We start from the raw sequence: 72,089 nt of genomic DNA, 5'->3' as shown, positions 1-72,089 counted from the left end.
AAAGTGTCACCTAAAAGTCATGAGGTTTTTTGTATTCTGATCCAGAAACCAATAAAAGACTGTGGAGACTGCATTTGCTCCCTTCCCCCAAACGCACACACAAGAGTAGGCGCAGGTGTATTGAGCATTAGTCTGAATGGGATGTGAACAAACACACGTCGGATAAACAGCTGGGTAAGTGTTCAGCAGGGGGGCACAATACAGGCGTGTGACAAACACAGCGGCACTCAAGCGTCTGCAGGTCCCAACAGCCCCCAAATCTCAAGGTCGCACATTTGTAGTCTGAACTGACCTTCTGTTCTGCCACAGGGAGGGAACGGGAGAGGAAGAAAAGAAAATCCTGTGATTTAAAGTTTGGGAACCCAACTCATCCCTGGCATTGCTGATCTTAAGAAGTTTTAAAGGAACAGTTCAGTATGAAAATAAAAACTGGGTAAACACTGGGTGAACACTACTTCCTGCTTTTCAGCTCTCTAACTCTGAGTTAGACAGTGACTATAAGGGGGGCCACGTGGGACATAACTGTTCAGTGAGTTTGTTATTGATCCTCAGCATTCAGCTCCGATTCAAAAGTGTCAGGGCCCGAAGGCGCAGTTTGGAGTGCGGACCAAGGAGGAAGCAACTAGGCAAACACAGTTTATGGTACAAAGGGTTTAGGCAGAAGAATCGTCAGTTCAGGCAAAGGTCGGTCCAGGCAGCAAGATAACGTGGTCGATATTCCAGGCAGAGGTCGGTCCAGGCAGCAAGATATCAAAGTCGAGGTTTCAGGCAAGGTCAAAGATCAAGGAATCAATAATAGTAAGCACCCAGGAACTCAGGATAGAAGAACCTATACTCGGGCACTGAGAGAACCTTCTGGCGACTTTAAATAGGCGCCAAAACGTGCTAGATGACGTCACAGGACGTGCACCAGAATATGCGCCAGGGTCTGCACGTTTTTAGACGCCAGCGTCTAAAGTATGCGCCAGCGAAAATACGCGGCGCAAAAACGCCAGCGTAAATTCGCTGTGCGAAAACGCCAGCATCACGCTGGCGTCTGAAGGCCGCATGGCTTCTTCTGGGCGCCGCCATCTTGGATGCGCCGAGGACGCCTTACAAAAAGCAACCGATATGACCCATGTGCCCCCCCCCTCAAATCACTGATTAGTTACTGCCTGGTAACCAACCAGTGTAAACCAAGAGAGCTGAAAAGCAGGAAGTAGAGTTCTGGCTATTATGTTACTCATCCAGTCACTCCAGCCTTTATACATTACAATTTTGGCTAACTCACTATATTAGATACATTTCTTATTTTGCACAGCCTATCTATTTACCCAGTTTTTATTTTTTCACTGAACTGTTCCTTTAATGCTAAAACTCAGATTTACTAAAGGCAAATTCTCGCTAACGGTAATTCACAGCAAATACGCTTATTTAGCAAAACGAGTAGTTTCGTCTCAGCAGAAGAACACTGGTGAAGAATCACCAGTGAAAATTAGTCAGTGCGGACATTTTTAAGGGAAACGTTCGCTAGCGTTAATTCTTAGTAATACATACAAAACATACTTACGTTTACATCAATCTAAACATGGCAGCTACATATAGTTAATATTTATGTCTTTATTAGTGGGAATTGGTGAAATTGCAGGAACTGCTGTGAAACACAAATTTTGACGCCTGCGTCAATTTTGATGCTGGCGTTAAAATCAATGAGCGTCCGAATAGTGTTGGCACGCATCCAAATTTCTTTTTTTTTTGGGGGGGCAGTTTCACGCATTTATTCGCCAGCAGTGAAACGGGGAAATTTCATGCAAATTTGTGCCTGCCGAATTTATTCGGCCATCACTATCATAGACCAGAAGTCAGACAATATAAATAGCACCCAGGATCTCACACAATTGAGACCTACAATCAGGCAGGGCTTTTGTGAGAATGGGCAGGGAGCTGGCCGGCAATTGAGCTCTCTCGCATTAGTTAAGCAGAATTTCCGTTTTAAAACCGGAAATTCGGCTCTTAAAGGTGCAGGAGCGTCTTTTTGCCGCCCCTGGAAACCTCTCCGCCGTTGCCTCATTGGCGGCACGCCCCTGCTGGCCGGTGACATAGGGGAGCGGGCCAGTGACATTGGGGCGGTGGGACTATGATGTCGGGGGGGGGCGGTACAGGTGATGTTTGGGGCGGAGTGGGTGATATCAGGGGTGTGACTGATGATGTGGAGATCAGTGATTGGCTGATCACCATGTCATTGACTTCAATGTCCTGTCCGGATTTCCTAATTTGGAAATCCAGACAGGAACTTTACACCTGGGCAGCCCTTCGAAAAACCGGAGTGAAATCTGAACAGGTGGCAACCCTAACTACCACCAAAGTGGCTTTGACATCAGCCCAGAGCCCAAGCACAAAACGTATTCCCCTTTCTTAATTAATATTATTGTTTTCCTGCTCATAGTTACCATACAAGACATGAGAAGGTGTAGAAAGCTGAAGATTAAAGCACCAGCTAAGCTTCTTATGGATTCTTCTTCTTCACATATATTTTGTCTCGGAACTTGTATAAATACAGACTTCCCTACTATTGTGAGCCCATTCATCTTGCACCAAGTTAATCTTCTCCCCCTCTAGTCTACTCTAGTCTATCTGCGACTGGATCCATTCACTCCTTGTGGCAATAGGAGAGGGGAAAGGTGCAACTACTTCTCAACCAACGGTGAGGGTTGATTGGTCCCAGGGCACCATAAGTGAATGGCAGGTGGTAGTCTATGATGTATAAAGGAGTTGGCCCTTTCTATTGCAACCTTAACATGCAAATGCAAGTGGCCAATGTTCATCAGAAAGTGTAAAATCCGAGTGGTCCATGGAGGAGCACAAGATATGCACCTTTCCATGAATGGAGCACTTTTGGCAGTGTTGGTCAGTGGTATGGGGATGTCCAATGATACCACCTAGACTGGGCGTTCTCCGTACATACATAATAGGGAGCACCAGGAAAGACCCCTGTTGGTATTCCATATCTTGCACTTCTCCTTGTCCCTTGATGAGATTCAGACCAAGGTGCAAAGCTCAGCCTGCAATGGGATCCCAAGAGGACAAATGCTCCATGCCTGGGTCACAATGCGGGCAACATTGAGCCCATAGAGCTTCCAGTAATTGTATTTGGAAATGTGTACTAAAATTAAAAGGGGTGGTTCACCTTTAAGTGAACTTTTGTTATGTTATAGAATGGTCTGGTCTCCATTGCTTGTTTTTTTTTTTTATATATAGTTTTTTTCTTCTTCTGACTCTTTCCAGTTTTCAAATGGAGGGTCACTGACCCCATCTAAAAAACAAATGCTTCGTATGTCTACAAATGTGTTGTTATTGCTACTTTTTATTCCTCATCTTTCTATTCAGGCCTCTCCTTTTCATATTCCAGTCTCTTATTCAAATCAATGCATGGTTGCTAGGGGAATTTGGGTCTCAGCAAACAGATGGCTGAAATTGCAAACTGGAGAGCTGCTGAATAAAATGTTAAATAACTCAAAAACCACAAATAATAAAAAATGAAAACCAATTGCAAATTGTCTCGGAATATCCCTCTCTACATCATACTAACAGTTAACTCAAAGGTGACCAACCCTTTAAAGGGATCCTGTCATCAGAAAACATGTTTTTTTCAAAACACATCAGTTAATAGTGCTACTCCAGCAGAATTCTGCACTGAAATCCATTTCTCAAAAGAGCAAACAGATTTTTTTATATTCAATTTTGAAATCTGACATGGGGCTAGACATTATGTCAATTTCCCATCTGCCCCTGGTCATGTTACTTGTGCCTGCACTTTAGGAGAGAAATGCTTTCTGGCAGGCTGCTGTTTTTCCTTCTCAATGTAACTGAATGTGTCTCAGTGGGACATGGGTTTTACTATTGAGTGTTGTTCTTAGATCTACCAGGCAGCTGTTATCTTGTGTTAGGGAGCTGTTATCTGGTTACCTTACCTTGTTCTTTTGTTTGGCTGCTGGGGGGGGAAGGGAGGGGGTGATATCAGTCCAACTTGCAGTACAGCAGTAAAGAGTGATTGAAGTTTATCAGAGCACAAGTCACATGACCAGGCGCAGCTGGGAAACTGACAATATGTCTAGCCCCATGTCAGATTTCAAAATTGAATATAAAAAAATCTGTTTGCTCTTTTGAGAAATGGATTTCAGTGCAGAATTCTGCTGGAGCAGCACTATTAACTGATTCATTTTGAAAAAAATGTTTTTTCCCATGACAGTATCCCTTTAAATAACACAGCCCTACTGTGCAGAACTGGTCTAGAAATCTGCTCTTGTTTTCCCCCTTGTTCCTCTTGGGATTTTGGCCATTAAAAATTATATATATATTTAAAGTACAAATAAAGAGCAGGAGAAAGAACATGCGAATAGGAATGAGTTTTTGAGCAGTATCCGCATAGTATTGTCACATTCAGTTCTCGTTGAAAAGCCACGAGATATGGAATTTTGAAATCCAATTTAATTAAGAGAAAAATACTGAAAAACACATGAAAGGAAGATCTGAAACGCAGAGCAGATAAATAAATAAGGTTTTTTCCTCCCTGTGGTGCCTGAGGGTTACGAGCGAGCTCCGTGCAGCTGATCCCAGCTGTATAAATCTTATCTGATTGACCAAATATCGATCCAGAAGCTTCTACACAAGCTTTTTCATCTGCACCCGCAAACTCATTCCATTATTCAGCCTGCGCCTGCCCTGCTGCCCCTTCCCTCACTCACCTTCCCATCATTTGCACACGTCTGTCTGGCCCTTAATGAAACAGCACCCGATGGATTTCTAACTGAACATAAAGCACAATGTCCCTGTGAGAGGAAAAATTCTTCATTGCAGTTATTTGCCAGAATGTTCTTCCCAGCATTGATTTTACAGAACATACGGCATATCTCCAACATGAATCCATTGTACTGTGAAAAGATTAAAAATGTCATATGTGTGACATTATAAAGGATAATGTACCCCCTACTGTAAATGATAAGGATATTAGAAGTCACTGAGGGGTTGTTCTGTGACCATATAAAGGCACAAGGCTGCAGGCTGAGTTATACAGGGAACTCTGAGTATCACTCATGTATTATAAGGGATGTACCCCCTACTGTAAATGATAAGGATATTAGAAGTCACTGAGAGGTTGTTCTGTGACCATATAAAGGCACAAGGCTGCAGGCTGAGTTATACAGGGAACACTGAGTATCACTCATGTATTATAAGGGATAATGTACCCGCTACTGTAAATGATAAGGATATTAGAAGTCACTGAGGGGTTGTTCTGTGACCATATAAAGGCACAAGGCTGCAGGCTGAGTTATACAGGGAACTCTGAGTATCACTCATGTATTATAAGGGATAATGTACCCCCTACTGTAAATGATAAGGATATTAGAAGTCACTGAGGGGTTGTTCTGTGACCATATAAAGGCACAAGGCTGCAGGCTGAGTTATACAGGGAACTCTGAGTATCACTCATGTATTATAAGGGATAATGTACCCCCTACTGTAAATGATAAGGATATTAGAAGTCACTGAGGGGTTGTTCTGTGACCATATAAAGGCACAAGGCTGCAGGCTGAGTTATACAGGGAACTCTGAGTATCACTCATGTATTATAAGGGATAATGTACCCCCTACTGTAAATGATAAGGATATTAGAAGTCACTGAGGGGTTGTTCTGTGACCATATAAAGACACAAGGCTGCAGGCTGAGTTATACAGGGAACTCTGAGTATCACTCATGTATTATAAGGGATAATGTACCCCCTACTGTAAATGATAAGGATATTAGAAGTCACTGAGGGGTTGTTCTGTGACCATATAAAGGCACAAGGCTGCAGACCGAGTTATACAGGGAACTCTGAGTATCACTCATGTATTATAAGGGATAATGTACCCCCTACTGTAAATGATAAGGACATTAGAAGTCACTGGTAGGCTGGTGACACTGTTGGATGCCTGTGGTTTGAATATTTTCTATGTCCAGAACTGGGGATAGGCAACAGAAAATACTACAGTGAACCCGTGGGTCAAGCAGGTTCAGGGCGACATCCAGACACAGTTTATGGGTCGTCAGAAGATTTGGTTTGAGCTCTTCCTTCCACTCTCCTCAACCCTCAACCCTCCTGTGCCAGATTCTTCTTCCAGCAGCGTCTAGTTATAGACGAGCACTGGCCCCATCTTGCTCCCTTTCGTGACATCAGAGATGGGTGGGTCAGGCGTGGGCCTATTAGTATAAGTGCAGAGCAGATTAGAGTGCAGGGTTTTATTTTTATTGACCAACGTACCCTGTGGATTCATCTGGATATCCCACTCTCTAGTGGGTCCAGCAAAGCTCCAGTTGGCCAATGGCTGGTGTGGTGATGTCAAAAAGTAACATAACAGCTCTCATGTTGTTTTTCAATTTAACACATAGGAAGTAATAGGGCGATGATAGGGGGGGGGGGGGGTATAATTGACATTGAGGGTGTCTCTATCAAAAATCCCTATACTGACCTTGTGACTTGGCAGCGGTCTCAGTGTCAGAAAGGAGGAGGAACAGAAAAAGGCCTAAAGATAAGTGACTTTGCTTTATTACTTTAAACAAGCAACAAAAGGGAAGTTTCTAGTTCAAACACATCTTCTTCTTTTATAATAATAACATGAAAGCTTGCTCTTTTATTTCTCCAATCTGATCACCTTTAAAATACAGATGAGATAAATGCAACAGGTGTGAAAGAGAAGTCTTGTCTGACAGCTCAAGCAGATATATCCCCGGCTTCCACGAGAAAATCCGCCGTAATCATAAATAGCGTAACATTTCCTGTAGGTTCCACGCGAGGAAGCGTCAGAGCCAAAATAAATAAAAAAAAATCTCTTTCCTCTTAAATCTTAAAGGTTAAAAGTAATTGCAAACACACTGCCGTTGTATATAGTACATCTAATCATCCATTACTAAAATGTCACACTTCAAGTCTAACACCTTCACATGACTGATAGGACTTGAGAACTCGTTGCTTTAATTTCATGCTTTAAAAAAAAAAAGAATATTCCAAAGATAAATGTATAAGCTCTGCTCTCTGGTCATTCTGTTCAAGGTGCCCTTTCCAGATAAAGGAAGGGCATTTTGTATTAATTATTACAAAAGGTAGGTGCATCTCAGGTCATTTTGCCTGGTCATGTGCTTTCAGAAAGAGCCAGCACTTTAGGATGGAAATGCTTTCTGGCAGCCTGTTGTTTCTCCTACTCAATGTAACTGAATGTGTCTCAGTGGGACCTGGATTTTACTATTGAGTGTTGTTCTTAGACCTACCAGGGAGCGGTTATCTGGTTACTTTCCCATTGTTCTGCTGATGGGCTGCTGGGGGGGAGATGCTCTCCAACTGTATAGGTGACCCAAGGCCCCCGGTTGTGTAAATTTACAACTGGGCCCCCCTAAGCCTTGGGCTGGACCACAGCCATTACTGACTTAAAGGGATACTGTCATGGGAAAAACGTTTGTTTCAAAACGCATCAGTTAATAGTGCTGCTCCAGCAGACTTCTGCACTGAAATCCATTTCTCAAAAGAGCAATCAGATTTTTTTATATTTAATTTTGAAATCTGACATGGGGTTCGACATATTGTCAGTTTCCCAGCTGCCCCCAGTTATGTGACTTGTGCTCTGATAAACTTCAGTCACTCTTTACTGCTATACTGCAAGTTGGAGTGATATCACCTCCTCCCTTCCCCCCCCAGCAGCCTAACAACAGAACAATGGGAAGGTAACCAGATAGCAGCTCCCTAACATAAGATAACAACTGCCTGGTAGATCTAAGAACAACACTCAATAGTAAAATCCAGGTCCCACTGAGACACATTCAGTTACAATGAATAGGAGAAACAACAGCCTGCCAGAAAGCAGTTCCATCCTAAAGTGCTGGCTCTTTCTGAAATCACATGACCAGGCAAAATGACCTGAGATGCACCTACACACCAATATTACAACTAAATACACTTTTTGGTTCAGGAATGACATTTTATATTGTACAGTGAATTATTTGCAGTGTAAACAGTCATTTAGAAATAAAAACGACACCATAAAAATCATGACAGAATCCCTTTAATGTCACAGGACTGAAATTAAAAAGTACAGTTTTTTTAAAGTGGAGATCCCCTCTAAAATTGGAAGTGTGTTTCTTAGCATTACCTAACAAAGTTTCTCAACTTGCCTTTTGGCAAAAACACCCCTGACCTTCCCCAACAAACAGAAGACTAACCTGTGGCCATCCCTGGGAATGTCAGGTCATACAGTGCCCATCGATTTGGCCCATGGGCTGATGTGTTGCATGTCATGCGGAATTGGCTCTTCATGCTAATGCTATAAAAATATCAGCAATCTTTCTTGTGCCCAAAACCAGAATGCACACAGAAGCATGAGTAAGGACAAACATTAAGGACCCTGCTGAATTTTTTTTTACATTAATTACCAGCACAGAACCTAAGGACACACCTAAACCTTCTTTACAAGGCCACACAAAGGAGAAGGAAACCCTTTCCTCCCCCCGTAGGCCCCCCTCCCTCCTCCCCCCCAGGCAAATGCCCCCAACTTGTTAATCACCCCTCCATGCAGGTCCTCTCTTGCTGAGTTCACGGGCGCCATCTTTGTTCGATCGCTCTTTTCTTCCTGTATTAGGCGGCACATGCGCAGTAGGAGGCATTTGCCGGTTGGATCTACTGTGCATGCGCCGAAAGTCACAAAGTTTCCCATAAAAAAGAAATTGGGTACTTCGTGAAATTTGGGGCATGCGCAGTAGATCCAACCGGCAAATGCCTCCTACTGCATATGCGCCACCAAATGCCGATCAGTACAGAGAGCACTCAGACGAAGACGGCAACAGAGGACCTGCATGGAGGTGTGACTAACAAGTTAGGGGCATTTGCCCGGGGGGGAGGTAGGCCGGGGGGAGGGCTATGGGGGGAGGGGTTTTGCGCCTCAGCATCCAGATCAGCATGCGCACCCGAGGCAGCCACACGTATTGATACGCCCCCAGTATTCCCATGCATTAGAATAATGCGTTACAGTAGCTTAGCACCCCCCTCATGAGAGAACACCACAAATGCGGGCCTGGGCCCAATCAGGGGTGCTGGGGCACAGACCCTGGTGCAGTCGAACCACCTGCACCCCTGGTATGTCACTGGCCGGCGGGAAGGCAGGGGAGGCAGTTCGGGGAGATTAGTCGCCCCGAAGAAGAGGAGATTTGTCACGGGCGACAAATTGCCCTGAATATGCTTGTGTGTCCTGACCCTTACCTGCTAAACTGTATGACGTTCAGTGGCTCTCTCTGCATGGGAAGCTTAAGGTGAGAGGTAACTACCATTAACTTCCTACAGACTTAAAGCCATTTTTTGGTTCATTACCCAGTGTCAAAAGCCATCAGGTGTTTCCTAGCTACAGAGTTGCAGTCTTCTTCTCTGAAGAAGACTGCAAGGTGGCCGGATATTCTCACCTGGTCTATGGAATCCTCTGTCTACAGTGTTGACCATACCTACCTCATTGTGTTGGTGTTTAAGTACTTTTTTCGGCAGTTCCAATTCAAGCAAACTATGAGTCATCCAAACATTTCTGCAGACGGTATGGTAAGGGCAATAATAAGTGAGCTGATGAAGCTTCATATTCCAGTACCATGATTGCAGAGCACACATTTGCCACCCTTATTTTGCATGCAGTTGGCTTGCATGCCAGGTATTCTTGGCCTCAATTTGGCTTACGACCAATGGGGAATTTCCCATGTACCATTGCGCTCCAACAAGGTTTTGTAGGAGTTTTAACCTTGTTATTAGACTTTGTTCTTATGTGGGACTGGGAGGTTTCCAGATATACACTCAACATATTGGATTTTACTCTTTCAGGCCACCAGGAGCACCAAATTCTTCTGAATGTAAACAGTTCTGCTTCTTCATTGTTCCCCCTGACAAATCGAGTTCTAATAGTTACATAGTTACATAGTTACACAGTTAAATCGGGTTGTAAAAAGACAAAGTCCACCAAGTTCCACCCCTCCAAATTAATGAATGAACCCAGCCCCATACACACGCCCCTCTCTACTCTCACATAAATTCTATATACCCATATCTATACTAACTATAGAGTTTAGTATCACAATAGCCTTTGTATTATGTCTGTCCAAGAAATCATCCAAGTCCCTCTTATAGTCATTAACTGAATCAGCATCACAACATCACCCAGGAAGTGCCTTCCACAACCTCACTGTCCTCACTGTCCCTACTCTGTTCCTTTAAATGAAAGTTATTTTCTTCTAGTCTAAAGGGGTGGCCTCTGGTACGGTGCTCAATGATCAACACAAGGCCTATCCCCGAGCCGGTACATTATCCACACGTACCTGCAGAATCATACCTTGCTGTAAATAAAAAGCCGAGTGGCCAAACATGGCAAATTCAGCAATAAAAACAAAACCTTTCTGTATTTGCATTTCCACCCGTACCATTCCCTTTTATGGGGGGACGTTTCCTTAATAATATTATTAAATCTGAAGAGGCATTTCTGGCAGAACACTGTTAATCCCTAACACCAAATTTCAATATCAATGACGGGAGAGGAATGATCCAGGTCACATCTGACACCATTTGGGACCTTGTGACCCTGAACCATGTTACTGCACGCACCCCTGCGGGGACACTCGCTCTTCTAATTGTTTCTTCTCCTGTAATAAGAGCTAGTGGTGGATAAATGAAGATTAGCAGGGGTGGGGGTGGGGGGAAGGACAGGATAATCAGGGATATTGTGAATTGCCCAGATTTACATGAAATCCATAGCCTTTTAATAATGCCAAGAAGCTTCAGCCCCTTAATTGTGCCCTGGCACTTATCTGCAGCCGACAGCTTGTGCTCGAAAAACACCCATTCAAAATAAAGGGAAAGAGGCAAAACTCTGAGCAACCTCCCCAATTAACTCTTAAAAAGTCATTGGGTCTTGTAACTCATAGCAACCAATTAACTGGTATCCATTACTGGTCAGCTGTTTGAAAGCAAGAACATACCTCCCAACACTTGAAAAATGGAAAGAGGGACAAAAAGATCTTTTTTTTTTACAAGCCTGTTTAATGGTCACTGCTTTTAAATAGTTACAATAGTATAAATTAAATTGTTACAAATGTATCTAAGTGCAGGTGCTGAGCGTTCTGGGCTCTCTGCCACAAAGCCTCTTATTTGAATTAAGTTTCAGAAAATTTGTATCTTTTTCTGGACTCAGAGCAGGAGATTAAAGAGAAATTTGGGACTTTTTAAGAAGCTGAGATGTCAAAATATATGTATATTTGTATAACTTTATTTGAAAAGCGCTGTTAAGGAGCCACAGTGCTGTACAGTGCATAAAAGTGCAATATAAATAAAAGTATACACTGGGAAGACAAACCACACAATAAGTATATTAGTAGAAAAATTAAAAATGTATCTGTATCTACATCCACCCTACACGTTTCGCACCTTTCAGGGTGCTTAGTCATGGGCTCAAATGACAATCACAGGATATGAGCATTTATACATAACACATCCAATCAGAAAATTGAAAGAAAAAAACAGAAGAAAAAACATTAAAGAGACAGTACCTCTATATTTCTTAAAGAGGTAGAGTGAAAAAGAAAAGTGTTTAAAACCAAATATTGTTTATATAAAGAGTGTATAGAATATGTACTATATAAGCATAAGCACCCTGAATGGTGCGAAACGCGTAGGGTGGATGGAGATGCAGCTATATTTTTAATCTTTCTACTGATAAAAATATTTTTTAACTCAATATCTCTGGTCTTGTGGATCCATTTGAGTGCCGGTCAGCTTTTCTTCCTAATCTTCTGCTGTACCGCTCCCTAAAGCTGGGGACCACTTTCACTGTTTGGTGAGTTACTTTACACTTAATTCTGTCCGCCCCTAATCATTTGCACACAATAAGTATACACATAATTCGTATCAGGACAAAGCTTAAATGCTATGTGGTAAGAGGCACAGTGGGAAGGAGGTCCCTGCCCCATAGAGCTTACAGTCTAAGTGGACTTTCCCACAGAAAACGGGACAGTTGGGAGGTACGCAAGCATTTGACTGGTTGCTATAGGTTACAAGAGCTGAATAAATCTTTGCCCTTTTAATTACATGATCATAGTGGAGTCCCAGAGAGAGCATAAGGATAGAAAAATCTGTATTACCTTTATTCAGCGTGTAGGTGTCACATGGTATAATTTCATGTTCAAGCCTAAAGTACTAAATGAAATGGTTTTGCAAGAAAAGGCCTGACTATGTGATTATAACAGAGTGATCAGTGTGGCTCTGTTATCTACATGTGCATATGATTCCCATGGCTCTATCCTGCCAGGGCCCCCCGGGAAGCTGGAGGGCTAATCTAGAAGGAGATTTTGGATTTCAGTAGCAGAAGGTTACAGTGACATTGTCGTCATGTCGAGGCCAAAGATGGCAAATACACAATAAATCCAGCCACAATAGAGGCTTTTCAAAGAGAAAATACATTAAAGCACTTTATTATTTTGTAGTGCGTCGTATGGACGGATAATGGAGTTTTCGCCAAGGTGCGGGATCGGCTGTTATTAGCTGTGGCCCCAGAGATTGTACAACAGCGGGAATAATATCAGAATAAATGATCTTGGGGCAGAAAAGTCCAGATTCTATTAAATATATAGGTATAAAAAAGTAATTACTGTTTTTACCTCAACCCCCGCCATTCTAGGCTATCGGTCCTTCCAAGATTTATATCTTAATAATGTTATCACAGTCAGGGCCCATTAGTGGAGCCTGATAATAAAGCCACGCAAACCATTACAGGTGTCTGTGACTGTTGCAGATTCATTAAGGGCCACCTCTCTGTTATCACTAAGAACCAGTCTGAGGTATTAAATGGTCACTAGGTATTTAGTGAAGGATTATTTCGGCACCTAATACACCAACCCATTATAAAGATGGGAAATGTCAACTGTGAGTAAAAGCAGTTTGAGCTGTCAAAAATACCGGTGGGTTTTCCCTTTAACCTCCCAGTTCAGGACCATAGACAGCAGCTATGTCTTATTTTAGCTAGAATGTACAGGACCATGGACAGCGGTTATATTCTGCTTCACTTGGAATGTGCAGGACCATGGATAACAGTTATACTCTGCTTTAGTTACAATATATGCCATGGACCATGCTTATGTTCTGCCTCAGCTAGACCGTGTAGAAGCAAGCTAGCAGGAACACTCTGCCTCAGCTAGAATGTGTAGAAGCAAGCTAGCAGGAACACTCTGCCTCAGCTAGACCGTGTAGAAGCAAGCTAGCAGGAACACTCTGCCTCAGCTAGAATGTGTAGGAGCAAGCTAGCAGGAATACTATGCCTCAGCTAGAATGTGTAGAAGCAAGCTAGCAGGAATACTATGCCTCAGCTAGAATGTGTAGGAGCAAGCTAGCAGGAACACTCTGCCTCAGCTAGAATGTGTAGGAGCAAGCTAGCAGGAACACTATGCCTCAGCTAGAATGTGTAGAAGCAAGCTAGCAGGAATACTCTGCCTCAGCTAGAATGTGTAGGAGCAAGCTAGCAGGAACACTATGCCTCAGCTAGACCGTGTAGAAGCAAGCTAGCAGGAATACTCTGCCTCAGCTAGAATGTGTAGGAGCAAGCTAGCAGGAACACTCTGCCTCAGCTAGAATGTGTAGGAGCAAGCTAGCAGGAACACTATGCCTCAGCTAGACCGTGTAGAAGCAAGCTAGCAGGAATACTCTGCCTCAGCTAGAATGTGTAGGAGCAAGCTAGCAGGAATACTATGCCTCAGCTAGAATGTGTAGGAGCAAGCTAGCAGGAATACTATGCCTCAGCTAGAATGTGTAGAAGCAAGCTAGCAGGAATACTATGCCTCAGCTAGAATGTGTAGGAGCAAGCTAGCAGCAACACTCTGTCGCTGCAAGGCTATGGGAGCCATGGACAGCAGTTATACTCTGCCTTAAGTAGATGGCGCAGAGGTTTAATTAACTAATGGGATGTTCTCTCCTTTAAAACTAATAAACACTCTTACAAACTGCACATTTAGTATTTCCTATTTATGCATGGCTACCTAAAATAATAATTTCAAGGTACTGCCGGGTTGCTTGCTTTAAATTAGTGCACTCTATAAAGTTTCTGTTCTTGAGTAGGATCAGCAGTTGGTGCTTCTCTAACACAAGTAACTCCATACTCTAACGGGAAACACTGGGGCACAGCATTGATACACCAAATTTGTGTTCTTCATATGAGTTTAAAGGGGTTGTTCGCTTTTAAAGGGGTGTCAGATATTCATTGACAAAATTAGATCGCAGCAGATGAAATTGAGCTCACTCAAATAACTGATTCCAGTACAAACAAAATCTAACAAAATAACTGCCTTTTGCACAAATCCTGCATGTAGAGAGACATGTCTGGTGAGTTTAATAGAGTGAGTTCTAATACATCTTCTAGGCAAAAGGAGCCCCCCTATAAGATATATTGGATCTAACTGTCAATGAATATATGACACCCAACTGCTGCATGAAGAGAGAATGAAGAGAAACAGATGCTGAGAGAGGAATAGTGAAGATAAACTTAATTTTTAAAGAAACGGTACAGAATTTTTAATTGATTGTGTTTAGAAAGCTTCTTATTTCAATATGCTGAAGCTTATATTAAATTTTCCTTTTCGCGATCGTTCCCCTTTTCATGAACTTAATATGACGTGGAAAGTGATATTCTGAGACAATTTGCAATTTTTTTTTATTTTTTATGGTTTTTGAGTTATTTAGTCTATTATTCAGCTGCTCTTCAGTTTGCAAATTCAGCAATCTGGCATTGATTTGCTTAAGAGACTGGGATAGAGACTGACCCCATCTAAAAAAAACAACAAATGTATTGTGATTGCTACTTTTTAATAAAGATGAGTATTAAAAAGTAGCAATAACAATACATTTGTTGTTTTTTTAGATGGGGTCCGTGACCCCCATTTGAAGACTGGAAGACTGAAGCGTCAAAAGAAGAAGGCAAATAATTAAAAAAACATAAAATATAAATAATGAAGACCAAATGAAAAGTTGCTTAGAATTAGCCATTTTACAGCACACTAAAAGTTAACTTAAAGGGATCCTGTCATCGGAAAACATGTTTTTTTCAAAACGCATCAGTTAATAGTGCTACTCCAGCAGACTTCTGCACTGAAATCCAGCAGCCTGCCAGAAAGCATTTCTCTCCTAAAGTGCAGGCACAAGTCACATGACCAGGGGCAGCTGGGAAATTGACAATATGTCTAGCCCCATGTCAGATTTCAAAATTGAATATAAAAAAAATCTGTTTGGTCTTTTGAGAAATGGATTTCAGTGCAGAATTCTGCTGGAGCAGCACTATTAACTGATTCATTTTGAAAATTAAATATAGGGGGCATCTCATTGTTCGTCACCCCCATTAGAGGCTGTTTGTATAAACTCAACTCTAGCACCACCCATTATTTTTCAGTTATCGGAATGTTTTTTCTTTATATGATGTTCTGGCATTACGCTTTCCAGTTCTTGTCTCCTTTCTTGGCTTGATCCTTGGATACTCAGTAGTGATGTGCAGGCCGGCCCGCTGGTTTACGCTTGGGTCGGGCGGGTTTGGGCCAACTCCTGCACAAAATCTTTGGGTCTCCCGCCACCTAGCACTTCTGGCTTCCGACACCGAAATTTATAGACTTTTGCCAGCCCCTTTTGTGAGTCACTGTGGGGATGGTTGGGCGCGGGTTTATATATAGAGGGGCAGCAGCGGGCTGGGTGCGGATTAGGAGGGGGCGGGTGGAGAAATTCTCACTAATGCTCAGGGAACACTGTAAAACAAGACCTAGCAGCAGAGGCATAGGCTTGAAGCCAAAGGGGATAGCTTTGGGCATAAGAAAACTTCAAGGGGCAGATTTATCAAAAGTCAAAGTGAATTTTCGAATTTTCGAATTTTTTGTGTACTTCGATTAGGGAATAGTCCACATTTCCCTACTTTGACCATTCGCCACTATGGGGGACCTCCTAGAACCTTTTTGGAGTCAATTGATGGACTTTGAAAAATCCAAGTTATTTTTGGGGAAAAACTTTGATTCGAATTCGATCGAATACTCTATTACTTAGGTTCGGACGATTCTAATTCGCCCGAATACGGACCTATTCGCCCCCCAAAAAAACTTTGACTTCATTTCGGTTGGTCTTTTTGAATTCGGATCTTGATGTTTTTCAAATTCGAAATTCAACCCTTGATAAATATGCCCCTTGGTGTCCAGTCTCCCAGATCAAACTTCAGCATGTCATGGGGTATTGAGGGGTTCAATAACCTAAATACTAATAAATACCTTCCAGGTTTCATTTTATTAAAAATCTAAAAAGGGGAGAGACCTTTCAAACAAGGGCTACAGATTTTGCCAGATCAGGGACTTGGGATAGGGGAAATATCTTGTTTTATTTTTATGATAGTTCAGTTAATTAATACATATTATTTTACCAAAGACATTTTTTTCCAAGGGGCCCAGGGTGAGACTGAGATCAAGGGCAACACACTCTTCTCTGCTCTACTCTAAAAACAGCCTTAGCTACTGCTGACATTCCTCCCAGTCCCAGTCTCCCAGTCCTGATGCTGCCCGTGCCCTGCATGCGACACGGCTATAACATGTAGGTGTAGATAAATACCTTGGAAGACATTGGGGAAGACACACAGAGTAATAACACTGCATTTATCCCAATTACTAAAGTGCAAAACCACAGGATCATCTCTCAAGGGCAGCTCGGAGGTGGACAACGGCTCATAATGCCTCTCCAAACAGGACAGAGATTCTAAAGAATCCAATAAAGCGAGTGGAAATAAATCACATGGCAGCAAATGAAGCAAACGGCGCATCAATCACATTCCACTTGAAGATCTTTCTCTCCGACAACTTTATTTTTTAAATCTGTTGCATTGTCACATTAGCTGTTGTACTTTTTCTTTTATTTTCTTACAAATATATAAATCAGTAATTTTCTAACCTGGAATAAATCAATACCAAAATGTGCATTTTTATGATATTAAAAAAAATGACCTTTTCACCATTGCTTTTTCCCGTTTAAGAATGGTCGACTTTGTTCCCTCGCCTTGAGGTCTAAGCCACTATTGGCACCTTCTCCTTTAATCAAGATACAGGGAAATATGCACCTGTACCTAGATGTAGATGGAAAAGGTAAAGTATGGGCTCATTCCCTTGGTACGCCTCAGTGTAAGGCATCTCAACCTAGAGAGAGTCTGTTAGGCTGGTGAGTGTTGTATCAGAGTGCTAACACTACACTACTACTCCTCGGTGGGGCTCTTGCTAAGTTGGCTTATCTAACGCAAAGTTCTGAAGAGTATACCAAGACAGAAACCACCATCCAATGCATTTGCTTGAACTTTGACTCCTCCACTAAAACCAACCTCCACCTCAATCCAATGTCAGACTGGTGGAGGTAGGGCCTACTGTAAAATCTAAGATAAGAGCCCACCCCACAATCTGTGGACCCCAACAGCACACCACCCAATGACAACCATCTCCAGAACCATGAATTGTGCTGCTACTGATCGATCCCTGAATTCTGGACCCCTGTGCTCTGCTACGGCCCTTCAAAGCCTGTCTATTTGAGTGGACCATGGGGCCCAACAAGTCCAGGGTCCACTGGGTTTTCTCCTGGTGCTCTGGTGGGCCAGTCTGATGCTGTCTCCCTCTGGTAGATCCACCTCCTGCTAGGATAGAGTGCAGAGAGAGAGAGAGAGAGAGAAAGAGCCAGGGGCTCCCATTCTTTATAAAGCCAGTGAGCAGGAAATAATCACTAGATCCCTGAGTTGATTGGGAAAACCTCCCTCCCACAGGGGACAGAACTGTGACTTTCTGAGGCAGAAGGAAATCAATCCTTGGGTCTCCTACACCAATTTCTTTACCAGTTATATAGATGGTACATGCTTTCATGCTGAAAAACAAAATGTTGGTGCATAATGAATTCCATGTATTTTACATGACTACAGCATGAGGAACACATCAAGATGGGGAAATGTGGAAGAATCCAAATGTTAATAAATAGACCCCTTTAGTGTAAGAGAAAATATTAACTGAATGTGGGGTTAGTAGTTACACAAAAGGAGGGTTTACTCTGCCCCCTTAATATCCATTGGGGATCAAGCCAACTCAAGCAGCGGAGGCAGTAATTTGTTTCTATGGCATTGCCAATGGAGTGGGGGTATAAAACAATATTAAAGACCTTAATGTTCCATTAGTTCCACCCTGTGCAGGCCCAACTTACCTGAGACTTTCTTCCCCAAATACTAGGATTTATAAAGCCTTGTAAATAATGTGAAAAGCCTCCTGATACTGGGCCTTAAGGATCTTCCTCTTCACCCGACCATCTAGGCATAAAAACATTTTCAGGGATATTAAAGGACAAGGAAAGGCAAAAAAATAAAATCCCATTTTTACATTCTTTTATGAAAAATAAACCTTTCTCCAATATACTTTAATTACAAAATTTGTACAGTTTTTTATAAGAAACCTGACTGTATGCAGTGAAATTCTTCCTTCATTTACTGCTTTGGATAGGAATTGTCAGACGGTCCCTAACTGCTCTGCAGGGAAACAATCATACTTATGAACAGCAGGGGGAGCCCCCGCCTTACTTCCCAGCCATGCAGAACTCAAGCAGCTTTGTTTATGATGATCCCTAAGCAGTCCAGACCCTGCACTGAGCATGTGCAGGGTCAGGGTCAGGCCAAGATGTTTAACAAAGTTACAAGATGACAGCCCCCTGTGGCCAACTTTGAAAGCATAAATCATTTGTTTGATTAGGTTTGTGGTGCAGTAAGTTCATGTTTATGTTTAGTATACAAAATACAGCATTTCTAGCCTTATTCTATTTTAGACTTTACTTGCCCTTTAAAGCCAATGTACCCTTCACATCAAAGAGTAAGGAGAAACTATTAATAGACCCTGGGGTTTAATGTTTAATGTGTAGAAAGGGAGTCATCCCAAAAAACTAAAGCTTTGTCTAAAGCACAACAGCAGCGGTTGAACTTGTAAAGAACTCCAGCACAAAGAGCTTGTGAAAACCATGAATGGTATGATGGACCATTCCTGCTTCCATGGGACACCTATAAGGTTAGGAAAACAAAATGCATTTTTTTTTTAAAATCCACCAAAAGTAGGGACCTCCTTTTTTTAATCTCAAGCAATAATTTGGTGTCTTCTGGATAGATCTGAATTACTTTCTCCAGCTGGAAATGTCAATGAAACTTTTCTACATCAAATACCGTCTCCCACATGAGCCAAAGTTTGACCTTTGCTTCAGCCAACCTTGCAGTTATGATACGTCTGTACACGGATGTTACTGCTTTACATCAGGGATTCTGCATGGGTCACAACCCATAATTGGGTCCTTATGATGTTTACAGTTGATCACCGTGAACTTTTGGGCCTTTGGAAGCGGATTGACCGATTATTGATCTGTTGAGCCAACACAGAAGAGAAAGAAAGTAAATATTATTCATGGGTTTCTAAACATCCTCATGGACTGGGTATTATTTATGCAACATATATTATACAACATGCAGACTTGTATATATGTAAAAAAAAAGGACTTCAGCCCTTCTAGATCCCTATTAATGTCATTAAGGTACAGCAGCCGGGCCATTAGAATGAATTTTGCATAAGACAGACAGATTTAGCAGCTGCTACTTGTCCATTACTGGGTCTCATTGCCTGATGTAGATGGAACAGAGAGATTCAATGTTACATTGTATGAGAGACAGAAACAATGGCACCGATTTTGTCTCCCATCAAAGCTTGATCCATGCGGATGTCGTGATTCCCAGCACAATCCATCGGGGCCAACCTCTGCTCACATCTTGTCTAATTACCCAAAGGAAAATGTCTATTGCCGAGAACTCGAAGGTCAATGGGATATAACTATGCAAATTCATGAATTTATTTAACTTTGCAGATTATTGAATTTTGTCTTTCATAATGAATTTTACATGCGTCGGTCTGCAATACTACATTGCATGGACATGGATTTCAGGATAAGTCAACAGTGCATTTAATATAAAAGGTACATTGACATTCCAACATTTATAAGGACTGCAGGGCAGTTTTCTGTTCCTGAATTTACCCTACTTTCCTATTTGTCATTTTAATATGTACTACATTGCATTTTAACTGTATTAAATATTTGAAGCTACAGTTGAGTTGTTTACTTTAGCCTTCTATAGTCACTATGCTAATTAATCCTGTTAACATCCTGCGTATTAGCTACAGTCTGTTATACAGATAGCTAGAATAGTCCTGCCATAAAGCAGGACAGGACTGCTGCTTACAATGGGGATCAGATAGGATCTGTGCAGCCACTGGGACAGAATGTTCTGTTATACAGATAGCTAGAATCTCAGCTGCCATAAAGCAGGACAGGACTGCTGCTTACAATGGGGATCAGATAGGATCTGTGCAGCCACTGGGACAGAATGCTCTGTTATACAGATAGCTAGAATCTCAGCTGCCATAAAGCAGGACAGGACTGCTGCTTACAATGGGGATCAGATAGGATCTGTGCAGTCACTGGGACAGAATGTTCTGTTATACAGATAGCTAGAATCCACTTACAAACAATCAGCTCACATTCTCAGTTCAAAGCTTTTAATGCCTTCGATACAGGTCTCTGAGGCCACATTCTGTACGGAAATGCATCCTGCAAAGCAGTCCTTGATTATGTGTCATAGCTGGAAAAATATGGTTATTTATGAATGCGTTTATTAAAATAATATGTGCTTATATCGCACCAGCAGGATACAGTTAGATTTACAGAGAAAGGAACAAGATACATAACGCACAGGGATTCATTCATTTCAGTTAAATGCAATAAATGTTCACAATGAATCACACAAGCAAGGGTTCATTGTCCCTAAGAGCTTACACGTACATTCAAATAAAGGAAGCATGGCAGCAATATGGTAATAAAAGTTTCACCAAGAACGTCATCTCATTGGGAGGAGAATACCGTTTCTTACATATACTGCTCAGACTGCGATATATATTAATATTAAACACAAACTCATCAGAGAAAGCCAAGAGGACGGCGGCCATAATGCCAGGACTTAATATAAACTGCCTCTAAAAATCGCACGGGAATGAATAGAGAATGTTTGAAATGTACTGCGCTGAGCTCTAATGTTTACAAGTAGTGATGGGCGAATTTATTCGCCAGGCACGAATTCGCAGCGAATTTGCGCGATTCACCGCCAGCGAATAAATTCGCGAAACGCCCGCGAAAATTCGCGGCAAAAATTCGCCAGCGTCAAAAACGGGCGCCGGCGTAAAAAAAACGGGCGTCGGCATCAAAAACGGGCGCCGGTCTCAAAAACTAGACGCCGGCGCCGTTTCTCAAATTCGCCCATCACTATTTACAGGTTTATTAAAAGTCAAGAAAACTGTTCCAAAAACTCCCATGATCTCACATTTATTCGAGCTTGAGTTTTCTGAACTTGAATTTTTGAGATTTATCTATTTGGAAAATTCTAATTAAAAAAAATTCAGCCTCTAAAACTTAACGAGTTTCTACGGAAGTCAACAGGGAAGTCATTGGTAAAAAACGAACGGGACAGGGAGATTTTCATTGCGATCAATTTTCTCCCATGAACTTGAAATACAGGTATGGGACCTGCTATCCGAAATGCTCGGGACCTGGGGTTTCCGTAATTTGGATCTTCATGCCTTAAGTCTACTAGAAAATCATATAAACATGAAATAAACCCAATAGGCTGGTTTTGCTTCCAATAAGGATTAGTTATATCTTAGTTGGGATCAAGTACAAGTTACTGTTTTATTATTTTATTTGGATAAAATGGAGTCTTTGGGAGACGGCCTTTCTGTAATTTGGAGCTTTCTGGATAACAGGTTTCTGGATCGGATCCCATACCTTTATAGGATTTAGAACCGGACTGGATCGTAATTTAATTGGACGACTGGGTATAACACAGGCTCCTCCCTCTCATTTAATTTAGTAAATGGGGTGCATAATTTAGACCTGGATGGATCATAATTACCTAGGGAGACAGGGTGCTATTTGGGCTTCTCCTCTGTTCTCACTGCCTGCAGTAAATGGGGTATAAGGGTGCAGGGCCTAAAATGCAAAATGTCGGATTTATGCTCCTATAGTCCTCCAGGGATATAAGATTCTCAGCCCCGATGAGTAAGTCCCTCTTGGATTTGAACAAATACTTACTCAAATCGAGCCTGGCCCTAAAGTTCCCCCTGGGACTGACTTGAACCAAACAGATTCTCTCAGGAAATTAACCAGACAGCTTTATTTGAGGTATACATTAATACAGAGTATTACAATACAGAGTATTAAATAATAGCTCAAACGTCCTGAAAGCTCGTGAGGACGTGGAGGAAACAATTAGCAATACAACAGAGGACTATTTAACCATTTCTTCTTCCATTGGGCTGATCCAGAGGCATCCAATCATCATTCTTGTTTTAGCATAACTGTGTCACTATTTCCATCTTAGGGACAGACTCACAGTCTCAGTACAAAAGCCAAATAAGGTGCAACTACTGTGTCAGCTCAGTGTCCAGAATGGTATCTATGACCTTGCTCTATACTTGTGACATGAGACAACAGATGGATTCCTTGTTCTGTGCAAATATTCTACATTCTAATAACAGAATGGCCTTTAACCTTGAGCTTCTTCTACAACACAGCAATTCTGTACTAGTGTCCTGTTCTATAATCTTTGTTCTTTGATAATAACCACTTATGGCTTAAATCTAAAACTCTGATATCTACTTTCCCCCACTTTTTTTCTTCTAATATAAGCAAAATCCTTAAGCTAGCACTGCGGGCTGAAAACAAAAAAATACATATAAAAATGGGGAAAAAAAAAAATTGGTTCTACCAGACAATTACAAAATGCTACAATCACAGTGGACTTATCAACACAGTAATATGCATATACAGTATATATACAGTATATATACAGTATATATACAGTATATAAAGGCATTTCAATGATGAAAATAGAGAAAATCCAGAGAAGATGCACAGTCCATTCAATGTCCAGATGATCCAGCACCACTTCGGACTAGTCCTCTAGCCTGTGATGATATGGTGTATCAATGGCAATGTAGAAATGTCTTTGAAATAGTCTCTTAAAGCATCAGTCCAAGATGTAACTTTTAGTCAATGCAATGACGATGGAAGTTCATACTGTAGCAGAGTTGGTGTAATGAATGCTTTTGTCTGTGTGCTTCACCACTGATATAGTTCTCATGTGTAGCCATTGTACAGCAATTGAATATTCAGCTGTTGAATCTATCTGGTAGATTTTTAAACAAACATGCCCATGTGCCAGTCAAAAAGATTCAGCCAAGAATAGAAGAAAGTAAGTAAAGGTGGTGTTATCTACAAAGAAACAAAAATATAGAAGATATGAGTACACAAATAAAGAAATAGTTCATATTAAAAAAGTATGATAACTGGGGTGTATAACCATGGTATAAATGCTATTGAAAATACAGTAACATATAGTTGGTAAAAATATAACATTTATCATATAATTTTTATATAAGCTGTCTGATTTTTTTTTTTTTTGTAAATATTTAGCATGCACACATATACACAAATATAAACATGAAGGGGCAGATTCATTAAGGGTCGAATTTCGAAGTTAAAAATACTTCGAAATTCGACCCTCGAATTGAAATCCTTCGACTTCGAATATCGAAGTCGAAGGATTTAGCGCTAAACGTTCGTTCGTTCGATCGAACGATTTTTCGTTCGATCGAACGATTAAATCCTTCGAATCGAACGATTCGAACGATTTTAATCCAACGATCGAAGGAAAATCCTTCGATCAAAAAAAGGTTAGCAAACCTATGGGGACCTTCCCCATAGGCTAACATTGACTTCGGTAGGTTTTACCTGCCGAAGTAGGGGGTCGAAGTTTTTTTTAAAGGGAAAGTACTTCGACTATCGAATGGTCGAATAGTCGAACGATTTTTCGTTCGATTCGTTCGATTTCGTTCGTATTCTAACGAATTTAACCAATTCGATGGTCGAAGTACCCAAAAAATACTTCGAAATTCGAATTTTTTTCATTCGAATCCTTCACTCGAGCTTAGTGAATCGGCCCCGAAAAGTTACACATAAGTAATTGCTGAGTAAGTAGAATTGTTGTTTTCAACAGAATACTTTTATATGACTAGAAGAAGTTGTTAACATTACCCTGGTAATGGCCTGCTTGTGTTTCACAGTTACTAGTGATCAATGCTATCAATTAACCCTTTCCATTCAAAATTTTGAAATTAAATAGATTGCAAAAATATAATTAATTACAATATCGTTGTAAAATCTTTCATCACCATCATCATTATATTTAAAGTAATCACAATAAATAGGTTGTAAATATATATATACCATTGAATATGATATATGTAGTATTCTGAATATGATATATGTAGTTGAGTTGTGTAATGGTACTTAGAGATGGAATTACAGTTACAACAAACAATATCAATAAATGTTTTAAAGGGGTTAATTAATTCAAAGTGATGGTACATTGATAATAATAAAGTTAATTGATACTAGAACTATGCAACATGTACTGACACTCTTCCACATGGTCTAGAATCATGTCCCAAATTATACCTGATATACAAACAAAAAATGTTCAGATATCAAATTTTTAAACCATACCATAAATGAAAAACTATCCCATATAGACCCAAAATACGGGCACAGACCTCCATGTATTTTCTGCATGATGCCGCACACTATCCCCAGGTCTTTGTGATCTAGAATTGAGTACAAAGACCTGTGTTTCCCCACCATGAATATAGCTTTGTCTGCATTCAGGTGGACTCATGGTCTGAGGGCAGCATAGGGTTGCCACCTGACTGCATACCTCCCAACTGTCCCGTTTCTCACAGAACAGTCCCGATTTTGACAGCTCAACCAGAAGTCCCGGGATGTTACTGAAATGTCCCAACTTTCTCTTTGATCTCCTGTACTGAACAACCAGAAATAGCTACTTAGATACTTTTGTGAAAGATAAGCAAAGAAACAATTGTAACAATTTAAGATAAGCAGGTCTCTTGGGGGAACTGACACATAAAAACCACAGAAATGTGTTCAAACTTTCATAACTGGCCAAATTATGTAAAATGGGCATGGTCATTAGGGGGTGTGGCCACAAAAATGGACGAGGCAAATCTTTTTGTTCCTCTTTTTATTTCCAAAATGTTGAGGTATGTCCGGGTAAAAACTGCCTATCCCTATTTACAAATTAGGAAATCCAGACAGGTGTTTTAAATGAATGGAGCAACATCACAGGCACACCCCTGGATAGTAAATCCGTCTGCCCCCTGACATCATCTACCCGCCCCTGATGTCATAAGTCCGCCCCCTGATGTCACCGGACCCTCCTCGCCAGCAAAAGGCGGCAACTCTAGGGCAGCATGTGTGGATCCCCAAACTAACGCACCATTTAGATGCACAGGTTAGATGGCGCCAGCAGGCACAAGGAATAGCAAATCCTTGGGTTTATTGCCAGTCTATTACTAACATTAAAGGATCAGTAACATCATTTTTTTTTTTAAATTGTTTATATAGATTGAAAAAAAAAAAAAAAACACCAACACAAATTAAACTTTAAAATCGCAAAGTCTTTATTAAGAAATAACCGATTGCGCTCCTCTTCAGAAAGCGATCCGGCGATCCATTGTGCGGCTCTCGATTTCTCCTCCCTGCCTTCCTTATAGGAGATCGCCAGGGTGGAGAAATCGAGAGCCGCAAGATTGATCATCGCCCTGTCACCTTTTCTGAAGAGAAGTTTCGGTAAGTTATTTCTTAATACTTTGCGGTTTTAAAGTGTTGGTGTTTTTTTTTCAATCTATACAAACTAATTAAAACAAAAAAAAAATGATGTTACTGGTCCTTTAAGAACAAGGCTGCACCGAAAGAGATGCTGCCTAATAATTGAGGCCCACAGAACCTGATTGGATGTTAAATAAATAGGGAGATGGGTAAATCTGATTGGATGTTAATTAAATAGGGAGATGGGTAAATCTGATTGGATGTTAATTAAATAGGGAGATGGGTAAATGGGCTACAGAATACAGATCCAGGCAGAGGCAATATACTGAGAAGGCTCCGTAGAAGCCAATAAGGGAGACACAATGATTTAGCAGAACCCCATCAGCTTTATTATTATTATGCCGAGTTCTGCAGAACATTGCTGCACACATAATGGAATCATCAGTTATATTCCAACAGAAAAAAAATTAGCAGTTCCAAGTTTCTAATTTGATCTTGGGGAAAGATTCCCCCTCCCCATTTCACAATGTCAATTCTCCCTCGGAGACGGCGAAACTCTTTTCTCTTTTTGCACCAACTCCGTTTGTTAGTTGTTCAAGGAGAAGAAAAATAAATGAATTAGATGTGGCTGATGATTTCTGCAGAATTGCCTCTCTTTAGCATTCCGTGGATTCCATGACCAATGTGACTCCATTAGGATACAGTCATGTCATGGGCACAAAGAGCTCGGTCTCAGAGGTTTCCCTTTTGTGCTGGGGAGAAGGGAAAAGGCAATTCAAATTATTCCAAGTGCTGCCATTACAATTGTATTCATAGGTGACTAGAATGACAAAGGCTTGTAGGGCTCCTGTTTATCACAATGGAACCGATAGGGCTTAGGGGGGAAATGATGCAAGATACTAAAGGAACAGTAAAACCAAAAAATTCAAGTATTTTAGGAATGACAATATATTATTATTGTCCTGCACTGGTGAAACTGGTGTTTTTGCTTTAGAAACACAATTATAGTTTATATAAACAAGCTGCTGTGTAGCCATGGGGGGCAGCCATTCAAGCACAGGATACACAGTAGATAACAGATAAGTACTACTATAGTTTATATAAACAAGCTGCTGTGTAGCCATGGGGGGCAGCCATTCAAGCACAGGATACACAGTAGATAACAGATAAGTACTACTATAGTTTATAGAAACAAGCTGCTGTGTAGCCATGGGGGCAGCCATTCAAGCACAGGATACACAGTAGATAACAGATAAGTACTACTATAGTTTATATAAACAAGCTGCTGTGTAGCCATGGGGGCAGCCATTCAAGCACAGGATACACAGTAGATAACAGATAAGTACTACTATAGTTTATATAAACAAGCTGCTGTGTAGCCATGGGGGCAGCCATTCAAGCACAGGATACACAGTAGATAACAGATAAGTACTACTATAGTTTATATAAACAAGCTGATGTGTAGCCATGGGGGCAGCCATTCAAGCACAGGATACACAGTAGATAACAGATAAGTACTACTATAGTTTATATAAACAAGCTGCTGTGTAGCCATGGGGGCAGCCATTCAAGCACAGGATACACAGTAGATAACAGATAAGTACTACTATAGTTTATATAAACAAGCTGATGTGTAGCCATGGGGGCAGCCATTCAAGCACAGGATACACAGTAGATAACAGATAAGTACTACTATAGTTTATATAAACAAGCTGCTGTGTAGCCATGGGGCAGCCATTCAAGCACAGGATACACAGTAGATAACAGATAAGTACTACTATAGTTTATATAAACAAGCTGCTGTGTAGCCATGGGGGCAGCCATTCAAGCACAGGATACACAGTAGATAACAGATAAGTACTACTATAGTTTATATAAACAAGCTGCTGTGTTACCATGGGGCAGCCATTCAAGCACAGGAAGGTAACCAGATAGCAGCTCCCTAACACAAGATAACAGCTGCCTGGTAGATATAAGAACTGCACTCAATAGTAAAATCCAGGTCCCACTGAGACACATTCAGTTACATTGAGTAGGAGAACAACAGCCTTCCAAAAAGCAGTTCCATAGTGCAGTACTGGCTCTTTCTGAAATCACATGACCAGGCAAAATGACCTGAGATGCACCTACACACTTATATTACAGCTAAAACATACACTTGTTGGGTTAGGAATGACATTTTATAGACAGAATCGCTTTAATGAACCCACTAACAACGGTTTTAATTGGAGAACATTCCAAGGGTGTTGGATTATTTTATGGTTTTGCTGAAGGATCTGGGCAAGTCAAGTTCTGCCCGTGATTGGTCAACTGTGGCCAGAAGACACCTGCCATTATTACGTTGCAGTAGTCACATACGAAGCATTTAGTGCCTGTTCTGTGGCTCAGGGGATATAACGGTTGAAGCAGAAAGATAATGAGAGATGTTGATTTCTTGTAGAGATGAAAGGTGGCTGCTCGGGATTCAGTTCATATTGCTATGCCAGCAAGTATCATGAGCCCCGGCACTGATGTCTTTACATGCCAGCTGATCAATGTTCTGTTAAATACACAATTACTTTGTTGTCTTTCTGATGACTGTACTTGTTTTCTGCTCTAGTGCAGCAAAGTCTTTTTGCAGTGACGCAGAGAGACGTGTTCATTAGGAGACATCTTAATGCGAAATGGTCTCACATTCTCACTCTAGCCAATAGCGTGACTCCAATTTCCAAATATATTTTGTGCCACTGGTTCCCAAACTAACTCTTATGTGATGAGATGGCCCCTAAGAGGACAGTATGTGAGATATTTGTTGCCCTGGGTACCCCTGGATCTATAGCAGGGTGACTGTTACCCCAATGTTTCTTTATATCTGTAACCTTGTTAGGAGCTAAGGGGGTCCAGCCTGAAGGCCAGTTAGGGGGAGATTTGGGGTGAGTGCTTATTTGTGCCCTGGGTACCCCTGGAACTATAGCAGGGTGACACCCCAATGTTTCTATATATCTGTAACCTTGTTATGAGCTAAGGGGGCCCAGCCTGAAGGTCAGTTAGGGGGAGATTTGGGGTGAGTGCTTATTTGTACCCTGGGTACCCCTGGAACTATAGCAGGGTGATACCCCAATGTTTCTATATATCTGTAACCTTGTTAGGAGCTAAGGGGGTCCAGCCTGAAGGCCAGTTAGGGGGAGATTTGGGATGAGTGTTTATTTGTACCCTGGGTACCCCTGGAGCTATAGCAGGGTGACTGTTACCCCAATGTTTCTATATATCTGTGACCTTGTTATGAGCTAAGGGGGCCCAGCCTGAAGGCCAGTTAGGGGGAGATTTGGGGTGAGTGCTTATTTGTGTCCTGGGTACCCCTGGAACTATAGCAGGGTGACTGTTACCCCAATGTTTCTATATATCTGTGACCTTGTTATGAGCTAAGGGGGCCCAGCCTGAAGGCCAGTTAGGGGGAGATTTGGGGTGAGTGCTTATTTGTGTCCTGGGTACCCCAGGAACTATAGCAGGGTGACTGTTACCCCAATGTTTCTATATATCTGTGACCTTGTTATGAGCTAAGGGGGCCCAGCCTGAAGGCCAGTTAGGGGGAGATTTGGGGTGAGTGTTTATTTGTGTCCTGGGTACCCCTGGAACTATAGCAGGGTGACTGTTACCCCAATGTTTCTATATATCTGTGACCTTGTTATGAGCTAAGGGGGCCCAGCCTAAAGGCCAGTTAGGGGGAGATTTGGGGTGAGTGTTTATTTGTGTCCTGGGTACCCCTGGAACTATAGCAGGGTGACTGTTACCCCAATGTTTCTATATATCTGTGACCTTGTTATGAGCTAAGGGGGCCCAGCCTAAAGGCCAGTTAGGGGGAGATTTGGGGTGAGTGCTTATTTGTGTCCTGGGTACCTCTGGAACTATAGCAGGGTGACTGTTACCCCAATGTTTCTATATATCTGTAACCTTGTTATGAGCTAAGGGGGCCCAGTCTGAAGGTCAGTTAGGGAGAGATTTGGTGTGAGTGCTTATTTGTGCCCTGGGTACCTCTACAAATATAGCAAGAAGCTATGGTGTGTAACCCCCCCCCCCACACACACATGCACTCACACTGTACACACAGGCCTGGGTGCAGCCTGTGTGTACAGATTAGGGATGTGCCGAATCCACTATTTTGGATTCGACTAGCCCCTGAATCCTTCACGAAAGATTCGGCTGAATACCAAACCAAATTAGGGGTGGAAAAGAGAAAACATTTTTGATATCCTTGTTTTGTGACAAAAATCACACGATTTCCCTCCCCAACCCTAATTTGCATTAGCAAATTAGGATTTGGATTTTGTTTCGGCTGGACAGAAGGATTCAGCAGAATCCAAATCCTGCTGAAAAAGGCCAAATCCTGGCCGAATCCCGAACCGAATCCTGGATTCGGTGCATCCCAAGTACAGATCATATCAATTGACAGTGGGGCATTTAATCAAGGGTTGAAAATATGGACATTTGGAAACTCTTTGTTCATATCCTGAGCATTTGGCACGGGAGAAAGAAGAGAGGGTTTAGTGGGAGATGCTGAGGACAATATAATGGGTCCCAGGGTTTCCTATATAACAGCTAGGGGTCCCATCCAGCAACCCTGCCCACATACAGAGCAAGATGATGACAGTCTCTTAATTGCAGTTCCACTCGATGCCCCACATCTCCCACAGTATGGCACAATTATCGTGCAATCGGGGGCAATATGCTTCTCCCCAAATGTCCCTTCTTTGAAGGTTCCGGTATAGGTTCTTTAAAGGAAAATGGGATCTGTCCCTCTGCAGCCTCTTGGTCAGGCCAACCATCCCACCCTTGATCCGCCATCTTAGATCAGGACACGGATTCCACGTTGTGGTGTTCATACAAATGGCCTGTAGATGTCACTATGCTCAGACTTATACTGTGCATACTTCCTGATAGTTTAAAAGTTACTGTTGTGTAATGGCTGCATGAGTCTCTGCTAATTAAGCACTGTTATACTCTACTCATCCTCGGATAGCAATACAGACAGCAAATCTTATTGGGAAATCTTGGTAAGTATTTACAACAGAGTTCCTACATAGCTACAGAGCAACGCGCCATGCAACGACCCAATCAGCTCCAGCTGAATTATTACATGGCAGACAGATGCGCACTAAGTTACATGTTGCAGACATCAAACTTCCACAAAATACTGTACCTACAAAATCATCTACTGCTGACATTGTGAAACGTCAACAAACCAAATGCAAGGCTTATAATGACAGAAAACGTGGTGCAAGAGAAGTACTGTCACGTTTGGCACCCTATATCCAGAACCCAAGCTAAGCTCCCTGGTCTCGGCTCTCACTTCTGCCTTTAACCACCGCCTTTCACCTTGGGAGGAGCCCTCGGCTAATTAGATGCCACCAGGTCTTAACAGAGAGAGGAGCAAAGCTAACGGTTCCGGACGAGCACAGGGGCACGATCGTCTCACCAGGATACTGGAAGGAAGAACACCACCAGGAACAAGCAGGCCGGGCCAGCACAAGCAGTAAGAATAGTCAGACAGGCCAGAATCAGGATTAGAGATTGTAGAATAGTCAGAGGACAGGCAAAGGTTCAGGATTGGAGAGATCAACGTAGTCACAGACAGGCAAGGCCAGGATTGGAGAGGTCAGAGTAGTAAGCAGGCAGGCAAGGGTCAAACACAGTAGAATCAGGAATCAGCGTCAGGAATCGCTCAGGATAACAACCAGGAACTTGCTAATAAAACCTAACAATGGGCAATTTGCTGAAGACTGAATTCCCCTTTTAAACTGTTGAATTTCGCCCCAGTGCGCCTTTAAGAAATGGCGCGGGCACCATAGAGGAAGGGAGCAGTGCAGCAGCGGGCATCTACGCCAGGGATGCGGCGTTGGACCCCTCTGCCTGTTAGACCATCAGGTAACTTCCTTACAAGTACACTTTCAGCCTGGATCTTTAGTCAGAATTAAGAAACCAGGAATGCTGAAACAAGGACAATCTACATTTACTACAGTACTTGAAGTGAGACGCCAGCTAGGACCATACACATATGAACTGTCTGATGGACGCATATGAAATGCAAGTCGTCTTGCTCCTGTTAGATATGACTTTGGAGAAGCTCCATTTGATGAAGGACATTTTCCTACTCCTGATGCCAACTTCAATAGGCCTGAAGAAAGTGAACCTATAAGGCGTACTGAGAGAATTAGAAAACTACCTGCATGGACCCAGGACTATGTGATGTGAATAATGCATAACATTGTTTTAAGATGCATACTGTTGAATTGTTGTTGTTTATTTCATCTGCCAAAATGCTTTCCTACTATAGGGGGAATATGTGGTGTTCATACAAATGGCCTGTAGATATCACTGTGCTCAGACTTATACTGTGCATACTTCCTGATAGCTTAAAAGTTACTGTTGTGTAATGGCTGCATGAGTCTCTGCTAATAAAGCACTGTTATACTCTCCTTATCCTTGGCTACCCAAAACATAACACACATGGCCGGAGGAAACAGATGAAAATGCTTGTACCTGCAGCCACAGGAAAATTGGGACAAGCAAAAATGAAGTCCGCACACTGAGTCCAGTCACGGCCGTGATTCGGGGAAGTGCAGCACTGGGACCTGGAGCTTAGGCTGGAAGGCACTCCTGGCTCCGCAGTTTGGATTGGTTTGGTAGACTGTACCGCTTGAGGTGAGAAAGGCAAGGCAAGATCCCCTAGCAGCGCTAAGGGTGTTGGCCCAGAAAGGAATCGGAGCAAGTTTTACACGTCCGTCTCCTAGGAAGTCTCCTCACAAAATGGCGGCGGTGACGTATACATGCTCCAAGCACCAAGTAGGTTCTTGCAATGGGAAAATGGAGCCAGCAAAATCTCGCCCACTGCGATGACTAACAGTGGTGTAGGCCAATTTGCGGTAATTCTGGAAAAACCTCTAAGCCCAAACCCACGGCTGAATAGTTCCATGAAAAAATTTGCGCAGGACTGCCTTTTGCCTATCGGGTCTGGCAGCCTGTCACGGAAATTTAAAGCGACTGAAGCACAGCCTGTTTTTATAAAATCCAGCCCCAATGTAACTTGAACCAGGCAGACTAAAAGTAGTTAATGTCCAGCTAGTGATAGGAGCATGGGTTATAAGTGACTCAACACTTCAGGTCAGGGCCTTCGATAAGTGGAAGAATTCAATAAGGGTGTAGTAGAACAACAACGCTCAGGCTACTGTGCAGTGAAAATAGGATTAATGATGGATGTCCGGAGGTACTTATGGTGGAACAAAGGAGTAACAAAGTTTATTTGTTCAAGACAAATGTCCTCAGGTTTAATTACAGTCAATAAGAGGTACAGGCAGATGTAACATCATAGGCTAGAACAGGTGGATGACACAGCTGAGGAATGTGACTCTCAGAAGGCATTGTAGTCAAAAAGCATTAGGAATCCCAGGCAGATATACCTTTACGTGGTCCAGATCCCACCCAGTGGAGTGGTCAGGGAGAAGGAGTTTCTTGCTGCCTTAAACCTGTACTGAAAACACAGAGCCATGTTGAATATTGAGTTTGCAAAGGGCTATAGCAGACATTTACATGGCAGAAAACGGAATAGCTCTATATAATACAATAGGCTTCATTCTTACACAGAAACATAGAAAGGGGCCAAATGTCCTTCCTAGCTCTGTACAGGTCTATTGCATATAACCTTTCTAATACAATTCTACCCAGCAACAGGATTTTGAGTAATATCTTCTTGAGCAAGGTAATTTTATTACCACTTCCCCAAGATTAAAGAGACAATCACTGTGTTTTTAACATGTTAGGAGACATTACCAGTTACGTTTATCGGTTTAGTCACCTGCCCGCTGTATGTGGCATAAAGGCTATGGGTCGGTAATCTTGGGGTCGCACTTGGGTCTGTTACTTGGGTATGTTACTTTTGTGTATAAAAGGAAAGAAGTGTCATGAGGTAATGTGCATGATCAGTAATAATGTCTTTCCTAAATGTGACACTGTAGCTTTGCTCTGCAGCTTCCACCACCAGTGCATGTGCTATGGGTATTGCGGTTGGTCAACCATACGGCCAACAGCATCTGCTGAAGATCGGTTCATGGTGATCGTCTCTCCTCTCCTCATTCCACAGAGATTTCTGTTTTATTAACTGAGCACCACTCACCTGCATATGAGAGACATGAGCTCGAAAACCCAACTCAACTCTACAAAGAAGGCTCATTGCCGGGCAGATCTGAGAAGATGAGGGTCTCTGGTAGGGCCCCATTTATAGCTGAATTTCTATTGTTTGGCCCTATTCATGGAGGTGGCTTTAAAAGCTAAGTAGAGTTTCAGTAGTCACATGAAGGTGGGACAGGAATGGGCCTGAATTGCAGAACTGAATAATTTAGGGTGCAGTGGATTGTAGGTGGAACTTCAGTAATCGGCCTTGTATAATGAATCTTATATTGTATATATATTGTATATTGTGAGTGGGTCCCTAAGCTCAGTAAGTGACAGCAGCGCAGATCATGTGCAGTGAATCAGCAGAAGAGAAGATGGGGAGCTACTGGGGCATCTTTGGAGACACAGATCTCCTTTCAAAAAGAGGTGTGGGTGGTCTTGGGCGGGTATAGAAACATAAAACACAAGGTGAAGCATTTCTAGCCTAATTCTTTGTTGAGGTTTAGTTCCCCTTAAAGATGGGTGGCGGGGGGACACCAGTCCACCAGTCCATCTTTTCAAATTGAGAATGAGGGACCTGTATACATCTAGTCAGGCTTATTTAAGGGCACTCTTTCTTTCTTTTCAATTGTGTTTATTAACATTTTCAAATAAACAGTATGAACAATAAATTGACATACTAAATCTTGTATATTAACAGAATAGAGGAAAAGATATTAACATGTCAGACTAGTGAAACTAAACAGCATGGGGCAGATTTATCAAAGGTCAAAGTGAAAATTTGAATTAAAATTCGACTAGGGAATAGTCCAAATTCGAATTCAAATTTGAAAAAAATGTGAAAATTCAAATATCGAAATTTATCATGTACTGTCACTTTAAAAACTCGCCATTTAAAACCTGCTGAATTGCTGTTTTAGCCTATGGGGGACCTCCTCTTTGGAGTCAATTGGTGGACTTTGAAAAAAATCAAAGTTTTTTTTGGGAAAACTTCGATCGAATGTGCTATTCCTTCCATTCGTAGAATTCGAATTCGGCAGAATACGAACCTATTCAATCGAAAACGGACCTATTCGACCAAAAAAAAACTTCGACTTAATTTTGGTTGGTTTTTTTGAATTCGAATCACAAAGTTTTTTCAATTTGAAATTTCACCCATGATAAATATAGTTTTGTTTTGGAAAAACATCTAATCGAATTTGATCGAATGTGCTGTTACCTAGATTCATACGATTTGAATTTGATCGAAAACCGACCTATTCAACCGGAAAAAAAAACTTTGATTTTATGATAAATTTCGATTGGTCTTTTTAAATTTGAATTTCGAAGTTATGGGAGTTAAAAAAAAACTCCCTCTAAACTACTTCGAAATTCGACCCTTGATAAATCTGCCCCCAAATGATGACTTTGAACAAAAATATTTCATAAAGTATATTAATACAAAATAGAAATTAAAATAAAGTAAGAATTAAAAAAATCCTCTCTATCAACCCAATAAAACAAATAAATAAATGAAACAGATTAACACATTACCCATTAGCTATTAAGGGCCCACTTATAACCTTCTATCCAAATTCTGGAAAGTGAAGGTTCCGCAGGTCGTTGGCTCCAGTAATTGTCACGTGTTGTTTTTCATTTCCATTCTGGATGTCAAACAATTTGCAATTAGTTTTCATTTTTTATAATTTGTGGTTATTTACCTTTTTATTCAGCAGCTCTCCAGTTTGTAATTTTAGCAATATGGTTGCTAAGGTCCAAATTCCCCTAGCAACCATACATTGATTTGACTGAGAAACTGCAATATGAACAGGAGAGGCCTGAATAGAAAGATGAGTAATAAAAAGTAGCAATAACAATACATTTGTAGCCTTAAAAAGCATTTGTTTTTCAGATGGGATTCAGTGACCCCCCATGTGACATATGGAAAGAGTCAGAAAAATAAAGCAATTCATAGACCAGTTGAAAAGTTGCTCAGAATTAGCCTTAGAATAAAAGACTAAAATTTAATTTTACCAGGACTCTTTTGCAACTGCTGCTTGTTTTGTTTATTCTTTCTTGTTCTGACTCTTGAAGCATTGTAGCAAAAATCAGTCCTAGTTCCGCTTTGGAAATGACGCCCATAGACTTGTATGACGTTGTGCGAAAAAAAAAAATGTTGCGCGTCAAAAAAATTCGCTGCTCGTCAAATGTCGGGGACATTTCGCCGACGGCAAATTATTGGTGAAAGGTGCCAAATTCACCCAAGCCTACTCCGTACCTATCGCATTCTATGTGCAGTGCCTTGCAGTTGCAGTTAGTCCTGTATTAAAGGTTTTCCAGGTGCCGGGACCATGGCTACCACTACAGACCGAGTCGGTAGCGGCAGCTTATTGGCCTGTGTGTGGGGCCCTCCAACTGGCTTCTTTGATCGATATTTGCCTGAAAGTCGGCCAGATGTCGATCGGCAGGGTTAAACATCCCATCGGATCGCGGCTGCATCTATTCGTTGATGCGTCCCCGTGATCCGACCATTCACGGCTGCATTATGATCCGACTGTTGGACCCTAGGGCCCACGATCAGATCAGCCTGATATCCCATTGCCTGATCCAATTCACCTCGGTTACCAGTGTTTGCAGACCTGGAATTTGTGGTTGTTTCCAGTGTGCTGCTCATAGAGATTGTGCTGCTGTTGGGATCTGTGAGGTTAGCTTGCGAGATTGCTTAGAGCGATTGAAATCTGTCCCATTTTGATCCGCTGAAAAAGCCGCAAAACTAGGAAAAAATTCACGAAACATCGAAATTTCGCTGAACACAATGGGCGTTTCTGCGTGCGATAAATTTTACATGCAACAAATTTTATGCGCGCAACAATTTTTCTCTCTCCAAATGCATTAAAGTCATTGGGCGTTTTTTCGTGCGGGTGTTTTTTCGCTGCAAATTTTCCTGAGGCGAATTTTGCAAATAATTTGCACATGGCAGAATTCGGAGTTTTGCCACAAATCCATGGCTAGTGAATAAATTCACTCATCACTACTTACATATGTCTCTGATTTTCATGCCTACGAGGAATGCATGAGGAGCTGTTCATATGGTGCAATGGAGATCCTCGGAGTGTGGCTACCATCTTCCAGAACTCCTGGGCTACTGTGCAGGTCCAACAAGTAGTGATATGTGAGTCGAGGAAAACTCGGCCTGCCCCACCTGCCTTTTGCCCTATAGACCTGCGCCAAACTGCCCCGCTGGTGACATCACAAAATGAGCGGGGTGAGAAACCAGCAGTGCTAGGTCACAGGTGTGGAGAGCAGAAAGAAGAGCTCAACCCTTGACCCACAAGGGGTGAGCCAAGGTCGGCACGAAACGTCTGACCTGTGGGTTCCGACCTGCGAATCACTAGCACTTATGCTTCTCCTTGCATTGCTGGAATGATATAGAAGTCTGGGAAAAAGGATGTAAGAGTGAGCAGGTTTTGCTGCTATCCAGGGTCCAACGTCAACAAATCACCTGCTGGTCATTTTCCCACCAGTCTGACCAGCAAGTAGTCAAGGAAGTTGTCAGGAGAAAGAAAGAGGCTGATGTTCTTCTGCTTAGGAAAAAAAAAGTAGAAACCTTTCTCAGATCTTTCCTAAGCAGAAGAACATCAGCCTCTTTCTTTCTCCTGACAACTTCCTTGACTACTTGCTGGTCAGACTGGTGGGAAAATGACCAGCAGGTGGCGCTGTTGTAACACAATTCATTCATATTAACAGTACATGTATCCCTTAATATCTTGGAATTAAAAGAAAATAAATAATGAATGTACATTGCAGAAGTGCTTAGAATAGCCCCCTTATCAGTTTTACATTTACTTACTTGTAAGGTTTACTTATCCTTTAATTCTCAGTGAGAGTGCGTGTGATTTTTTTGCGTTAATTTAACCTGAGACACGTTGGAATTGGTGCAAAATCTGGAGTGAGTTTGGTTTGAGGAGACGTAAGAGTAAGGAGAATGTCATCCGCAAAGAGGTTTTATGTTCCCTATCCCCCGTGTGAAAGGCCTTGATGTTAGGGTTTTGCTGAACACTGATAGTCTGGGACTTGGTAACGAGAGGATTTTTCCAATGTTCGTTTCTCACCTGCCCGGGGTGTTTCCTAATTTCTTTCTGCTGTAATTTCAAGCTTCCGTCTGGGTAATAATTAAGCAATCAGCGCCGGCTCTTACTGACGAGTCTCTGCTCCGTCTCACTGCCTTTACTGCATCTGTCGCCTCTTCAGCCGCCACTTGATGCATCTTCAGCATTTTGTGAAAAACTCATTTCACACTTACGGTAATATTTTGCTTTCTGAGAATTTAGGTTTAAAGGGGAACTCCACCCAAAGTTATATAATAAAATAGTATTAAATGAACATGTACTGTAAAGATACTTTCCATTTATCCAAAAATATTATATTTATAAGGAAAAGGCACTCTGTATTAAGAGTAAAACTTATTGCTTGCTCAGTTTATAGGAGCAAGATGGAAATAATATATCAGTAATCTCTCTATACAGGCTTTAAGCAAATTTAGGGGACTGTTCCTGCTGAATTGTGCTTAGTACAGGGGATACCTATGCTGTCATAGTTTTATGGGATCTCTCTGTACAGACTATGAGCAAACTTAGGGGACTGTTCCTGCTGAATTGTGCTTAGTACAGGGAATACCTATGCAGCCATAGTTTTATGGGATCTCTCTGTACAGACTATGAGCAAACTTAGGGGACTGTTCCTGCTGAATTGTGCTTAGTACAGGGAATACCTATTCTGCCATAGTTTTATGGGATCTCTCTGTACAGACTATGAGCAAACTTAGGGACTGTTCCTGCTGAATTGTGCTTAGTACAGGGAATATCTATGCTGCCATAGTTTTATGGGATCTCTCTGTACAGACTATGAGCAAACTTAGGGACTGTTCCTGCTGAATTGTGCTTAGTACAGGGAATATCTATGCTGCCATAGTTTTATGGGATCTCTCTGTACAGACTATGAGCAAACTTAGGGGACTGTTCCTGCTGAATTGTGCTTAGTACAGGGAATACCTATTCTGCCATAGTTTTATGGGATCTCTCTGTACAGACTATGAGCAAACTTAGGGACTGTTCCTGCTGAATTGTGCTTAGTACAGGGAATATCTATGCTGCCATAGTTTTATGGGATCTCTCTGTACAGACTATGAGCAAACTTAGGGGACTGTTCCTGCTGAATTGTGCTTAGTACAGGGAATACCTATGCTGCCATAGTTTTATGGGATCTCTCTGTACAGACTATGAGCAAACTTAGGGACTGTTCCTGCTAAATTGTGCTTAGTACAGGGAATAGCTATGCTGCCATAGTTTTATATAGCTCTCTGAACAATAAACAAAGGCAATTTATTTAGCATTGCAACATATTGGGCAAAAAAAGGGCAAGCTAAATGAAATAAAGGAAATGAAGACACAGGGGTCCTATAGAATCCGCTGAAGGTTCTGATTCTGTGCAGGACATGCGTCTGTTTGTACTTGTGCAGTTTTTCCGCATTGTGCTACAGTGGTGGATGAAGCGCTAGATATACGTCTGGCTGTTTGCAGTTCTCTATATTGGCAGCTCTGGGATCAGACACTCGGCATGAATCCACAAGCAGAATCTTCTGGAAATCAGACTGACGCATGAAAGCTCAGAGGGCTCCGAAAAATCAAATAGACGTGCGCCCAGGTGATTGTCAGACGTTTGACGTCTCTTGATGTTTTTCCATTTTCATGCGTTTAGTTAAAGGGGTGGTTTATTTTTCAGTTAACTTTTAGTTTATCATAGAATTGCACATTGTAAGCAACTTTTCAATTGGTCTTGATTATATATGTTCTATAGTTTTTGAATTATTTGTTTTCATCTTCTTCTGTCTCTTTCCAGCTTTTAAATAGGGGTCACTGACCCCGTCTTAAAACAATTGTAAGGCTATAAATTTATTGTTTCTGCTACTTTTTAACTTTTTCATTCTCATCTTTCTATTCAGGCCTCTCCTATTCATATTCCCGTCTCTTATTCAAATCAATGCATGGTTGCTAGGGGAATTTGGACCCTAGCAACCAGATGGCTGAAATTGCAAACTGGAGAGCTGCTGAATAAAAAGCTCAATAACTCACACACCACATATAATAAAAAAAGAAAAAAACAATTGCAAATCATCTCAGAACATCACTCTTGACGTCGTACTCAACGTTAACTCAACGGTGAACAACCCCTTTAAGTTATTTACAAGAAGTTTCTCTTCTTCTTTGTAGCCATCAGCGTGAATGTGGCGTTTAGCGGCGCCGTTGCAGTTACAATGCAGGATTGCAGAAAAAAGAACAAATCAGACAATGTTCTGCCCATGACAGCAATTGTAGGAAAGTTATGTCTGACAGATAGAAGTGACAGTCACTCATTGATATCCTCAGATAAGCAGAGAAATTATCATTAGCCAGGGTCAGACTGGGCCAGCTGGTCAGCATGAAAAAACATGGTGGGCCCTCAGTCCTAGTGGGCCCCGTTGGCCCAGATCCACGATTTGCGGCTCCTGCCTGCTGTGTCCGCTGGCACACAAATGCACGCACTCGATGGCGGTGGGGGGTGGGTGGGTGTTGCGCATGCGGTTGGTGGCGTCGCAGGAGTGGGGTCCAGAGGGGGGCCCTGGACAGCAGCCCCGGTGGGCTCGGGCCCCCCAGTCAGACCCTGTCATTAGCCAACAGGAATCTAACCTGTCCCATTGACCCATTGAAAATCGTACAAAATTTTGTTTAAAAACTTTCCCAATTTGAGAATCCATGTTAGTTATACGCATTAGAGATGCACCAACTCCACTATTTTGGTTTCAGCCGAACCCCCGAAACCTTCACAAAATATTCGTCCAAATACCGAACCAAATCCAAATTTGCATATGCAAATTAGGGGCGGGCGGAAAATCACAGGACTTTTTATCTCAAAACAAGGAAGTAATAAATGTTTTCCCCTTCCCACCCCTAATTTGCATATGCAAATTTGGATTTGGTTCGGTATTTGGCCGAATATTTTGTGAAGAAAATTTGTGAAGAAAATTTTTTTCGAATGGTAAAATTCGAATGCGCTTTTACTTCAATTTGTACGATTCGAACATGATTGAAAATGGAGCTATTCAATCTAAAATAGATCTATTCGGGCAAAAGAAAACTGATTTTATTTCAGTTGGTCTTTCTGAATTCGAATTTCGAAGTTTTTCAAATTCGAAATTCGACCCTTGATATATCTGCCCCCCAGATTCCGTGAGATTAGTCACCCAGTAACAAATCTCCTCTTCTTCGGGCGACTAATATCCCTGAACGGCCTTCCCACTGGGTAGAATGTAAATCGACGGCGGGAGGGCACTTGGAATGCTTCTTTTCTGCTTCGGGCTACATCGGAAAACGTAGCGATCCAAGTGACATACCGCTGGCGATTTAAGTTCTACCCGGCTGGAAGGCAGTTCAGAGATAATAATCGCCCGAAGAAGAGGAGATTTATCACTGGGCGACTAATCTCCCCCAATCTTAGTGTGTGTCTTTGCCCTTAAGTTAACTTTTAGTATGTAATAGAATTTTGTTATATATATATATATATATATATATTTAAAAAAGTTTTTTACACCATTTGCCTTCATCTTCTTTTGACTCTTACCAGCTTTCAAATTCTTTTAAATCCGGCACTGATCCAACAAGGTTTTCCACCAGGCCTAATAGTTATCAGTGAACAGGGAACTATGGGGCTGTTTATTAGCAGAGCATCCACTAGATTTAGGTGGGGAATTACTGCCCAACTGGCCAAACAGACTTTACAAGGGACCTCACACGGCTCCCTCTTATTGATCCAGTAGTCACTTACTCACATGCACCATGACCTGACTGACGGTGCGTTGGTTGATCTTATGATCCCCATAACTGACCAATGTCCCTGGTTTCTGTGTATCATTTGGGATTAGAGAGTCACCATACTTGTACCAGTAGAGTTTCCTATGATGATATTGGTACATGTATGGCCAGCATTGCTGATGATTGTAGAGGATCCCTTAAACGTTGAGTTTTCTATAGTTCCCAACATTTTGGAAAAAGAAAGAGGGACAAAAAGATTATGCATGGCTACAATTACCATGTTCATTTTACATGTGTCATTACAGTTATGTGTATCCTGTGCTTGAATGGCTGCCCCCATGGCTACACAGCAGCTTGTTTATATAAACTATAGTAGTACTTATCTGTTATCTACTGTGTACCCTGTGCTTGAATGGCTGCCCCCATGGCTACACAGCAGCTTGTTTATATAAACTATAGTAGTACTTATCTGTTATCTACTGTGTAGCCTGTGCTTGAATGGCTGCCCCCATGGCTACACAGCAGCTTCTTTATATAAACTATAGTAGTACTTATCTGTTATCTACTGTGTATCCTGTGCTTGAATGGCTGCCCCATGGCTACACAGCAGCTTGTTTATATAAACTATAGTAGTACTTATCTGTTATCTACTGTGTATCCTGTGCTTGAATGGCTGCCCCCATGGCTACACAGCAGCTTGTTTATATAAACTATAGTAGTACTTATCTGTTATCTACTGTGTATCCTGTGCTTGAATGGCTGCCCCCATGGCTACACAGCAGCTTCTTTATATAAACTATAGTAGTACTTATCTGTTATCTACTGTGTATCCTGTGCTTGAATGGCTGCCCCATGGCTACACAGCAGCTTGTTTATATAAACTATAGTAGTACTTATCTGTTATCTACTGTGTATCCTGTGCTTGAATGGCTGCCCCCATGGCTACACAGCAGCTTGTTTATATAAACTATAGTAGTACTTATCTGTTATCTACTGTGTATCCTGTGCTTGAATGGCTGCCCCATGGCTACACAGCAGCTTGTTTATATAAACTATAGTAGTACTTATCTGTTATCTACTGTGTATCCTGTGCTTGAATGGCTGCCCCCATGGCTACACAACAGCTTGTTTATATAAACTATAGTAGTACTTATCTGTTATCTACTGTGTATCCTGTGCTTGAATGGCTGCCCCCATGGCTACACAGCAGCTTGTTTATATAAACTATAGTAGTGTTTCTGAAGAAAACACACCAGTTGTACCAGTGCAGAGCAACACTACATTATTTTGTCATTCATTAGAAGCACTTTCCTATTTTTTGTGTTACTGTTGCTTTAACACAGTGATTCCAGTAATTAGACTTTTCCTTGGCTCATACCATTTCTCCCTTGTCAGGGACTGTCATCAAATTCATTGAAATGAGAAAAGAGAATAAAATTGAATACAGACGGAGGCTTGCCCCCCTAAACTCATACTTGGTCCTTTGAAGGACACTGTGAGAATGTCTAGAGGTCGGTAGGAAAGAAAAGAGGGAGACCATGTCTAGGGGCCCCTAAACGGAGCCAAACACCTCTGCTGCTTTTATTGCTTTTATAAATGTCATCCGTTTGTCAGCTCAGCAGAAATCTCATTCCCTTCCCCTGAGACCCCCTGTGTCCTGCTTAGTATTCGTCTCACGCTGTCCTGTGATCTCCGACGTGGAGCAACTCCAGCATGGAGCGTCTCCCCTCCCTTCCACCACTGTCTTATGTCTGATTTCAACCGTAGCCCCCGAGACCCTGCCCTGGTAACAGATTACAGGTTGCCAACTTGCCGGGAAACTGCGTTGCTTAAGGTGCACAAAGTTTTTGTAATGTGTAATTGCGAATATGATATCATTTAAAGGGGAACTCCACCCAAAAACTGCACAATGAAAGAAAGTGCAATTCTAAGAAACTTTCCAATGTACATTTATTTTTTTTTAAAAATTACAATGGTTTTTGGTTCTTCCTCATCTCTGGTTCTGACTCCTGAAACAATGACCATAAGATATTTCTCCTCTCTGAGTGACCACAAGGCTGCAGGCTGAGTTATACAGGGAACTCTGAGTATCACTCATGTATTATAAGGGATAATGTACCCCCTACTGTAAATGATAAGGATATTAGAAGTCACTGAGGGGTTGTTCTGTGACCATATAAAGGCACAAGGCTGCAGGCTGAGTTATACAGGGAACTCTGAGTATCACTCATGTATTATAAGGGATAATGTACCCCCTACTGTAAATGATAAGGATATTAGAAGACACTGAGGGGTTCTGTGACCATATAAAGGCACAAGGCACAAGGCTGAGTTATACAGGGAACTCTCAGTATCACTCATGTATTATAAGGGATAATGTACCCCCTACTGTAAATGATCAGGATATTAGAAGTCACTGAGGGGTTGTTCTGTGACCATATAAAGGCACAAGGCTGCAGGCTGAGTTATACAGGGAACTCTGAGTATCACTCATGTATTATAAGGGATAATGTACCCCCTACTGTAAATGATAAGGATATTAGAAGTCACTGAGGGGTTGTTCTGTGACCATATAAAGGCACAAGGCTGCAGGCTGAGTTATACAGGGAACTCTGAGTATCACTCATGTATTATAAGGGATAATGTACCCCCTACTGTAAATGATAAGGATATTAGAAGTCACTGAGGGGTTGTTCTGTGACCATATAAAGGCACAAGGCTGCAGGCTGAGTTATACAGGGAACTCTGAGTATCACTCATGTATTATAAGGGATAATGTACCCCCTACTGTAAATGATAAGGATATTAGAAGTCACTGAGGGGTTCTGTGACCATATAAAGGCACAAGGCACAAGGCTGAGTTATACAGGGAACTCTCAGTATCACTCATGTATTATAAGGGATAATGTACCCCCTACTGTAAATGATCAGGATATTAGAAGTCACTGAGGGGTTGTTCTGTGACCATATAAAGGCACAAGGCTGCAGGCTGAGTTATACAGGGAACTCTGAGTATCACTCATGTATTATAAGGGATAATGTACCTCCTACTGTAAATGATAAGGATATTAGAAGTCACTGAGGGGTTGTTCTGTGACCATATAAAGGCACAAGGCTGCAGGCTGAGTTATACAGGGAACTCTGAGTATCACTCATGTATTATAAGGGATAATGTACCCCCTACTGTAAATGATAAGGATATTAGAAGTCACTGAGGGGTTGTTCTGTGACCATATAAAGGCACAAGGCTGCAGGCTGAGTTATACAGGGAACTCTGAGTATCACTCATGTATTATAAGGGATAATGTACCCCCTACTGTAAATGATAAGGATATTAGAAGTCACTGAGGGGTTGTTCTGTGACCATATAAAGGCACAAGGCTGCAGGCTGAGTTATACAGGGAACTCTGAGTATCACTCATGTATTATAAGTGATAATGTACCCCCTACTGTAAATAATAAGGATATTAGAAGTCACAGAGGGGTTGTTCTGTGACCATATAAAGGCACAAGGCTGCAGGCTGAGTTATAAAGTATCACTTATGTATTATTAGAATTAAAAAAAAATATTGATTGTAATTTTTGTATAACCTTGATATTTCCTTGTCTTGTTATATTCTTTATTTGCTGGTTATGCTAGACTATATATTTTTCAAGCTTGCATTATCTGTAGAATGGATACAGGAGTGCAGTCACATGCCGTATCAGACAAAGACAGCAGTACTTTTATACATTGGTATTTATAGAGCTCAGACAATGCCCCAGGCAGTATAAAAAATGTTGATGAAAGAAAAGAGAGAGAGAGTATTTGCAATAAATGAACACTGGAAGGTTTGGTCACTGACCCTAAGGGCTTACAGTCTAAATGGTGTCTATTGTGTTAGTCATGTTAGAGCAGATCTATTGAGTAGATACATTGAGTTCAGAGCTGGGGCTGATTTTTATTGACTGGTTAAGAACACAGAGACACCATAAGACGATCACTGTACAGCTCTGGGCTCTGCTATTTTGAGAAAAATGAATCTTTTTCTTTAATTCTTCCAATAAAAAGACCGGACAGTTTATGTTTAACACAGAGAAGAAGAAGAAGAAGAAGAAGAAGAGCGACGCTGAGGGCCCGAGCGCATTTGGGAACCCTGTGTTGGCAGGTCTCGTCAGTACGTGGCTCCCCTGAGACCCCTCTCTCTGATTTCAAATGCATTGATTCCGGCAAATGTGTATTTGTGTTGTGGGAGGGATTGGAAGCCGGAGGAGACACATAAACCTGCTTCATTCCTTCAGCGTGAATTTGTCTCTGCGTGAGATTATCTGAGCTTCAGCCATAAATAAGCCAGTCCCTCGGGAGCCCATCACAGCCCTGAGTCCCTGCTTTCTTCTGCAAGTCGCATTTCTCTTCTGCACGCATGGGCACAATTCGAAATCAAGAGGTTACGGCCCCATTTTTCGTGTCTGCAGGAACGCAATTGTGTGTTCTGGCTCCTTTGCTGAGCCTTGTGTTGTAATGTGCTGTAGAATAGGATTTTGTGTTGCAACAAAGGTTGAGAAATCTAAAAAAAACTATTCACTTTTGTCCAGTGTTGTCCATATTGTGCACATTCAAATTGAAAAAAAATAAATAAATTGCATATATATTAAATAATAACTGTTTCTTCTTAGTTTACCAGAGCTTCAAAGTCACGTGACTTTAAGGGGCAGATTTATTAAGGGTCGAAGTGAAAATTAGAATTTTGAATTATCCAAACTCGATTCGAGTTTTAATTCGAATTGGAATTGAGATTTATGATACTCTGGCCCTTTAAGAACTCAAATTTGAAAATTCGCACCATTAAACCTGCCAAATTGCTTTATAAAGGTGGCCATACACAGGCAGATTAAAGATGACGATATCGGTCCTTTAGACCCTTTAGGCCCATGTGTGGGGGCTCCCGACGGGTCCTTCCGATCTGTCAAGTTTGATTTTTCGTACAATCCAGGACTGCATTATCTATAATCTGATTTAGGCAACATCGTCTAAAATTTCAGACTCCTAAAATGGTGGTAGGTTAGGGGTAGGGCGGGGTCAGGGTTGCCACTTATTCGAAAATTTTGTACCAACTAGCAGAGGGCAGCAGAGGCAAAAGGGGGTGGGCCGTGTCATAATGGGGTCGGGGGCAGAACAGTAATGCAGAGGGGTGGAGTGATGATGGAATGGGACTGGACACAATGGACAGGTTGAGGGCGGATTATAGGGAGATCAGGTAAGAGTAAGGCTAAAGGAACAATAACACCAAAAAATTTATGAAATGAATGATAATATAATGTAGTGTTGTCCTGCACTGGTACAACTGGTGTGTTTGTTTCAGAAACTCTACTATAGTTTATATAAACAAGCTGCTGTGTAGCCATGGGGGCAGCCATTCAAGCACAGGATACACAGTAGATAACAGATAAGTACTACTATAGTTTATATAAACAAGCTGCTGTGTAGCCATGGGGGCAGCCATTCAAGCACAGGATACACAGTAGATAACAGATAAGTACTACTATAGTTTATATAAACAAACTGCTGTGTAGCCATGGGGACAGCCATTCAAGCACAGGATACACAGTAGATAACAGATAAGTACTACTATAGTTTATATAAACAAGCTGCTGTGTAGCCATGGGGGCAGCCATTCAAGCACAGGATACACAGTAGATCACAGATAAGTACAACTATAGTTTATATAAACAAGCTGCTGTGTAGCCATGGGGGCAGCCATTCAAGCACAGGATACACAGTAGATAACAGATAAGTACTACTATAGTTTATATAAACAAGCTGCTGTGTAGCCATGGGGGCAGCCATTCAAGCACAGGATACACAGTAGATCACAGATAAGTACTACTATAGTTTATATAAACAAGCTGCTGTGTAGCCATGGGGGCAGCCATTCAAGCACAGGATACACAGTAGATAACAGATAAGTACTACTATAGTTTATATAAACAAGCTGCTGTGTAACCATGGGGGCAGCCATTCAAGCACAGGATACACAGTAGATCACAGATAAGTACTACTATAGTTCAAAAAAATAGCTTGAAATTCGAATTTTTTGAATTAGAAAATTCATCTCGATCTTTGATAAATCTGCCCCTAAATGTTTTGCCCTGGAAACTAGGAGCAGAGGCAATACTAATTGGCCCAGCTCTGCCTGGAGGCGCCTCAAGTTAAGGGAGGTGACAGGGACATTGGACAACAATACTAGAATTTTTGTACAAATTTGTACATTTTGCTTTTGGTTTTTTTGTTGGCTTTTTTATACATTCTCTTTGGTTAGAATGTTTCCATGTAAACAGGCCTCCAGTACACAAGGACAGTCTGTTCTGCTCTCAGACCCCTTAAGTCTTCTTGTTCCGTAGCAGTGTATTCAGGCTGCCGCAATGAAGCAATATTTTCTGTTAGAGTGCATGCGAGGATGTGCCAGGAACGGAACTGTCGCCTGGCTAATATTTTGTTGGGTATTTCGGCAAACCATGACTTTCAGCGGGTTATTTATCAATGGTCAAATTTTTTTTTAGTAATGTGATTTTTTTTAAACTCTAATAAATTAGATTTTTTTCACAATTCGAATGGTATGTTATTTATGAAAAAATTGGAATGTGGAATAAAATTCGATTGAATAGTCCCAACTCGTAAACTCAAATTGAGCCTAAATCGGGTTTTCTTCTAAAAAAAAAACATGACTTCTGCGCATCATTTTCTCCTCAACCTCCCATTTTTTGTGCTCCCTGACAATTTGAATAAATCATGTTCTTAGAGTTGCTGACCCTAAGGTATTATATTTCAATTAAGTGATTTTTCGCTGTTTTAATTGCTTTTAGTGTGAATCCTTTAATCTTTCCCTGCTGCTTTGGGCAGTTTATCAAGATCTATTGATAAGTCATTTGTTCCATTTTATCATCTTTTACCAAACAGGCGACTGCACTAATGGCAACATGAACTTTGCTATCAAAGAATATGGGACATTTTACATACTTTTCTCACCTTACTTGATTTTTAATAGGAAATGACTATAACTATAAGCAACAGGAAACATTAATAGCTTCCTATAGCTTCATTTATATTTATACATTTGGGTGGCACCTGCCATATTGTTGCTTTACAACTTCAGGGTCTAGTCTTCTATAAGTTATTCTTCAGACAAAGAGAAACTGTGGGCATAGTAGGAAGAGACGGTGCCTATAGTAACAGTGGATAATAGTCTCTGGGAAGGGAGTGTGACTGTGGGATAGCAGGTATAGTAGGGAGAGATGGTGCCTATAGTAACAGTGGATAATAGTCTCTGGGAAGGGAGTGTGACTGTGGGATAGCAGGTATAGTAGGGAGAGATGGTGTCTATAGTAACAGTGGGATAATAGTCTCTGGGAAGGGAGTGTGACTGTGGGATAGCAGGTATAGTAGGGAGAGATGGTGTCTATAGTAACAGTGGGATAATAGTCTCTGGGAAGGGAGTGTGACTGTGGGATAGCAGGTATAGTAGGGAGAGATGGTGTCTATAGTAACAGTGGATAATAGTCTCTCGGAAGGGAGTGTGACTGTGGGATAGCAGGTATAGTAGGGAGAGATGGTGTCTATAGTAACAGTGGATAATAGTCTCTGGGAAGGGAGTGTGACTGTGGGATAGCAGGTATAGTAGGGAGAGATGGTGTCTATAGTAACAGTGGATAATAGTCTCTGGGAAGGGAGTGTGACTGTGGGATAGCAGGTATAGTAGGGAGAGATGGTGCCTATAGTAACAGTGGATAATAGTCTCTGGGAAGGGAGTGTGACTGTGGGATAGCAGGTATAGTAGGGAGAGATGGTGTCTATAGTAACAGTGGATAATAGTCTCTGGGAAGGGAGTGTGACTCTCCCTACTATATAGCAGGTATAGTAGGGAGAGATGGTGCCTATAGTAGCAGTGGGATAATAGTCTCTGAGAAGGGAGTGTGACTGTGGGATAGCAGGTATAGTAGGGAGAGATGGTGCCTATAGTAACAGTGGATAATAGTCTCTGGGAAGGGAGTGTGACTGTGGGATAGCAGGTATAGTAGGGAGAGATGGTGTCTATAGTAACAGTGGATAATAGTCTCTGGGAAGGGAGTGTGACTGTGGGATAGCAGGTATAGTAGGGAGAGATGGTGCCTATAGTAACAGTGGATAATAGTCTCTGGGAAGGGAGTGTGACTGTGGGATAGCAGGTATAGTAGGGAGAGATGGTGTCTATAGTAACAGTGGATAATAGTCTCTGGGAAGGGAGTGTGACTCTCCCTACTATATAGCAGGTATAGTAGGGAGAGATGGTGTCTATAGTAACAGTGGATAATAGTCTCTGGGAAGAGAGTGTGACTGTGGGATAGCAGGTATAGTAGGGAGAGATGGTGCCTATAGTAACAGTGGATAATAGTCTCTGGGAAGGGAGTGTGACTGTGGGATAGCAGGTATAGTAGGGAGAGATGGTGTCTATAGTAACAGTGGATAATAGTCTCTGGGAAGGGAATGTGACTGTGGGATAGCAGGTATAGTAGGGAGAGATGGTGTCTATAGTAACAGTGGATAATAGTCTCTGGGAAGGGAGTGTGACTGTGGGATAGCAGGTATAGTAGGGAGAGATGGTGCCTATAGTAACAGTGGATAATAGTCTCTGGGAAGGGAGTGTGACTGTGGGATAGCAGGTATAGGTATAGTAGGGAGAGATGGTGCCTATAGTAACAGTGGGATAATAGTCTCTGGGAAGGGAGTGTGACTGTGGGATAGCAGGTATAGTAGGGAGAGATGGTGTCTATAGTAACAGTGGATAATAGTCTCTGGGAAGGGAGTGTGACTGTGGGATAGCAGGTATAGTAGGGAGAGATGGTGTCTATAGTAACAGTGGGATAATAGTCTCTGGGAAGGGAGTGTGACTGTGGGATAGCAGGTATAGTAGGGAGAGATGGTGTCTATAGTAACAGTGGGATAATAGTCTCTGGGAAGGGAGTGTGACTGTGGGATAGCAGGTATAGTAGGGAGAGATGGTGTCTATAGTAACAGTGGATAATAGTCTCTCGGAAGGGAGTGTGACTGTGGGATAGCAGGTATAGTAGGGAGAGATGGTGTCTATAGTAACAGTGGATAATAGTCTCTGGGAAGGGAGTGTGACTGTGGGATAGCAGGTATAGTAGGGAGAGATGGTGTCTATAGTAACAGTGGATAATAGTCTCTGGGAAGGGAGTGTGACTGTGGGATAGCAGGTATAGTAGGGAGAGATGGTGCCTATAGTAACAGTGGATAATAGTCTCTGGGAAGGGAGTGTGACTGTGGGATAGCAGGTATAGTAGGGAGAGATGGTGTCTATAGTAACAGTGGATAATAGTCTCTGGGAAGGGAGTGTGACTCTCCCTACTATATAGCAGGTATAGTAGGGAGAGATGGTGCCTATAGTAGCAGTGGGATAATAGTCTCTGAGAAGGGAGTGTGACTGTGGGATAGCAGGTATAGTAGGGAGAGATGGTGCCTATAGTAACAGTGGATAATAGTCTCTGGGAAGGGAGTGTGACTGTGGGATAGCAGGTATAGTAGGGAGAGATGGTGTCTATAGTAACAGTGGATAATAGTCTCTGGGAAGGGAGTGTGACTGTGGGATAGCAGGTATAGTAGGGAGAGATGGTGCCTATAGTAACAGTGGATAATAGTCTCTGGGAAGGGAGTGTGACTGTGGGATAGCAGGTATAGTAGGGAGAGATGGTGTCTATAGTAACAGTGGATAATAGTCTCTGGGAAGGGAGTGTGACTGTGGGATAGCAGGTATAGTAGGGAGAGATGGTGCCTATAGTAACAGTGGATAATAGTCTCTGGGAAGGGAGTGTGACTGTGAGATAGCAGGTATAGTAGGGAGAGATGGTGCCTATAGTAACAGTGGGATAATAGTCTCTGGGAAGGGAGTGTGACTGTGGGATAGCAGGTATAGTAGGGATAGATGGTTCCTATAGTAACAGTGGGATAATAGTCTCTTATTGTAACAATTTACAATAAGAATCAAGCTATATAGAGCAAATTCACATATTACCCATCACAAAATAGATAAATAAGAACTGATTCATATTTCCTTGGCATGTCAATTTCAAACCCAATCCCTTTCAAAAAGGTATTCCTCCCAACACCTGCACCACACAAACAAGTCCTGGCCTTTAAGTCCTTACAACAGACCACCCATAAGACACCTCCACCCCCCGTACACATTACCCTTGACAGCAAAAGAAAATTTCCATTGCTTGATTGGGGTGTTTTTGCTTTTCCCAACAACAACAGGAGACACATTTATCAAGGGTCAAATTTCGAATGCATGTGGGTTTTTAAAAACTCCCATGAACTTGAAATTCGACCGATCGAAATTTAGAATTTTCTCAGCTCGGACGAATTGAAATCGCCCCGAAAACGCAAATCAAATTAGATTCAAATTAAAAAAAACTCGATTGGAGTATTTTTCTCAGAAAAAACCTCGAATTTCAGAACTATGAATTTCATTATTTTGACAGCAGTTATAGTAGAGTTATAGTAGAGTAGGTTCTATTTCCTTCAACACTAAATAGATACACAACTTTATATGACTCAAGAACAAGTGGAGGGCTCTCCACCTGGTTAGTATACCAGTAGTAAGATAAAGCATTATGCCTTCATGTTGGCCTTATTTATAGTAAAATATCACTAGGGAAGAGATTACTACAGGTGGCCTTTTAGACTTATTCGTCAGCTTATTTGCCCGTTTATGGGCCCGTCAGGCCTTCCTGATCGATATCTGTTCAAAAATCAGGTATATATAATATGTGGTCCCCGTTCTGACATTTCATATCCCCTTCATTGTAATGGGATTGTTTGTCCCTAGGGTGCATTAGCGCAATATTGCTCGCCTAAGATGGGTTTTTCGGGGGAAAGATTTGCCCGTTTGGTAAATGGTTCATGTAGCGGTTGAATAGGTATTTTTGTAGTGTAGATGTAACTGGGTGAAAAGGGAGTTCCATTCCTGATACAGTGGTGTGGGCAAAATTAAGGTAAAGTAGAAAAGAATCTTTATGCATTCCTACCATCATGCATCAAAATTAGGGATGCACCGAATACAATATTTTGGATTCTGCCGAACCCCCAAATCCTTTGTGAAAGATTCGGCCGAATACCGAACCGTACCCAAATTTGCATATGCAAATTAGTGATGGGAAGGGGAAAATATTTTTTACTTCCTTGTTTTTTGACAAAAAGTCTCGTGATTTCCCTCCACGCGCAAATTAGGGTTCGGATTCGGTTCGGCCGGGCAGAAGGATTCGGCCGCATCCGAATCGTTCTGAAAAATGCCGAATCCTTGCCGAATCCCGAACCGAATCCTGATTTCGGTGCATCCCTAATCAAAATATATATATTTTAAAGATAAGTATTAGTGTGTTATTCCTCTTATATCCCCTTCGATATAACTGTTTTAGTGCTGCCTCTATCTGTTCCACTGTTCCACCTTCTCGTAATATTGACCGTAATGTTCCATCATTCTTCTCTTTTCCTTTCCCATTCAGCATCCGCTGCCTCGTCCTTTTTTTAGCTTTCTGAAACACTAACAGTTTCTTCAAGTGTTCTATAAAGTGTCTCTTTTTTCTGCAGGCAAAGTGAATCTCTCCGGCGCACATGAGTTATGGCGAGCTTACCAGCCGTTATTCCTCCCCAAAGAGGCTTTAAGGAGAGTTAGAGGCACTCCAACATCTGAACTGCTTTTAAGGGAAGATTGTTAAATGTGAGGTCTACTCATGTCCTATCTCCTGAGATATTTCCTCAAATGCACTGAACTCCTTTATTCTGTGTTTATCCTACATCTGCATTTCTTCTTCAGGATATGGTTTCGAGAGTTTAAATTCCAGATTTGGCTTGACTTGGAATGAACAGACTAGATGTATATGTTTTTAAGGCACTTTCTTTGTTCTTTGCTGCAGAACATGTATCTTAAGGTGGCCTTAGATTCCCACATTTGGTTGGCAGAGTTGCAATGGTTTGACTGGTACTGCACAACTGTCATGGCATTTATTGAACCTTAGACAGTAGCTCAGAGACCATTGTGAGATCACAATCTGTTTGTCAAATCTGTTTATCTGCCAAAGTCAATGGGAGATTCATGATATGGAAGTGAGAAGAATCATACCTCAAATGGAGCAATGCCATTTGTACGTTGGCCATACTGTACATCTGATCATTGAGGCTCTGGGTCACTCACACTTTAATTCTAGGGATTTATCATTGTATTGGTTTAGTTGTGTTTTGTGCAAAAAATGGGTAAAACAAGCCTTGCCTAGTCCTTGCCATAGATTGTGCTTATTGTGCCTCCTCATTGGATCATTTGCTGAAACATGATGGCTTTGGTTTGACATTTTTCAGTTGAAGTTGTAACATTTGGTCAGGGCCCTAATAGGTTCATTAGATTCATGACAAGGCCGGAAATATAGCAAGACGTTTGTGTATTGAGAACTGAAGGTGCGTATAGAAGAGCGAATGGGCATTCTCAGCAAGTCTCATGGGATTAAGTCTTGAGCACCCCTTGCTCCTCCTTCCAGTATCTCTTTGGGGGCAAGGCCCACAGTTTGGCATCTACTGAACCAGATGAATGAAGTTCTTTTATAACCTTACATAGCTATAATGTGTGCTTTCCGCTTGGGATCACTGACCAGTGAATCTGTTTGTGCTTTTAATGTATTCAATATATATTGATCTTTGGCGCACCACAAGTTTAATTTGGTTGCAACACCCAAGCCGCTTCTAGGTCAACCATCATCTCAGGACCAACCCCTTCCTCAGGTGAAATCATTCCTCACATTTCACCTGAAAAAGAGGGATTGGTGCCCGAATGCTTGTGCCACATTTCTACTGAATAAAAGTTTTAAAGGCATTGCCAGTATGTATTGATGTGACTCCTCCCTGCTCAGAATGTTTTATGGTGGGCTCATATCTAGATCATTAGAGGACCTCCTTTGTCTTTATTTTGCTTCCTTTGGCCACTTCAAGCATTTGCGCCAACATCTCTAATCCGAGTGGCTTCTTCAGTTGAGTTCACTCAGATAAGTGGTGAAACCTTTTCAAGAAAACTATAAAAGTCCAGTTGCCTTTGACTTATTTCTACAAGATACTGTATATCATGACCTGGATGTATGAGTATCTTCATAGACAAGGTTCTGCATTGTATTAATAAACAGTCCCCTCTGGGGTTGCCAATGACATTTTAAGTGAGTGGAGTGTTGATGTAAATGAATGATGCACTGGGGCAGTTGGGTGCTTGGCCTGATGGGTGTTGGGAAGCTGAAGGGTTTATTTGGTTGGATCAAAGGAATAATCAGACGGGCCCGGCGCTGGATACAATTACATTGCAAATAATTCTGGCCTATAATACAGTTTTCCTGGTTAGAATGGTAAAACTCTGATTGGGTAGCAACTGGGGGTGCAGCACTAGGGATGGGCATGGCATTCAAGACCCTACAACTTTATTATTTCATTGCAGTTTGCAGGTGAGACAAGGCAAGGGCAAGGTCATAAGCTGGCATTTCTTAATGTCTTTATATTTTCTCTGCCCATTTATATATGAAATTAACCTTTCTGTTCAGCTTTTCTACCAACTCGTCATTTATCTGCACCTTTTCCCTTTTTTTAATTGTTTTCCCAAAATAGAGCTCTCTCTCTAATAAATGGCACGCCATACTCATATGGAAATTCGCGCAGACCAAGCCCTCCCATGGTTCCCCCGCAGCTTGGGAAGCCCAAGTCCAATGCCAAGAAGTCTGTGGCACATGTTAAAGTTATACACACACACATATCCATCTGTCCCCTCCTCCCCCCAAAAGATTTTTTTTTTGGTTACAGCAGGTTGTGCATGTGTCGCATGCGGACATTTCCTGACAGGGAACAGATTTCATATCCCAGAATAACAAATGGCTCCTAAAATTGCAGCAGCTTTTATTAAAACAAAAAAATTATATGTGGCCAGAGAAGAGCCACGTCGGATGCGGGAATGAAAACCAGGTGTGCCAGGCTGAGGAGAGCTTTGTCATTCCAAGAATTTCGGCTACTGATTTAGCAGTCGTTGTGTTGTCTTTTTCATCCATTCTTCTCTTCTTTATTTTTATCCTCTCTTTTTAATATATGAACTGATCCGCAAAAAGCATCTTTTGGATAGGAGGGACTCCGACAGACTGGCACAGGCTGGAGCATTGCCAATGCTGCTCGGAAATTGGGAAGGTTGCCATGCTGGAAGCGAAAAAGAGTCAGAGACAGAAGGAAGGGGGGCAAACGAAAAAAAAAAGAAAGAAAGAAACGGCAAGACTTGGCACAGCACAGTCAAATCGGTTCCCTTTGTCTCCTGGTCTCCGCTTCAGGAAAGAAAACCCATTCTGGGCTAAAAAGGAAAAACTTTTTTTTTTTTTTGCTTAAGGCTGTCAAACTTGGAAGGCTTTTGAAATCTCTTAGGCTTTTCCGGATCCATGTTCGGCACAGTTTTGCCTGATTTAACAAAGTTAACGAATGCCCCCCCCCAACATTAGTGTATTTTCTAATTATTTTGTCTTTTATTCGTGCTTCAAGAACAGTTATTCCTTTTTTTTGTTTGGTTTTCATTGTCTTACCACGAATCTCTCGGAAACAGTGGCTCTGCGCCTTGTAGACGAACGCAGTATTCAGAATCGTTTGCAAGACAGAAAATGTTTCCTTTTATTTTTAAACTGAGCGTATTTAAAAGAAAAAGGACTGCAAAATTGACATTTAATTGTGATTTTTTTTCCCCAACTTTAGTAAAAAATTTGGCCCAGAAAGAATGGGAAGGAGACTGTACTGTTTGTGCTTAACCTTGTGGCTGCTCCTCGCTGTGCTCAGAAAGCAACAGTTACTTAGCGTGGCCGCTCTGCGGGGTGATATCAGCTGCTCTTTATCTACCCTGCAATTAGCCAAGACCCCGATTGGCATTGGGAGACCCTCTATCTGCACTCCAAGAGCAAATGTACCATGTGAGTATTGTCTTGTTGTCGTGTTTCTGATATCATTGTCTCTCCGTTGAATAGTCCCACAATACAAAGCTTTCCGAGAATTCTCTGAGGCTTCCCATAAAAGCTAAAAAAGCGCAGAGTAAAGTGTACAGGGCTGTATCAAGGGGAGTTGCTGTGTAGGTGAGCGCACGTAGAGCTTTGTGTTCTAATGACAATTTGTTCTGCCAATATTTCCAATAAATGAGTTTTGTTTAGCGTGACCCCAAAATTGCTGCAGTGCATTCTCATCTGCTCGCTTCTTCATGTATTGGAAGTGCTGTGGCCTTGCTCACTTTCCTCTCTAGTTATGTTTCTCTTACTGGTGAAAAGGTTCAGTTTATTAAGTCCTGTGTCTGTGTGTGCAAAAATAGGGTCTGATGGGGGTGAGCAAACAAATGTTGCTTGAGGGACTGGTAACAAATGTGCCTGAAATAAAACTGTAAAGTAAGGAATAAGGTAATGTATATTTGCCATTACAATGTTTCAAATTACCTTATTCCAGTGGTTCCTAAACTTTGGGGCTTAATCCTTAGACCCAGTTTTTCAATATACTGATAACCTTCACATGAGCCAATGGCTATAGCAGGGTGACACCCCAATGTTTCTATATATCTGTAACCTTGTTATGAGCTAAGGGGGCCCAGTCTGAAGGTCAGTTAGGGGGAGATTTGGGGTGAGTGTTTATTTGTGCCCTGGGTACCCCTGGAACTATAGCAGGGTGACACCCCAATGTTTCTATATATCTGTAACCTTGTTATGAGCTAAGGGGGCCCAGCCTGAAGGTCAGTTAGGGGGAGATTTGGGGTGAGTGATTATTTGTACCCTGGGTACCCCTGGAACTATAGCAGGGTGACACCCCAATGTTTCTATATATCTGTAACCTTGTTATGAGCTAAGGGGGCCCAGTCTGAAGGTCAGTTAGGGGGAGATTTGGGGTGAGTGTTTATTTGTGCCCTGGGTACCCCTGGAACTATAGCAGGGTGACTGTTACCCCAATGTTTCTATATATCTGTAACCTTGTTATGAGCTAAGGGGGCCCAGTCTGAAGGTCAGTTAGGGGGAGATTTGGGGTGTTTATTTGTACCCTGGGTACCCCTGGAACTATAGCAGGGTGACCGTTACCCCAATGTTTCTATATATCTGTAACCTTGTTATGAGCTAAGGGGGCCCAGTCTGAAGGTCAGTTAGGGGGAGATTTGGGGTGAGTGCTTATTTGTGCCCTGGGTACCCCTGGAACTATAGCAGGGTGACACCCCAATGTTTCTATATATCTCTAACCTTGTTATGAGCTAAGGGGGTCCAGTCTGAAGGTCAGTTAGGAGGAGATTTGGGGTGAGTGTTTATTTGTACCCTGGGTACCCCTGGAACTATAACAGGGTGACTGTTACCCCAATGTTTCTATATATCTGTGACCTTGTTATGAGCTAAGGGGGCCCAGCCTGAAGGTCAGTTAGGGGGAGATTTGGGGTGAGTGATTATTTGTACCCTGGGTACCCCTGGAACTATAGCAGGGTGACTGTTACCCCAATGTTTCTATAAATCTGTAACCTTGTTATGAGCTAAGGGGGCCCAGCCTGAAGGTCAGTTAGGGGGAGATTTGGGGTGAGTGATTATTTGTACCCTGGGTACCCCTGGAACTATAGCAGGATGACTGTTACCCCAATGTTTCTATATATCTGTAACCTTGTTATGAGCTAAGGGGGCCCAGCCTGAAGGTCAGTTAGGGGGAGATTTGGGGTGAGTGATTATTTGTACCCTGGGTACCCCTGGAACTATAGCAGGATGACTGTTACCCCAATGTTTCTATATATCTGTAACCTTGTTATGAGCTAAGAGGGCCCAGTCTAAAGGCCAGTTAGGGGGAGATTTGGGGTGAGTGATTATTTGTACCCTGGGTACCCCTGGAACTATAGCAGGGTGACTGTTACCCCAATGTTTCTATAAATCTGTAACCTTGTTATGAGCTAAGGGGGCCCAGCCTGAAGGTCAGTTAGGGGGAGATTTGGGGTGAGTGCTTATTTGTGCCCTGGGTACCCCTGGAACTATAGCAGGGTGACACCCCAATGTTTCTATATACCTGTAACCTTGTTATGAGCTAAGGGGGCCCAGTCTGAAGTTCAGTTAGGGGGAGATTTGGGGTGAGTGTTTATTTGTGCCCTGGGTACCTCTGGAACTATAGCAGGGTGACTGTTACCCCAATGTTTCTATATATCTGTAACCTTGTTATGAGCTAAGGGGACCCAGTCTGAAGGTCAGTTAGGGTGAGATTTGGGGTGAGGGCTTATGTGTACCCTGGGTACCCCTGGAACTATAGCAGGGTGACTGTTACCCCAATGTTTCTATATATCTGTAACCTTGTTATGAGCTAAGGGGGCCCAGCCTGAAGGTCAGTTAGGGGGAGATTTGGGGTGAGTGCTTATTTGTGCCCTGGGTACCCCTGGAACTATAGCAGGGTGACTGTTACCCCAATGTTTCTATATATCTGTAACCTTGTTATGAGCTAAGGGGGCCCAGCCTGAAGGTCAGTTAGGGGGAGATTTGGGGTGAGTGCTTATTTGTGCCCTGGGTACCCCTGGAACTATAGCAGGGTGACTGTTACCCCAATGTTTCTATATATCTGTGACCTTGTTATGAGCTAAGGGGGCCCAGCCTGAAGGTCAGTTAGGGGGAGATTTGGGGTGAGTGCTTATTTGTACCCTGGGTACCCCTGGAACTATAGCAGGGTGACTGTTACCCCAATGTTTCTATATATCTGTAACCTTGTTATGAGCTAAGGGGGCCCAGCCTGAAGGTCAGTTAGGGGGAGATTTGGGGTGAGTGCTTATTTGTGCCCTGGGTACCCCTGGAACTATAGCAGGGTGACTGTTACCCCAATGTTTCTATATATCTGTGACCTTGTTATGAGCTAAGGGGGCCCAGCCTGAAGGTCAGTTAGGGGGAGATTTGGGGTGAGTGTTTATTTGTACCCTGGGTACCCCTGGAACTATAGCAGGGTGACACCCCAATGTTTCTATATATCTGTAACCTTGTTATGAGCTAAGGGGGCCCAGCCTGAAGGTCAGTTAGGGGGAGATTTGGGGTGAGTGTTTATTTGTGCCCTTGGTACCCCTGGAACTATTTCAGGGTGACTGTTTCCCCAATGAATGATTTTTCTGTATCCTTGTGATATTAAAAAGTTGCATTATCTTTGAATTTTCAACATCCTTTATGGATTGGTTTTCTTTGAATGCTTCGCCACACTTAGACATCCAAAGTTTTCCATTTTTTCCAAAGAACATTCATATGGAGGTGGCTAACAAACTGTACTTTGCCTGTTGTCAATGATAATAGAACCAGGAGTACAAAGGAAGATAAACAGTCGTACCATGTTTATGTTTAGCAGTTGAATATGAATATTAAGTGATTGAAGTGTAATACCTGTGTTTTCATTTCATCACCTTGTGCCACATTTTCACTGCTTCCTTTATCATGAAGGTAATTGTTTGCTTTAGGTTCAGGGATAGAACAAAGCTTCTTTTTGTATATTCACATGGACATTCAGCTCCCTTCAATGTGAAACAATTTAAAAAATATTGTATGGTGGAGTCAGTTTGAGATGAGACAAGAATAGATCATGTTACAAGTGGAGGAAAAATAAAAGGTAAAGGAAGAAATAATGAATAAGGAGGAGAGAAATGCTGAAATCAATTATTGGAAGCAAAACCAGCCTATTGGGTTTATTTAATTATACATGATTTTATAGTAGACTTGAGGCATGACGATCCAAGTTACAGAAAAATCTGTTATCCGGAAAACTCCAGATCCCGAGCATTCTGGATAACAGGTCCCATACCTGTAGTAATAATTTGTAGACAATATTTTTTATATAAAAATTCTAGGGGAGACACAGGGGCAAATTCACTAAAGGACGAAGCGCCTAACGCTAGCGTAGCGCATTTTCGTTAATTTGCCGATTCACTAACGGATACTGGCGTAAATTCGCTAGTGTTACTTCGCACCCTTACGCCTGTCGAATTTGCGCAACAGACGTAACTACGCAAATTCATTTTTCTGAACGCTACCTTTTACGCCAGACTTCCTTCGCCACCTCAGACCAGGCGAAGTGCAATAGAGTAGATAGGGATTGCTTCAAAAAAAGTTAAACATTTTTCTAAGTCCCAAAAAACGCTGGCGTTTTTTCTTTTTTTGCTGGCGTTTTTTCTTTTTTTATGGGTGATAGGCTCCCCTCCTTCCCCCCAACATTTCCTAACTCATGGCACCTTAACTATACAGTGGGCACATGTGTAGGGCAAAATAAAATTTTTATTTGCTGTTTCCCAGGCTTGTGTAGTGCTGCTACATGTACCTCCATTGTAACTTCAATTTGGCGCCGTATGCAAATTAAGCATCTCTAGCGTAACTTCGCTTTGCTTGGCGAATTAACGCTAGTGCAACTTCGCAACCTTGCACTTCCCCTGAGCGCAACTTCGGATTTTAGTGAATTTGCGTAGCGCTGCTGAAAATACGCCTGGTGAAGTTCGGCGAAGCGGACGCTGGCGTAACTACGAATCTTAGTGAATTTGCCCCACAGTTGTTTCTTAAGAAGTTCAAGAACTGCCTTAAAATGTTGTGGGAATTGCACCTACCCTAAATTCTTGTCCATAGACTACTGCTGAAAATTGTAACCTATGGACCCAGTAATGGGCTTCCCTGCTTAATAGTGGGACATTTTTATTTACTACTGAACATTGTTCTATTGTAAATAGTTCTATTGATAAGGTGCATCATTTCTTCAGTCGTGAATGTGGTGTTCAGACATAGGGGGCTATTTATTAAAACTGAAATTGTTCCCATTGTATTAATAATAAAAATTAGACTTAACTCCCAACACAATGAAAATTTACTAAAAATCTGGATCAAAAATTGTCAGTACAGGAAAAATCTCAATAAAATTGTGCGATAATTTGAATTGTGCAACGTTTTTGAATTGTCGCCTGAAAAAACTTGAATTATTCGGATTATCAAACGGAAACCACAAATTTTTCAGATTATCCATGAAAATGAACGTCAAACAGCCTGAAACTCTCAGCAATCATGAAGGCAACAACATGTTCCAATTGTATAAGGAACCATCAGCCATTAACATGTCTTCAACAGGTTTCAGATGGAGTTGTTTTGAATTAAGATTTTTAGCAGCTTTCAAGTATAATTTTTCCTCTAAAAATTAAAATTTTCCTCCTTAAAAACTCGACCAGAAAAAATTGAGGTCTAATATATAGGCACCTTAGTCTTTGTTCCATGAGAAAATGAACAAGAATACCTGAAACTTCATACTCAATATGGAGACCTCAAAAAAGCATTCCAAAACAAGTAGTTATAAAGTAGAAACATTTTATTAGGATGTCTTTGACATTTTTAGGGTGTTTTGAACTTTATTTACCTGCTGCCTGCAGGTGTTGGTCCTTTATGTAAAAACTAGTTTTGGTAATTGAGTTCAATTCTTGGAAACCCTTACCATTGGTTTGCCCACTAATGAGACAGTGTGTTCCACCTCACGCTGATAGGCAGTTAAACTTTGCAAAAGATCTGATTCTGATAGGTCTGCTTAGACTATTGTGTGTTGGGATCTGAGGAGGTTTAGGCTGCTTGACCAGATCTAATGAGGTTCCCAGCTGTTGACCCATTTGGGGTTCTTGTGAAGGACACAACTACTTCTAGGGCCCCTTAAATGGAGAAGGAGATATCTGGTATGTTTACTCTTACTTTAACTTAGTAATATATTAATTGAGGTTGAAAAAAACCCTAAAAAGATCTATTCTATCAAGCTGAACCTTTTTGTCCAAATTAATCAAGCCTAGGTGTCTTCCAGAGGAAGACAAACATGCCCTCATCTGAACCTTCTCAAATTTGCCTCAGAATATTTGGAACTCCTTCCTCGCTTTGAGAGGGCTATCCAACCGCTCCTTGGACCACTCTTGATGAGCAGTATCGTTAGCAATGACCCACTAGGGAAGTGATCCCCAACCAGTAGCCCGTGAGCAACATGTTGCTCCCCATCCCCTTGGATGTTGCTCTCAATGGCCTCAAAGCAGGTGCTTATTTTTTAATTCCAAGTTTTGGTTGTATAAAAACCAGATGTACTGCCAAATAGAGTCCACATACAGGGCTACCAATAGCCAATCACAACCCCTTTTTGGCACCACCCAGGAACATTTTTCATGCTTTGTGTTGCTTCCCAACTCTTTTAGATCTGAATGTTGCTCATGGGTGAAAAAGGTTGGGGACCCCTGCAGTAGGGGATAGATATAGTTTTGCCAGAGCCCAATTCATGCCCGTATAACAAGCTTTGCTGGATTATTGGAAACAAAGAGAAATTATGCCATAACTGTATCTCTTTAAACCCCTTTTACTCTTTTATCTGAGCGTAAGAATCTCATCAGTGTTTTTGTTCTCCGAAAAGATTTAATAGATACGGTTTTAGCACAGGTTTCGCTGACTGGGTGCTTTTTATTAAGATCTTGGACGGGTTTACAGAGTTAAGATCGATTGCCTTTTATCATTTATTCCGTGTCTCGCTTGTACAATAAGTTCTGCGCAGTAATTCACTGAATTTTAAACAGCTGAACTTTTCAATTGATAAAGCAGTTAAGTTCTTACCTGGATGTTTATCAGTCCCTGCAGTGGCGGGAAACATTGGGGCTATCACTTATTCTCAGGGTCAGTTAGGCAGTTAAAAGGAATATTATTGTCAGACTGTTTTCCCCTTTTGGCATGTCTTTTTTTAAAGGGGCAGTAGAAACTTCCAGAAAATGCAATATTTGGGCCAACCTAGAGCTGGGCAATGGTGCCACTGCACGTGAGAGGAAAGTGTACTCTTTAAGTGCAGAAAATGGTGCTAGCCAACGCTCTAGTCTTAGCCAAACCTCCTCAGTCTTATCCATATTGCCCATGGAATCAGGGGATTTTCGATTAAAGTGACAGCTCTGTATTATAAACCATTTCTTCCCTTAACTCATGTGCGTGTCTCAATCTTATCGATAAAGAGGAGTTTATTGAGGGAGTATCAGAAGGAACAATTCATGTCCAAAGTCTGAAAGCCAGTTAGGATACGATTTAACTGCTTGTTTAGTGCTTATTTGTGCCCTGGGTACCCCTGGAACTATAGCAGGGTGACTGTTACCCCAATGTTTCTATATATCTGTAACCTTGTTATGAGCTAAGGGGGCCCAGTCTGAAGGTCAGTTAGGGGGAGATTTGGGGTGAGTGTTTATTTGTGCCCTGGGTACCCCTGGAATTATAGCAGGGTGACTGTTACCCCAATGTTTCTATATATCTGTAACCTTGTTATGAGCTAAGGGGACCCGGTCTGAAGGTCAGTTAGGGGGAGATTTGGGGTGAGTGTTTATTTGTACCCTGGGTACCCCTGGAACTATAGCAGGGAGACCCCAATGTTTTTATATATCTGTAACCTTGTTATGAGCTAAGGGGGCCCAGTCTGAAGGTCAGTTAGGGGGAGATTTGGGGTGAATGTTTATTTGTGCCCTGGGTACCCCTGGAACTATAGCAGGGTGACACCCCAATGTTTCTATATATCTGTAACCTTGTTATGAGCTAAGGGGGCCCAGTCTGAAGGTCAGTTAGGGGGAGATTTGGGGTGAGTGCTTATTTGTGCCCTGGGTACCCCTGGAACTATAGCAGGGTGACACCCCAATGTTTCTATATATCTGTAACCTTGTTATGAGCTAAGGGGGCCCAGCCTGAAGGTCAGTTAGGGAGAGATTTGGGGTTAGTGCTTATTTGTACCCTGGGTACCCCTGGAACTATAGCAGGGTGACTGTTACCCCAATGTTTCTATATATCTGTAACCTTGTTATGAGCTAAGGGGGAACAGCTTGAAAGTCAGTTAGTGGGAGCTTTGGGGTGAGTGCTTATTTGTGCCCTGGGTACCCCTGGAACTATAGCAGGGTGACACCCCAATGTTTCTATATATCTGTAACCTTGTTATGAGCTAAGGGGGAACAGCTTGAAAGTCAGTTAGTGGGAGCTTTGGGGTGAGTGCTTATTTGTGCCCTGGGTACCCCTGGAACTATAGCAGGGTGACACCCCAATGTTTCTATATATCTGTAACCTTGTTATGAGCTAAGGGGGCCCAGCCTGAAGGTTAGTTAGGGGGAGATTTGGGGTGAGTGCTTATTTGTGCCCTGGGTACCCCTGGAACTATAGCAGGGTGACACCCCAATGTTTCTATATATCTGTAACCTTGTTATGAGCTAAGGGGGCCCAGTCTGAAGGTTAGTTAGGGGGAGATTTGGGGTGAGTGCTTATTTGTGCCCTGGGTACCCCTGGAACTATAGCAGGGTGACACCCCAATGTTTCTATATATCTGTAACCTTGTTATGAGCTAAGGGGACCCAGCCTGAAGGTTAGTTAGGGGGAGATTTGGGGTGAGTGCTTATCTGTACCCTGGGTACCCCTGGAACTATAGCAGGGTGACTGTTACCCCAATGTTTCTATAGACCTATGGCCTTGTCATAAGCTATGAGGGGTCTACCTAAGGGGTCTTAGAGGTTCAATTTGTGTATATTATGTATTTTATTCTCAAAGTTGTCTTGCCACTCAGATCTTATATAGTCCACACTCATAGAACAGGACTGAATTGATAAATGTGCAAACTGGACAATTACCTTTATATCTGGTGGTAATCATGAAATCAAATGCCACTATGATTGTGCCACAGGCCATACCTATATTTAACCTTACAATATAGATATCAGCATAGAGTTAACAAGGATCCTCAGCCTTTGCAATTAATGTATAACTGATAAGATAAGCTATGGCTTGGCTATTTTTTACTTAAAGGATTGGAATTTGACATGACAGCTCTAGGCCATTAATTAGTGGCTTATGATTTAATTAGCAGAGACAGTTTTCTGCTGGTTCAGTATTTCCAGGATCTGATGGGAAAGCCATTAAAAATCCTGCACAAGATGGCAATGTCGGCCATGAGGCAACGCTGTATTAAGGTGCAAAGCTATCTTGAATAACAAGCAAGCTATGGGGTGTTTTAGGGATAACCACTATATGGCTACCACCATTCTTCTCGGAATGCAGTGCTGGAAAACAGCTTTTTGTTCTCTATTCTTGGAGAACCAGATGTTTCACAAACTAGTGGGGCAAAGAGGAGTTATCACTGGTCAGGTGGGCTATTTTTGGGTAGATGAATAGCAGCTTGAATCTCAGCACCGTTAAAAATGCCTCTGTGCATGTTTATTGTGTTTAGTTGTGCCCTGTAGCATGCCAAATCTGTTTGGTCAGATAGATTTTTGTCCATTGTAGACAGTTATTGATCTCTTCCCGAATGAAAGGACAATCCCTGTAAAGTTTTAATGCTTTCCATAGCCAAATGTATGATGTGTGGTAATATGAAATAACACTCCAGATGGAGGCCTGAGATACACTTCAATGGTGCCTGATTTCTTTATTTTTTCCTAGAGTAATTGTTGACCTCTTTTTGTGAGAGGAGGGTTCTTCAGATGTTTTGTTGCATCTGGTCAACCTGTATCCAAGCCACAAACAACAATAATTCCTCTTTATGTAAGATATAATGGAACAATGAAGTTACTATGAATCAGCCAGGTCAGATCAGGATACCGAGGAAAAAAAGACATGCTATAAGCAAGTTATTATATCTGCTGTTGTGTGTCCAAGGAGAGAGATGGGTATTTAGCGATATCACGTTAACATTATCACTTCAGAACTCTCAATACCTTCAGTAATTACTGACTATAGAACCCTGATATATTACCTAATACATCACATTTCAACTCAAGTGTTTCATAACTCCTTCTTATGTTTCTCATTGTTGCATTTGAGTTGAGGGCGTCTATATGTTTGGCTTGTTTGCATTAATGTACGAAGAGGTCATGTATAGTAAGCATGCAAAACTTGGAACTAAAGGCATTCTATAAAATTATACTTTAAAAACTGAACCTGTGAAGATTAGTGAATCCTGGTCTGGCAGTCGATGGTTTTTTAATGGGGACTTCCACAACAACATAACTTAAGCTTTTTGAAAAGTAAACATAATTTCAAGCAATTTTACAATATACATCAATTAAAAAATATACAGACTTTTCTTGATTTTAATGGTTTCTGACAGTTCCCTAAGCCTAGCCCCCTGCTCTCCTGCTGATCTGTCTGACTACTTTGCTGAGCTGTCTGGCTACTGTTACTTTGTATCAACAGCCATTTGTCCTCAGCCAGCATCCTCCAAACCCCACAATTCCCTGCACATGTGATTTCAATAAGGAACAGAACATCCCAGTGCAATGCATTGTGGGTTATGTAGTTCCTGCATGCTGTCAGTAAGCTGTGGAGAAGTTTTTACAATTAGTAACATCAGTGTTTAGTCTCTCCTTCTCTGCCAGGATTTCAAATGATGCAGAAAGAGAACTGTTACACAGCTGGATTTCAGCATAGAAAATGGCATTTATTTATACTTTTTAAAGAAACAGGTAACTGTGATGGGTATATTAGGGGTTTCTGTGTTATGTCGGCCTCTTTATCAAATTTCGGTTTGGAAGCCGGAGTTCCCCTTTAAACAAGAGCAGTGGTAGAGAAACGACCATGGAATCTACAGAGCATACTGAAAGCCACAACTGGACTCAATTAACAGTAGGGCAAGTTCAGGAGTATCTGGATAAACAAATAGCCGGGATGATACACATTAAAACAGTTTCTTTTCAGAGTTAAACTGAATTTGTTGTACCTGTTACTTGGAGCCGGAGCCTTTCCATTGCTGTTCTTCTCACCTTTGCTGGATTTCTGTGAGCATATCTTTCCCTTTGTGCATCTCTTTATGATTTACTCGGGCCTATTGGGTATCTGAGAGTCTGTTCCCCACCTGTATCATCTCACTTCTTTCAGCTTCTCTTTGTGGACACTATTGAATAGTTGTGTAGAACATCAAATGCACCAGTTTTCTTTGCTTAGACTTAGTGGAATTGAATTTAATTATGGATCTTGTTACCACGCCTTCTATGGAAATCCACTCCAGTATGTGAACTGGTAACAGTGGAACTAAGTGCCTGGTGCACCCATTCCTATCAAGACAATCCATCATCCAGATCCAACAAAATTCTCAACAGAGATTTTTTTACCTCTTTAGCAGACTCTTTGAACATACACATAAACATCTGCTTATTTGGTGAAATTACCTGGATATTGATTCCCCCCCAACCTTCTGAGATGCATGAGGCTAATCCAGTCATTTGGCTTCCAGGCCAACATTCTGCTCACAAGGCAGCCATATGCTTACCCATAGGGATCAGCCAACGCCATCAAGGTGATGAGGTCCTCATGTGATTTTCTAACCTGGCCAAAAGATTTTCAGCAGATATTGGTAAGGCAAGCCGGCTGAATGCCCCATACAATGTGCAAGACCAGGTCAACATAACTTTTGGTCCCCAAGATCTGGCTGATCCAGTGATTTGGTCCCCAGGCCAACAATCTGATCATAGTGCAGCTTTATGCTGACCCATTGGGATCAGAATCACCACTCTGGAGAACCAATATCATCAATCAAGTGTTCTTTTATTTGGTAGCACTACATGTTTCGGATCTATCTGATCCTTCCTCAGGTGCCAGTGTTCACAGTGCACCTGAGGAAGGATCAGATAGATCCGAAACATGTAGTGCTACCAAATAAAAGAACACTTGATTGATGATATTGGTTCTCCAGAGTGGTGATTTGGATTTATGAAGATAAGGAGAAGTGGCGGCTCCTATGCTCTGTTGGAGGAACCTAACACAGTAAGGATAAAAAGAGGGCCCTTTACCTACACCTGAACTAACCCATTGGGATCAGGCCACACTGTCAGGTTGATGAGGTCGTGTGATGGTATTTTCTAAACTGACCAATAGATTTTCAGCAGATATTGCTCCGGCAAGCTGTCTGAATGCCCTTAACCTATGTAAGGCCATATCAACATTATTTTTGATACCCTTATAATTTTACTAGATTTGTGGTTGGAATTGGAATTGAAAAAGAATATTGTTAAAAAAAAAAGCAGTGGATGTATTAACTATAACACCAGAAATTAGAAAAAAAAATCCGTACAGGTACACCTCAATAAATCTAAATCAATTTGCTCACAGATTATGTCAAGCGTATGGATGGTTGAGTGGCTAGGCATGTCCCTAATCTGTATTTATTAAGTGCCTTTTGTCGACTCTTGGGTAATTTGTCATGCTTTGCTCGGATGAATTTCCGTAACTACTTCTTTATTTAGTCGTTAAGGATAATTGTGATTTATTTTTCTAAAAAAAAATAAAATAAGGAAAACATTTTACCATGAAATCTTTAATAACACAAGGGCGTACCATGTACCTAGGGATTATTCATTGATAAATCCAGAGGGGGATTAACAAGGGTTTAATTTTCTAGTTTACATTCATCCCAGATCATGTTTACAGTTTTCTGAGCTGGGCTCTACCCTGGATATGTATAATCTGTCCAGATAAATATTAACATAGCGACTTGTGTTGGGTCGATTTCATTTCTAACCTTCAATCAACAACGACACTGTACAGCGGACTCTTTCCAGTTGCGTCTTCTTGCTTTGCATGATGATTATGGCCAATGTGTCTATGAAAAGCACATTCAATATCATCTATTTTAAAAAGTCATGATTCTTTCTTGAAGAGAACTGATTTGTCCGCTCCCCGCAGAGCAATCTGATGAATGTCAATATCCTGGTTCAGTTCCTCTCTGCAGTAGAGAAAAATATGTTTTCTGCAGATGCCAACTCTACCTCTAGAAAGTGGGGTACAAAGCTGTTTTTAGACCTTCCAACAAGTGGGGTACGTAGCTTTTTATTAGACCTTCCAAAAATATTAACGATTAATACAAGAAAACACTTGTAAATATTCTTCTTATTAGTGACCTTTAATGATTGAGGTAGATACATAAATGATAGACCTTTGGCTCATCTGGATATAGCTTTTATGTCTGCCAGGGCACCATTATAAAACCAATAGGACCCTATTAGGGTCGGATGGGGGGGGGGTCCTGGCTGTCTCAGGGCACCCCTATGGCCCATGCCACAACCTACCTTCAGAACCCACTGCCACAGGAACCATAGGGTCCAGGGTCGGACTGCGCCTGCAGGACACTAGGAAAAACCCAGTTGGCCCCGTCAGCCCAGTCCGACACTGGACCCTATGGTTCTTTTTTTAGTGAGAATTGAGGAAATACCTACTTTCTAGTTATCAAAATTTGAGATAAAAGGTTTGAGATTAAAGATAAATGGGTGAGATTTAGGGGGTAAAAGCTACATGATGTCCTAAATACTTTAAGAACTATGGTACCTTAGATTGATGCTGTAGGAGACCATAGCAAATACTGAGACAAAAGTTAGAAAATCTTAGAGAATGTTTAAAGACATAAGTCAATCTAGTTATTCTGTCTGAATACTCTGTCAGATTAGTACAAACATAAGATTGGTACCAACATAGTCCTACAGGGATGAGAAAAATTCATTACCTCCTTGCCCTTTAAAGGGATATTGTCATGGGAAAAAAAAAAATTCCCAAATGAATCAGTTAATAGTGCTGCTCCAGCAGAATTCGGCACTGAAATCCATTGTCAGATTTTAAAATTGAATATAAAAAAATCTGTTTGCTCTTTTGAGAAATGGATTTCAGTGCAGAATTCTGCTGGAGCAGCACTATTAACTGATTCATTTTGAAAAAACAAATTTTCCCATGACAGTATCCCTTTAAGGATAAAGAAAGAAAAAGTTTACAAAAATCTGAAGAAGCGATGCCGACTGTCCTAAACTGATGCGGTGAAAGTTTATTTAGTTACCCCTTTCCTCCTTACAGAGCAGGGCTTACCATAGCTATGATCATGTCACTTTAAATCTGTATGTCTTCTCCAATGCACATGTGTAAAAACACTGCCACTTTAAATACTCATTACTGGCAACATCAAATTGGTTGGATTAGCTTGTTAAGCCTTGAACTTCATAGGCAGGTGTGTCCAATCATGAAATCTATATAAAGTATCCAATTGCAAGTTGTGCTTCGGTTTGACTCTCCTCTGAGGACAAAGATTGTTCAGTATCAGGGTTTAGGGGAAGGCTACAAATAGTTATCTCAGAGGTTTAAACTGTCAGTTTCAATTGTAAGGAATGTAATGAGGAAATGGAAGGTCACAGGCACAGTTGCTGTAAAACCCAGGTCTGACAGGCCAAGAAAAATACAGGAGCGGCATATGCGGAGGATTGTGAGAATGTTACAGACAAGCCAAAGATCATCTCCAAAGACCTGCAAGAAGATCTTGCTGCAGATGCAGGTGTATCTGTACATCGTTCTACAATTCAGCACAATTTGCACAAAGAACATGTGTATGGCAGGGGGATGAGAAGCCCTTTCTGCACTCGCACAAACACACTCGCTTGTTGTATGGAAAAGATCATTTAGACAACACACAGGCATTTTGGAACAAAGTGCTTTGGACTGATGAGACAAAAATTAATTTATTTGGTCATAACAAAAAGCGCTTGCATGCTGGAAGAAAAACACCCGCTACCGACTGTCACATTTGGTGGAGGTCCCATCATGCTGTGGGGCTGTGTGGCTAGTTCAGGGGCTGTGTGGCTAGTTCAGGGGCTGTGTGGCTAGTTCAGGGGCTGTGTGGCTAGTTCAGGGACTACTGGGGCCTTTGTTAAAGTCGAGGGTCGGATGAATTCAACCCAATATCAACAAATTCTTCAGGATAATGTTCAAGCATCAGTCACAAAGTTGAAGTTCCGCTGCAGGGGTTGGATATTCCAACAAGACAATGACCCTAAACACACTTGGAAATCTACAAAGACATTTATGCAGAGGGACAAGTACAATATTCTGGAGTCCCCCGACTTGAATATCATGGAAAATCTATGGGATGATTTGCAGCAGACTGTCCATGCTCGGCAGCCATCACATTTAACTGAACTGGAGAGATTTTGTATGGACCAATGGTCAGAAATAGCCACATCCAGAATCCAGACACTCATCAAAGGCTATAGGAGGCATCTAGAGGCTGTTACATTTGTAACTAAGTGTTGATGTATTATCTCTGTTGGGGTGCCCAAATTTATGCACCTGTCTAATTTTGTTATGATGCATATTGTATATTTTCTGTTAATCCAATAAACTTTATGTCACTGCTGAAATACTACTGTTCCCATAAGGCAAGTTATATATTAAAAGGAAGTTGCTACTTCAGCCAATGATAAACAAAACTCCAAAGAACTAA

This window comes from Xenopus laevis, chromosome 5S, assembly GCF_017654675.1.
Source record: "Xenopus laevis strain J_2021 chromosome 5S, Xenopus_laevis_v10.1, whole genome shotgun sequence".
NCBI classification, from domain to species: domain Eukaryota; kingdom Metazoa; phylum Chordata; class Amphibia; order Anura; family Pipidae; genus Xenopus; species Xenopus laevis.
This window is presented reverse-complemented; position numbering follows the sequence as displayed.